We start from the raw sequence: 72089 nt of genomic DNA, 5'->3' as shown, positions 1-72089 counted from the left end.
TTTTGCTGATCTCGTTTTTACTAGCCTTAGAACTCCGCATACTGTGCTCATCTTAGGCATAGTCATAGAAAAGTATTCAGTCTTTTGTTTGGAATACATGACAACTATATTTGTATTTAAATTGTCATACTTGAGACTTTGGTGAGTCAACTGGAAATGTGATTTCTGGTACAGTTGTCCACAGCTCCACATTTATTATGTGTTGGGGTGCTGAGCCTGAAGGACTGGATATGCCGTGTTAAATCTAAAAAGGTAACATGCTTTAAGACCACGTTTCTACATGTGTAAAGTGAAACTAATATATATGTGCCATGTATTTTAACTTTAGCTAGGAAAATAAACCACTCTTCAAACGTGTAGCATTGCGATGTAAACGTTTGATAATATCAATAGAAATGATACATTTATTATTAACTGCATCTCTTGCATATGTTTATATGAGTTGTCCTATGACTCACTTGAAATGTATTTGGTATTCTCGGGCAGCACTCATTCCGGCTTTGAACACATTATCCCACTTCACACCTCATCTCTCCTGTAGCTACTGTGGCCAACTGCCTAACATGAAGGATTTTTAGTACAACATGCTGCAGAAAGGACATTCTCAATTTCAGTTCATATCTCTCTCCAAAGTCATTCCCACCATGCTATTGGGACGGCTGTCACCTGCAGGAGGGGCATTTTATTTGGTTCTTTGAATTCATGAGAGAGACACAGTGCTGCCTTCTTCCTTGACTGTACTGCAAAGATATATAAAATAGCCCTTGTAGTATAGCACATGAACATAAATAGAAGAATATAAATAGGATGAAAACAGCAACCGAGTCCTATTGTTCTTAATGTTGACAAGGCCCAGAACATGTGTTAGATTTTCTCTTTGATTACCGCCAATTTTGATGGAGCTTGCCTTTCAAAAACCACTGCTTAGCTTTTTACAGAAAGAAGGTGCTATGTAGGACTGACAAAGAGAAGAATATTTTCCTGCTGCCAGCTGAAACTGTAACAATTGCCAAAGTGCCTTACAGATGGTCATGCATTGGAATTTGTCTCCAAGTTAATATTCAATTTCTTGAATCGGAAAGTTGCCACTGGAGCATCACCCCTGAGATGTGGTAGGTGGAAGGGCCTGGAGAAAGAGGATTTTGTGCCCACCTACAAGAGAAGCAAAGACCAGTGCTAATGACACACTCAGGCAGCACATTTGAAACTTTTCTCATGTGTCAGTGAAGTAAAAAAAACATGTAGACTGACTGAGAGTGAGATTCTGTAGAGGAAACTCAAGACTCATTTGTAGTTGGACTTCTTGATGATGACTAGAACTAGAGTTCTGGAGAGATTTCTAACAACTGAAACCTGTGGTGTGGTGTCTTTACTGGAGGTTTTATGACTTTAGGAACATCAGGGAGAGTGAGGACTTAATGCTAATGCTACGACAAATATACAGGCTAATTGGCTACATTTTAGAAGTTAGACTTAAAACATATGAGGCTAAAACAGGGCAGTGAAAATGAAATTTCGAACCTCATGTAACCATTTTCTGCTACAAAATCCAGCCCTGGACTTCTGATGATTTTTCAACTCCAAACAATTCTAAATCTGAAGGCAACATATTAATTGTCACAACTGTTTTCCTTGCTTCACTCCATCCATCAGCCTTCAAAGTTACATCAGTCCAAGTCTCTCATAAGTTTTGATCAGAGAGCAACAACAACTCATACCTGACCAGCCACAGGCCATTGCCAATTATCCTCAGAGAGGTCCCATTTTGCCTTATATTGTTTTTCGAGTGTCGTTGGTTTTCACTAAACACTATATTTTTTTAAAAGAACGGGATGCATACATCTGTTTTTCCTCATTTTTATGTCATTCTCAATGTGACTTTTTATCTTTTTAATTGAATGGGTTTGGAAACATTAAGAGCCTAATTTAGATATTGGCAGCTGAGTTACTCCGTCACACCGGTGACAGATATCCCGTTCACTGAAATGTAAATCCCATAGGACGTAATGGGATTTAGATTTCGAGGGACGGGATATCAGTAACGTTTTCGCCAATATCTAAATCAGGCCCTAAATCATGTATTTCTCATTTGTGATGGTGGTGCAGTTTACTCACCAAACATTTTTATACTCGACAAGAAACTATAGAACAGCATGTTTTCAAACTGAATATTCATTCTTGAAATGGTATGCGAAGGATCACAACCCATTAAGGTCTGAGCAAAGTCCCCCTTCACTCATCTCTCACCACCTTTCATTCTTATGGCCCAACACTAGTTACTACTTATCTGTATCTTTCTGTCAGACAATTGGAGTGCTAACCTTGCTACTGCAGTAGATGGTCCTTTTGTGTATATATATATATATATGAAATGTGCTAAAAAGACAATATAAAACACCCAACACTCAAAAAAGTGCTGTTTTAGCTCTACAACCAGATCACCTGTTCCTGGGATGCTACCCGGTTAAGAACCTGTCCTCCGCACTTAGCTGCTTTCCTCTTTTTGTTTAAGCAGATCCCTCTAGACCACCCCTCACTAATGTTCTTCTAGATTGCTGCATTACCTTACACAATTATATATCAATGGGGTAACCCATAAATCCGTAGGATCAAGGTATCAAATAATACAAGCAGCAATTGGTACACACAGATAAGAAGGATAGATTAACTCAATTAACATATCCTAAGCCAACATAACTGTGTCTCCCACCCATACTCATGAGATTTAAGTGAATACAGAACCAGATGAGGGCAGAGTAAAAAGCAATAACATCACACACAAATATGAAAAAATAACTGTTTTTTAAAATCATTATTATACATACAATAAGTGCATGCAGTGGTTTATCCAATGAAGTACACCAGTGTGCTCAGAAAAAAGTGCTCATACATAAGTTAATAGACAGAGGAAACAACAACAAAATGTGCAAAAAATAATTTAAAGCCAAGCCTCTCTATACACCTTTCTACATCATTACAATTGCCTTCCACTACATAAAGACATCACCCAAATCCATATTGTCTCCTACTGGATAGTCTATTCCATCCAGGCTGTGATTAAAATGCCGACATTTCGACCCGAAAGCTAAAAGAAGGTCAGTTAAGTCCTTAAACATGGGTCTTCATCAGGACAGGGAAGTAAGAGAAACCTGATGGGGACAAAAAGAAGGAATATTCAGAACTGTTAAAAAACCACCATTAAGGTTGTGTGTAAAATTACACACTCTAAACCTCTCTTTAGCAAGACTCACCTGGGTTCTTGCAAGCACCATTACAGTTTTGACTGCAGAAATGAGACAACAGCAAAAGCCACTAGGCTCCTCATCTGTGGGGAAAGGCTCTCTAATGGAACATAACCAGGAACCACGATTAATCGTGGGACAAAAATGGGAATACACTGAACCAGATGTGAGTCCTCTGATCACTATGCCACCAGATTCAAGCTAGCCTGGCTGATGAGGGGTGATACCCCAAAACTGCTCTCCAAAGCTGGCCCCCGGATGCTTGTTTCTGATCTAGGGAGGACCTAGACTGGCAGTTCTGGTTGGACTGTCCCATGGGGGCAGGGTCAAGACTTATTTACATATGGCTGGGTCCAAACTGGAATGGCATGGCGAGCAAAAAAACTGCTGGATTAAACCCAGAACTGTGACTGGTGGTGATTAGTTGATTTGTTGTGCATTCCATCCATCATGTTCTTTTTGCATTTGCTGCCCTAAGTGGGAAGGGTATGCTCAGACATTGATCTTGTGCTCCCTATGTCCCCAGATTTAAGCTAGCTTGGCAGATGAGTGATGATACCCCAAACTTGCCCCCAGGATAATTGTTTCTGCTCCAGGGAAAACTTAGCCTGGCAATTTGGGTTGAACTGTTCCCCTGGGGTGCAGAGTCAAGACTGATTTGCATATGGCTGGGTCCAAACTGGAATGCCAGGGCAAGCAAAAAAACGATGGATTAGACCCAGATCTTTGACTGGGGGTGAATGTTGAATTTTTTCACTAATGGGCCTGCAGCACTGATTGTGCCACCCTCTTAAGTAGCCCTTTAAACATATCACTGCAGAGTCTGTGGGTGCAGTTTTTACCTGCCATGTAGACCTGGCACAATAAACCTTTTGCGAGGCCCAAAACCTCTTTTTTGAATACCTATAAATCCCCACTAGGATAGGCCCTAAACAGCCCAGAGGGTAAGGTTTCATGCATTTAAAAAGTCGGCCATGAACTTTTAAGTTATACATGCCCTTGTAGTAAAAAACCTTTAAATTTGTTTTTCACCGCTAGAAGAAATATCTCTCCCATAGGATAACATTGAAGTACCCTAATTACATTTCACAAGTGGAGTCCTACTTTAAAATACTAATTTAGGTGAAATTGAATTTTACATTTCAATCCTGGAAATGTCACTTAAAGAAAGTTGGCATTTTCTTGCCTCAGCCATTTGGTGCCTCCAGTCTCTCTCTGATCACATGACTGGGTAATTGGCAGTTGGGCCTTGTGTATTTATCTTAGACAACAACACAATATGAACTTAGGTGTGACTGGATGAGCCATCACTAGCAGGATGGAAAAGACAAACTGGCCCAAGCCTCCACTTCCACAGAAAAGGCTGTGGTACTGTCTCCACGCAAAAAGCTGTAAATTCTCTGTAGTTAGTTTAGAGCCAGGATCAGGAAAGCAGTGCATCTGTGCATTTCAAAAGCATCCTTCTAGAATCTTCTCCCCACTTCAAAGGAAAAACTGTATATAGAAGAGGGACAGCAGACACCACCACTTTAGTACACATCTGGACTTGCAGATACTCTGCCAGGCAGAAGGACTGTTGTGCTGCTACAAGGACTGACTCTCTGCTGGACCTCCGTACTAAAGGAACTGCTAGCCCGGTGTGCTGACCTGCAACCCTCTTGGTGAGAAAGACTGGACCTGTATTCCTCGAAAACAGTGAGACTACAAAAGCTAGTTGGCTGGTCTTCTGCCCTGAAGCGTCAGGGAGTATAGAGACTTCCAACAACCTTGCATCTGTGCAAGGACTCTGCCATCTGTGAGTCCACCCTGCCAAATTGTGTCACCCCAGTCCTGGACCCTTGGAGTACGCCTAAGGTGCTTTGCCACCCTTTGTGGATCCAGGAGAACCAATGCATAATCTCTGCAGTGTGGTGCTACCCCAAACAGAACTTATGCATCTCTGCTGCTGTGTGGATTTGACCATAGCAAAGGCTCACATCGCCGTAGCAGCCAGCATCGCCTTTGGAACCGCCACTGTGAGATGCATCCTTGGTGCAGACCCTTGAACCTCTCATCGACAGCAACCTCAACAATGATTGATTCTGCATCGCCGATCCTGATAACCGACGCATCGCCCAGACTGTGTGCCTCCCTGAGTGAGGACGTAAAGATGCTACTCATAAATGCCAGGAAGGGGGGATGGGAGCACACTGCCTCACATCCCAGCACGGTTCGCCCCTTTGCATCCTGGTAAATGCAATTCACAGTTAGTGCTTACTTAAAAATATTCTGTAGTTTTTCACCAAAGTTGGTGCAGACATTGCTGTGTATCTCTAGGCACGTGTTTCAGGGTTTAGCCCTTCATCAGTAGAGAGTAGAGAACAAAGAAAATTCATCTGGGGTTGCTTGAAATGCTGCCAAAATCCTCTCAGATCAAGTACCACTCACAGGCACAAAGGTGCATCTTCAAAGCTTGTCAGCTCACTGGCTCAAGGGAGCCTTTTAAACAGGAAGGGGGGTTGGGAGCACACTGCCTCACATCCTAGCACAGTTCACCCCTTTGCATCCTGGTAAATGCAGTTCACAGGCCTGAGAGGATTTTGGCAGCATTTCCAGCAACCCCAGATTAATTTTCTTTTTTCTCTACTCTCTACTGATGAAGGGCTAAACCCATAAACACGTGTCTAGAGATATACAGCAATGTCTGCACCACCTTTGGTGAAAATTTACAGATAATTTTCAAGCAAGCGCTAACCGTGAACTGCATTTAACAGGATGCAAAGGGGAAAACTGTGCTGGGATGTGAGGCAGAGTGCTCCCAACCCTCCTACTCATAAATGTCCTTTGTGAATTCCCAAAGTCATAAACTTAGATGTTTGCTCTAAGTTTAGACCAAACTCTAAGTTTACCTTTTGTGAATCAGACCCTGTAAAATGATGGAATAGCACGTTGTACACTCGTACTTTTGTCTTGATGTAATGTATGCAGTATGGCTATGTGTCACATTACAGTGGACATAGTCTACTCATGTGCATGTAGAGACTTGAGTATATGTGACATAATGTGTTACAGTGAAATGTGAGTGAATGCTAGTATATGTTGTAATTCTAAGTGGCAATACATGTATTACCTACCTTATGTGTGTATTTATCTGTTGTCATTTGGAGTACGCTGGCCTAGACCCATTCAGCCAGAAGTGACAATCCTGGACCTTTCCCTTACAGGGAATGAATGTCACTTAGCCTTGCTGCAGAGGATGATGATATCATAGGCGCCATAGTCCCAGGTTGGTCAAGGGGTTCTACAACATGAATTTCACATGTGTAGATGCACTACTAGTAGAATGGATGTTAAATACAGACATATTCCGGTGTGTAAATTGACTTAAAAGGGTCAGATTCTTGTTACGAAGCCACTGCGTCACTTCCTATGCCTGGGTTGAAGAGGTGATGCACATTTAAAAACTTGTTAATATCAGTATGTCAGTTCTAAGCGGGTTTCTGAAATGTGCACAAGATATGGAATTTATGAGTAGTGCTCATTTGAACATTTCTGAACTTGTGTGTACACGTAGAAGCACATGATTTAGAGGGTATATTTCAAAATGTCTTCTTTCTTATACACTGGTTTGCATTCGGAAGGAGCAAATGCAGCAAAATCCAATTAGAAATAATGAATAACCTACTATTATATGCTCCACATGTCTTCTGATAAAAATGGTACCTCACTTGTACAGGGGTTCTAGTGCCTGACCCAGGAAATTACCCAAAACATAACATGGATACATCATATTTTTCCCCTCAAAACAGACCCATTTTTTGCAAAGTAGGTTGCTGTGGACTTTGGACATTAGCTCAGCCAGCACCTACGAAAACTCAGCAAACCAGTACACTTTTGAAAACTAAACATCTAGGAAAATCCAGGATGGGGTGACTTGCATGGCTCTCACTAAGTTGTTTTTCCTAGAATTCCTTGCAACCCTCAAACTTTTGACTAAAAGAACACATTTTCCTCACATTTCTGTGATCAAAAGTTCAGGAATCTGTGAGAAGCCACAAGCATTTTCCATCCATCATTCCCCTAAGTCTTTTGATAAAAATGGTACATCACTTGTGTGAGTAGGCCTGGTGCCCACAACAGGAAAAAGTCCAACACGCAACATGGTTACTGTCAGTAACCTCACATCAATTTCCTGCAGGAGTGGGTGGAGGCCATAAAGTAAGGTCCCAACCTTTTAATCACTGGAGGAAACCCAACAATGTCAAAGTCAATCCATTACAACGGGGAAGAGGGGAAGGGTATGTAAAACTGTAGTCATGTACGATGTCTGCACAGCAGTAAATGCGGTTTTCAACTAGTCTACTTGACTCCTCCAGTAAGAAGGCATACAAATATTATACAAGAAAACCTTATGGAATTCCCACAAGGCAATAGGATACCCTGGTTGTCTACTTTTCAAAAATGTCTGTGGTTGGCAGGTTTCCATGGGTGGAGGCCAAGCCTGGCCCCAAATCCTGCAGCTACCTCTATTGCTGATCTCCCCAAGTAACACTTTAGGGCCTTTTGTGGCAGTCTCTTGACCCACCCGCACAAGTGAGGTACCATTTGAATCAGGAGACTTGGTGAAATGCTGTGTTGTAGGAAATTTGTGTCTTCCTGCATATTCCAGAAGTTGTCCTCACAGAAATGTAAGGAAATTGTGAGTTTTTATTTAATGTTTAAGCTTTGCAGAAAATTGGGGGTAGGAAAATGGTGAGGGATGCATTGGAAGCACATCAACCTGGACTCCCCAAGATGTCTAGTATCAGAAACATCCGGGTTTGACAGATTTTTCCAGGTGACAGCCTGCTGAAGCCAAAAAAGTGCAGCAGTTCACCATTCCAAATGGGATGATGCTGGGAGTGAGCCAAAGTCTCCTGCCCATATGTACAAATATTTCCCAAAAGGACCAAATGTCCTCTTGCTTGCCATTGGGATGGAATGCTTTAGTCTGCAGTGGAACAGAAAGACTGTTGAGGTTTTAGGGTTGAGGGCGAGGCCTGATGTTAGGATGGGAAATATACACCTCACTATTTTATTAAAAATATATATTGCTGCGATACAGTTGACTTCCTGCCTGCCTGTGTAATTGATTGAGGGTAATTATTCCATCTGACCCCTGAGGGGCAGAAAGACTGTTGCTCCATTTACTTGGGGAGGGCATGACCAGCCATGGAGGGCAGCCCGCACACCTTTATTAAAAAAAACAAAAACAAACCTGGCACCTAAAGATCTTTCTGCACTTAGGGGGCAGAAAGACTGTTGCCCCCTTTAGTTGGGGTGGGGGCATGGCTATGACATGTGAACTGCCCCTATGTTTTTTTAAACAAATTACCTGGTGTCTAGTGGGTTTTCTGCCCCATGGGGGGGTAGATTGGGGGTAATTGCCCCATCTGGCCCCAGGGAGGCAGAAAACCTGTTTCCCCTTTTATTAGAGGTGGGGGAATGGCCAGGCCCATGCTAGACAGCCTCCACCTCTATACTTGCTATTTAAAAAAGAAATCCCTGGTGCCTAGTGGGCTTTCTGCTCCCCGGGGGAAGATCGGCAATAATTGCCCCATCTGCCTTCAAGAGGGTCTGGAAAGACTGTGTCCCCTTTTATTAGGAGTGGGGACACGGCCATGCCCATTCTAGGTCGCCCCACCTCTCTATTTTTATTTAAAAGTTAAATGCCTGGTGCCTAATGTGATCCCACCCAGGGCACAGATCAAATGTGATTGCCCTTCTCTACCCCTTGGGGAAAGAAACACTGTTTCCCTTTTATTAGTTGTGGGGGCATTACCATGGCCATTCTGCGGCGCTCCCGCACCTCTATTTTTTATTTAAAAGATTAATTATTTGGTGCCTAGATGGCTTTCTGCCCCAGGGTGGGGAGATTGGGGCCAGAAAGTCTGAAATTGAAATAATGTTCCAGGAGAAGCACAAGCCCTTGCCCAAGACCTCACTCCTACATCCCTGGTGGCTAGTGGGTGGATCCCTGCTTGGAGATTACTCTCTTGTCACGATCCCCAAGCAAGGATCCACTAGTCAAAGGGACCTGAAGTCCTTCCCGTTTCCAACATTACCTCTCCCGCTGATTCAGCTCATTTTACTTTCACTTTTATTGTAATGACATAAGTGTGCCGTGGCCACCGATCGTCATTGCAGTAAAAAAAAAAAGGGTCAGACTGCTCAGGAAGCACTTCCTGAGCACCTGATTAAAAAATAATAATAAAGGACTCCACTAGAGGGGATTTTTAGTAGCTCCCTAGTGTCGGCCAATGGTTGACACATGCACTGGGGAGGTAGTGCATGTGTCAGCCATTGGTGGACGCCCACACTTAATGGTTAATTTACATATAAGATCCTTGTGGAGTGGTATACCATATACCCAGGGCTTGTGAATTAAATACTACGAATGGGCCTGCAGCCCCTTTTATACCACCCACCTAAGTAGCACTACAAAACCTATTACGGACCTAACATTTTGTCTTGAATGCAATTTTAACCTGTCATGTCGATTTGACATTTAAAAGCCGTTGCCGAGCCTTAAACTCTCCTTTTCTTACATAGAAGTTATCCCTAAGGTATCGCCTAGGTAGCCCATATGGCAGGGTGCTGTGTATTTAAAAGATTGGAGATATAGTGTTATATGTTCTGCGTCCTAATAGTGAAAAACTCATAAATTCCATTTTTTTCACTACTGGGAGGAGTACCCCTCCGATAGGATGACATTGGGGATTCCTAATTACATGTATTAAGCTACAAATTTCAATTGGAAGCTGGTGGCTATGTCATGTTTGGTTTCTAAAAAATTGTAAGGATGAACCATCTTTAATATTAAAGTCGGATTTTTCATTAGAGTTTTGAAAATGGCACTTTTAGAAAGTTGCCATTTTCCTGCTCTTTTCTGCCTGTAGCCTGTCTTGTGTCACATGACTGGGTGTAGCTGACAGTTAGACTTTGTGAACTCCTCCCAGACAGTCACACAATAGAGGGAATAGGTGTGCCTGAATGGGCCATCTACTACCAGGATAAAGGGAGAGCTGAGCACAACTACCATTGCACCTGAATAGACTGTGCTCTCCCTTCACACAATGGGCTTAAAGACCACACATTATTACTGGAGCCAACATGGAGCCAGGGCAGGGGGGGCAGGAAGTGTCATTTACTTTAAAGTCCATGTCTAGAAGCTTCTCCCACCTTCCAGGGCACCAGGGTATAAAAAGGAGTCCTCGGAAATCAACTATTCAACACACTTCTGGACCGCTGGATACTCTGTCAGGAAGGAGGACTGTTGTGCTGTTGTCTCCTTTGTTGGTTGTAGAGACAGGGTTGTGGTCAGCAATGAAATGGCATGCAGTGTAGATGGATATCCTGGCTGGAATGACCGCCCTGTTTTCCCTTGGCTTGCACAATGTTTTTATGAGAAACATATTTCTGTTCCATAATATAGGCCTGACGTGGGCATGTGCCTAAGTGTTGGACTTTACCCTTTTGGGGACCATTGCTAGCTGTAATATCAAATACTGTTCTTGTCAGCCTTGGACAGAAGTACATGGTGAAATGTCATGCGCAGAATAATAATAACAATGCTTTCGCAGAATCACAGAGTTCAAGCTGATGAGAAAATAAAACATTTCCACAGAAAAGCAGGCTAACTAAAATGTCTAAAACTGAATAAATGGAATCAGAGCACATTTGTAGGTGAAGTGGCACAGGCCGCAGTCCTAAGTTAAAATATGTGTACCCAAGCAACGTGTAAAATGAACCCATGACACCCTCCCCATTGTTGTGACAAGAGTGCAATTTTCAAAACTAAAAAGCTCTAAAACTAAAAACACTAAAAGCATATTCAAATAAACATAAAAGAGAATCAAATGTTGAGGATTATAAGGAAGGAAGGCCAACAGGTAGGCCAATTTAAAGGGCAATTTAGTAATTTAATCAAAAATCCCAATGAACTAGTTCAACAATCTTTATCGTCCTGCAGGAAATCACCGATGTCTTCAATGGTGATGGAAGCCATTTACCAGTGTGTTAACTGAAGGGTTCACAGATCACATGTGTGCAGGTGCGTCAACCATAGGACAGGATGAGGGGCCATATTCCTCACAGTGACAGATGTTGAAGGAGCCAGGAAATCCAGAAGGTGTGGCTCATAAGATGCCACAATTATGAACAGCAGTCACAACGGGCATTTCCATGAATGAGCCCTCATCGAGAACATTAACAGATCCATGACCACAGAAGGTACAAGGTGCATGGCAAGACATACCTTTGGTGCACACTTGAAGAAGCACCACAAGCAGTGAAAAATCAGCTTGACACAGGTCAGTATTGGTCGGAATGTCAATGACCAATTCAGCTCAAGCTCCTCCAGCAGTAAAACTCTGAAGTACTGCAGCATGCGATCATGACACAAGTGGGCTGGTGGGAGCTCCATTATGCAGCTTTTCTGAGATGGGACAGCAATTGCATATCAAAAATAGCAAAAGCAGAATGTCGCCAATCAATGCAAAACTTAGTGGGAATCCAACAAAAAACACTGAGAAGTTTTAATGGATGGCTGAAGGTATCACTCCAAATTTAGTCTGGAAGGTGCTAACAAATTCAGACCCAACAGTCTTTAAAAGGTATACAGTTCCCACAGTAGTATATGCGTTGAAAATCCCACTCACAAACTCTCCAAAATGTTTGGGGATGTTGGTATTCAATAGGGACTGTATCCCTGCCAATGACCTTGCCAGTTGGAAGTCATAGGTCTCTCTGGCTGATGTCACAGCCACATGTTTTTGAAGCAATAGCATCTTTAGTCTTCTCAACTTGTCAAAATGTACATTTGAAGTAGCAATGTGTGGTCACATTTCTGCTACTTTTATCTCTTGTGTGGGGAGAAATAACACATGGTCATAGCAAGCTACAATTTGATAAACCAAAATCAAAATCACATAGGTAATTCCAGGCTTCATTCTGCAACAGCCTTCACTATTCAGCATTACAAAACATCCATTTGAAAGTATCTGAAACAAGGGTGAATCAAAGAAATAGGGGTACCCTTCAGATAGCATGCCAAGTTTGCTATGGCTGCATTCTAAGTACCATTCAAGGACACCTGCGTACAAATCATAGAATGACTAACAGCAATCTCACATTTGCTTCTGCTAAGAAAGACTTCAAGTTTGCCGCTAAGACATTTTTTATCGAAAGGTAACTCCCGCACCCTGTGGATGTAATGTCTGAAAACTTCTCAAACCTGCCAATTGCAAAATGTTCTAAATACTTGCTGAACTGAAATGTTGAAATGGGCAGATTAATTACCCCGTGTATTAGCCACACTGCTGATTAAATTTATGTTACAGTACAGTTACTTTTCCAATTTCTCATTGTTAGCCATGATGTAACTTGTTTCTTTCTTAGCCATTATCTGATGTTTTCTTGTCAAATTGAAGGTGGCAAATAACTCTTTCGAGTTAACATGCTGCCAGGCCACTTCCATACTATACATGATGCTAAAATGACATATCATTCTGATTGATGTCTATTGCAGATGACACAATGTTATTTAGCATGTAAATGCAGTTGGGCAACGTGTTCATACCATTATCGATAAAGGCTAAAGTTGTAGTGAATCCTAATTCGTTTTAATGGGATAACAGGAGTTAGCATAGCCTCTGGCTTGCAGACTTGTGCCCTCGTCACCTACTGACTTTTAACCTACTTAGCTTGCTCTGTCTTAGCCCATTTAATTATTTAATTCTTCTAAGATGGCAGCCTTGTTTATAGTTAGGCCACTTGTTATGATTTACATTATCAGTGTCACCATGCTAAGGCGTCAAGATCAAAGCAACGAAGACAAACAAACAGTAGGTGTTCACACTCAGGGATTTTCCCTCTCTATACTTTTGAGGGATTGTTTATATTAATTGTCGTCCCAAGCATGTCTGTTATCTATTGTTTGGGAACACACATACGTCAGGGGTCCTTGTAGATCTGTATAAATATATTGCACTTTAGACAGATAATCAGAGGGATTCCGACCAGAGGGCATCGCCACCATCGCTGATACCGATGCTGCAGTCGTCTTGACGCTGACCCAGTCTTCGTGTCCCTGCGGAGTCTGAGATAATGACCTCATTCCAAGGTAACGAGGGTCGTGGGCTCCTCTCATGGACATGGCATTGGCAGATTAGGTTTAGAAAACCCAGCTTTGCTCTAGGTAGGAAGTTAGGCCTCTCACATTAGGGTATTAGGGCATAGTACATCTGGTATGTCTTCTTTATGCATTGCAAGATGGTGGGGGTCTTTGTAATAATGACTCTTGTCTTCACAGTTTTGTTTCTTGCATTGTTCATTATCCTAATCATTGCAGCCCATGCAACTTATCGCAAATTGCAGTTATGTTAAATAAAAACCATTGAAACGTTACTGCATCTTTGTCATTGCCTGTGTTTGTATGAGACATGATATTTCTGTGAGAAAGGGGTGATCTCCGTTTAACCAGGACATTCCCTGAGATGTCTTATTCTCGAGACCATGCGTTAAGGCTGCCACAAATCACCTTTTACTATTGTGTTTCTGGTGAGGTGCTGCTAGTGAGCTGGTAAGGTTGGAACAACAGTTGTGATTTGTTGTAGGATAGGCATAGTTGCCTACAGACAAAAGTACTGTCATCCTTTAACTAGCAGTCTTGCCCAGAGCAAGAGTCCAAACTACGACAAAGTATTTTCCATGTTTTCTTTATCAATCTGCCTTCAACGTGCAGCAGCTTCCATTAGCACAAACCTCCAAATTTCATTGAATATGACTTTAAAAAAAAAGATGTTGAGCGTGGATTTCTAGGACCTAACAAGAAATCTTTTAAGTTGACTTCTTCTGGAAGGAGACTAAGGTGTTCTTTGACAGCTGCTAATGTGGAAGAGCATAACCACTGTAGGCAAAGTTTACCCACGCTATGGTGGTCATTATGGCATTGGCGGTGAGTGATAAAGTGGTGGTAATACGGCCATAGGCTGGCAGTAAATACTGCCAAATTATGACCATGGCAGTGATACTTCCCATAGACAGCCAAAGCACCCCACCAACCGCCAGGGCATTAACACCACTGACCATGGTGGTAGCCATCAACAGCCAGGCGGAATCCAAGGTACTGCCTACCATAACAGCAAACCCCCACGATTTCTGGGGCAGTACCAATGCCATCAAAAGCCTGGTGGAAACAGAGTACAGAAAAATAAAGACTCACCAACAGGTGCACAGAGGACTCCGTCGCCGCCATGGAACCAGAACTTCAAGTCTTCCTGATGCTCTTCTACCCCAATGCCTTCCAGGAACACCAACACCGACGACGACGGTGAGTACAGCCACCTAGTACGCAATGGAGGGAGGAAAAGGAAGGTGACACACACACGCACAACACACACCATTCAAACACACACCGTAAACAGAACCAGCAACAGAGTTAAACCAATGTCATAGGGCACACGTTAAAATAAAACTATGAGAATCAGCAAACACATTAATTTGATGCCAACAGCCATCATATTGTCCATTCGATTCCAAATGCAGGCGACAATGTTCAGAATGGGCCAATGGCCAGTCCAAAGTAGAAAACGACACATAGCCACAGGGCACAGTCTAGGGCCCAACTTAACAACTTATGGAATCCACTGTTCAGGGGCATCATGTTGGAAATGGGCAGGCACCTAAGGGGAAGGGGGGAGGGGTGGGGAGGCACCTCAGCTGAAGTGGGGAACTTGCCCACTGGTTCTAGAGGGGGCTCCATGCCCATTTCTCCTTTCTTGGGAGTGCACAGCCACAGTCACTGAAGGGGGGAACTTGCCCACTGGTTCTGGATGGAATTATTGAACCTTGTATGAGAATGAGTAATTGCAGCAACAGAAGCTGTAACTACTGCAGATTTGACAGCTTCATCACCCAAAGGGTTTCCTACAACATATACTCCTAAATGTTGATGGCCAAATGTATGAACTACATGAGCTTTTGATCGTATGTCCTTAATATCTGCCACCCTCCTCCACAAATGTTTGTGTTTGATGGTGTTCCCTTTTCAATCTGTGAACCCATTCAAATGTCAAAGATGTAAGTAATCATTGTAGGACTGGAACCGTATTGATGTTTTGTACCTACAGCTAGGTGTGCTGAACCATTTCTGTAAATGATTGTTCTGTGTTGTTCAAGAAACCTGATGTTAGAAGGCATGGAGTACTCAAGTTCATATTGTAGAAATTCTTGGGTCAATGGTTTTGGGATCGAAAACAAAATCAACATCAGTAGCAGTCATGGAGGTTGCCATTGAATCTAATGTGGATGGATTGCTTCTACATTTAGAAGGCAAGCTTTGATAATCGCCTTGAGGGCTGGCACTGGGGTAATAACAATAATACGTTTCTGTTGGGCAAGTGGCCTTTCCTTAATTACAGCCATCTGTACAACAGTCAGCATTTTTTCTGTTGGTGCAAAACCTTGTTCTGCATTAGAGTACAAATGTCATTTGTATGCTATGTGTACTATGTCACCTTCATTAAAAGTGACATAGGGGAACCCGATGGCACCAGGAATTATTCTGATGACCCAATTTGTTTTGTTGTCACATATGTGTAAGTGCTGTGCTTCTAATATGTCTTGCTGTAAATCTCTAAGTATGTGTGTATTTTCTGGTGTACAGTGTTTTTTTTAATGGTATTTGGAGGTTGTGGGGCTAGGGGCTTACCCTCATCAGGTAGTTTGTGTCCTAAAAATTGGACACTAAGAAAAGCAAATTTTTTTTTTTTTTAATTCAATTTTTAGCCTTGGACAGAGAATCCTAAAATTATGCAATTTGCTTCGGCCAAATGTGCATTGAGGCTGTCATCCATGAGATAAATGTCATCAACATAAGACTATGCCTCAGAGTCAGTATCATGTAGTATTGGTATTGATGTTACATGGCACAATAGAGCCAAGTGCACTGAAGACACTTAAACCCCGGCTTTTAGGTGCTAGAGTTTGGCAGAAAAAAAGCATTGGAAATGTCAAATGTTGTTTTGTAATTTTACACACTGTATTGTTGATAAGTGATGTGCTTTATGCATTTTGGATCACAAATGTACATGTATGACTTTTTAAATGTTGGTAGTCTAAGACTATGACATATGAATGGTCAAGTTTTGCAACAGGGAATAACGGGTTATTCATTGCAGAGACACAGGGTTCCATAACTCCATAGTACTCAAGTTGTGTGAGAATCTCTCTCGCAGGTGCTTTAGCTTTTTGTTTAATTGGATATTGAGGCTGGATCTGTGGAGTTGATCTAATTGGTATTACATGGTAGGGGCAACCTCTATCCAACCCTATGTGGTTGAGAATGCAATACACCCCAGGAGCCTGTGCAAAAACCCAATTGGCAGTAGAGGCTTCCTTTACTACGTCAGAAACTCGCACTGAGAAAGAAGGCAAAATGCATCTTACCCTTTGTGGGACATCCGGACAAAGTCAGGTGGCCAATCTCTTTTTGCCAGTAAAATATCATAAGTCAGTGTTAATTTTCTCCAGAAGATAACTTTAATAGTATGCACTATGTCTCCCTCAATTTGAAAATTAAATCTGTATACCCTGTCAGGTGGGGAGATGCACCTGTTCTTTCTTTCGTCTTCAAGGAAGTCATTAGTTGGTGTCACATTCAGAAGATCTATAAGACTCTGGTGACATATCATGCCCTCTGCCACACTGCCTAGCAGAGTCATAGCCCAAGTCCTGTTTATCAACAACCTTCTCAGTACGAGTGACCTCTTTGACAAAAAATTGCTGCCATCTTTTTCTTTTTAAATTGGGGCTTTTGCTGTGGAAGTTTCTCTTTCTTTTTGTTTGGGAAAGCCTCTGTGGAATGCTATGAGTCCTTTTTTGGTTTCATATAGTTGCTTCATGTTCTGACTGCCCACCTCTATCTCTCTGTTTAGCCAGTGTTCAAAGTTTCCTTATGTCTAAGGTTGTATTGTTGAGCTCTCCAGTGCCGGAGAGTCTCCTCTTCGTGTTCTTCTAATTTTATTTTGTTTTTGTTTATTCCAGCCTCTTTAGAGTTCTCTTGTACTTTCTTAGTACTGTCCTCTGTAGTTGAGGTTCAGTTGGTCTGGCCATCAAACTATCCCGACTTATACTACTGTACGTTTATGAAATAATCTTTGCCAGCTTGCACTCCTGATCCCACTGAGGAACCTCCCAGAGCCACTGGTGAATCTCCAGTACAAAACTGAGCACCAGTTTCATCCCCAAGTCTAGGGCTGGAACTGCCTCATTTTCATTTTGAATTTGTTTTAACACTGCCAGTAAGTTCACAAATGTCGGTGTACCACATGAAGTGGTATGTGTTGAAGCAAAGCTTGTGCCCCAAGTGGCACAATCCTCTTTTGAGAGAACCATTCCAAATGTAAAACACATTGTGAGAATTCTCTGTTTAGCTTGGTATCCTGTATGTGGAAACCCTGCTTCCAGCTGGTTTGTTTTTAGCACAGCCCAGGATGGAATCTTCTCCCGCTCAGTGAGTGCTTTTCCTATTATTGAATGAACAGGTTGTGGATTTATCCCTGTAGCCGGCAACTGATTTACAGCTGGAGCAGCCCTCGTTGGGGTGGTGTTTAAAGTCTGCATTACAAATTGTAATTAAGCATCTATATATTGCTACTAGCTCATTACATAATGTGCATACTAAAGCTAATGACAAATTTTGCACATTGGTATGTGGTGTATATGTGGACAATGTAGGCATGGTAGACCATCATTGCTTAAAGGACCTAAGCTAGCAGGTTTCATTGCATGTGGAAGGGTGCCATTAAACCAATCGTGGTATTCTTGATAATTTAAAGGTATTTCTAAATATTGGTATGCTCTGTACTGTAGTGGTACATTCACTATTATGTATCTGTGGAATGTATGTGAGTCTGCATTTATTGCTGGGAAGTTGACCCATGAGTAAAATATTTCTGTTATGTAAGCATCTTGAGCTTCAATGACGAATGTGACATCCCCATCCTCATGTGTTAAACTATTAGCTAAAAGAAACTGTGCAATAGGTTGTCTACATTTCTCTCTGCTATTTACTGGCTGAACCTTATGGAAATATAGAGTTGGGAACATCAGTGGGGAATCCTCTTAAGCTTCAAGCTTGAATAACCTACAGCCTAAATAGGTGCTCCACTCACCCTGACAAGGCTTGTGGTTGCTGCATGACCAGGACTTACACCCTAGTCAAACAGCAACCAAATTACTAACAAAGAGCCATTTGTAATTACTGAAATTACTCTGATTACTCCGGCATAATTAAAATTTCTCCAAGGCCTAAACATTACCATCAAATACCAGGTTCATCATGTGGCAAATATTTTTACCATCATTGGCTCAGAGATAGCCAAAATAATGTCAATTATGGCCACACATTATGAATGGTCTTTTTTATTCCGGAAATGGCCAGAATGTTGTCAGAAATCTTTTCACTATGTAACAGAACGAATACAATTATGCCTGTGAGTCAAACTGACAGCAATAATCCAGACAATTTGTCAGGGATTGGCCACAGACACATCAGGGATAACAATATGTCAAGGTATACACATTATTACTGTAAACTAATTGCACTTAGAATGGGAACTCAACTGAGTGCAAAGCAGTGTAGAGAAACCCATACCATAACTCCAACCACCTGCCATGTTTTGCTGTAGGCAGTCAGTCTTCTTTGCCTGCGCCATTTTGAAGGAGATGTTTTGTTTTGTCTTTTTGCATGACAGGCAAAGTGAGTTAGGGAATAATAACTATGTTTTTAACTGTGGCATTTCTACAGTGAATTTCATGGTTTTTTATGACACTTAGGGCCTTATTTATACTTTTTGGTGCAAAACTGCACTAAGGCAGTTTTGCCCCAAAAAGTTTTGCACCGGCTTGCACCATTTTTTAGCACCAGCTGGACACCATATTTATGAAATGGTGCAAGCCGGTGCAAAGGGTAGGCTAGCTTTAAAAAAAAATGATGTTAGACAGTTTTGAGTCAAAATAAATGATTCTGACCAGATTAGCATCATTTTTTGACGCTAAGGGGCATATTTATACTCTGTTTGCACTGAATTAGCGTAATCTTTTTTTTACTCTAATTCAGTGCAAAACTAACTCCATATTTATACTTTGGTGCTAGACCCGTCTAGCACCAAATTTATGGAGTTAAAGTCATTTCTTGGAAGTGGAAACCTACCTTGCCTTAATGAGATGCAAGGTAGGCGTTCCCGTGCAAAAAAATTACTCTATGGCCTTAACACCATATTTATACTCCCATGTAAAAATGGTGCAAGGGAGGGAGGAGGGGTCAAAAAATGGGGCAAAGCTTGCTTTGCCCCATTTTTTAAGACCTGGGTCAGGGCAGGTGTTAGGGGACCTGTGGCCCTATTTCCATGGTGGAACACCATGGAATAAGCCCAGAGGTGCCCTCCCTAGGCCCTAGGGGCACCCCCACCCACACTAGAGGGACTGTGAGGATGGGGGACCCCATCCCAGGTAAGTACAGGTAAGTGCATTTTTTTTTTTTAAGTGCCATAGGTGGGCCTGAAATGGGCCCCCATACATGGCGCCAAGTGCAATGGCCATGCCCAGGGGACCCCTGTCCTCTGTGCTGGCCACTGGGGTGGTGGGCATGACTCCTGCCTTTTCTAAAGTAGGAGTCATGTGGCATGGTAGGTTTAGCACCATAAAATGACGCTAATCTGGTTAGAGTCATTTTTTTTCACTCTAACCTGCCTGAAGCCATTTTTTGGTGCTAAACCCTCTTCTTCTATACTGCCAGCCCCACCCGACTAAAGTCATTTTTTTAAACTCTAGCCTACCCTTTGCACCGGCTTGCACCATTCCATAAATATGGTGCCCGGCTAGTGCACAAAAATGGTGCAAGCCGGTCCTAAACTTTTTGGTGCAAAACTGAGTTAGTGCAGTTTTGCAGCAAAAAGTATAAATAAGGGCCAATATTTTGTAAGTTTGCACCACTTTTGTGTCATAAAATGACGTTAATGTGGTGCAAAAAAAGTTTAAATCAGGGCCTTGGTGCTAGATGGGTCTAGCACCAAAGTATAAATATGGAGTTAGTTTTGCACCGAATTAGAGTAAAAAAAAAATGACACTAATTCGGTGCAAACAGAGTATAAATATGTTGCAGAGTATAAATATGCCCCTAAATATGGCGTTAAGGTCATAGAGTCATTTTTTGCACGGGAACGCCTACCTTGCATCTCATTAAGGCAAAGTAGGTCTCCACTTTCAAAAAATGACTTTAACTCCATAAATTTGGTGCTAGAGGGGTCTAGCACCAAAGTGTAAATATGAAGTTAGTTTTGCACCGAATTAGAGTTAAAAAAAATGACACTAATTTGGTGCAAACAGAGTATAAATATGCCCCTTAGGCCCTCATTACAACATTGGCAGTAAATCCCGCTTACCACCGTACAGAAGACCGCCAACACACTGCTGCGGCGGCAGGATTCCGCTACAGCTATTACGACACACAGGCCGGAATTTGCCAAAATCCAGACATTCACACAAGTCCGCCACACCAAAGGTCAGTGATAAACTGGCGATAACAAAACCTCCACCATCACGCCAACAGGAATACACCCACACTATCACAACCCACTAATCCACGCGGCGGTCTTTCAACCACGGTATTCCATTGGCAGTACACACCTCCGCGCTCAAAATACCCACACATATACAAAACACAACCACATTGGACAATTCGAAATACACACACCTGATACACATACATACACCACTCCCACATACCCAATCCAGTATAAAACACACACCCACATCACCCACAAACCCTTACTACCAAAAATTCCGAAAGAAGCACACAGAGAGACACCACCAGAAACAACACTAGCATCCACAGGCACACAACACCATCACTCACGCACCATCCACGCACCTCAGACAACACACACAAACACATCCCCTCACACATCACAACACACACCACCCCCCACATCACCCACACCACACCATGGCCCTGCAAAGACACCTCAGGTTCTCTGAGGAGGAGCTCAGGGTCATGGTGGAGGAAATCATCCAGGTAGAGCCACAGCTATTCGGATCACAGGTGCAGCACACCTCCATAGCTAGGAAGATGGAGCTATGGCGCAGAATCGTAGACAGGGTCAACGCAGTGGGACAGCATCAAAGAACACGGGATGACATCAGGAAGAGGTGTAACTACCTACGGGGGAAGGTGCGTTCCGTGGTCTCAAGACACCAGATTGCAGTTCAGAGGACTGGCGGCGGACCCCCACCTCCTCCCCTACAACTAACAACATGGGAAGAGGAGGTCTTGGCTATACTGCATCCTGAGGGCCTCGCAGGAGTAGCAGGAGGAATGGACTCTGGTAAGTCAAATCTTAACTATTACATCCCCCACCCTACCTGCATGCTATCACATACCCCACCCTCATCCTCAGCCCCATCACTCCAACACCTCACATATGCCCCACTATCACAACCCACACATCCCAATACCAAGCCCTGCATGCAACAACAAAGCATGGACACCCATCACCAAAGCATGTCCACTACTTATACCCACACAGACCCCAAACCAATTATCACACAAGGTCCTACACAAGAATGCAAGCACTGGAGTACAGGGTCACCCACCCATTGCACACAATGGCACACGCAGATGCAATAATCATGCCTTTACACCCCTGCAGGACCCCTACCCAACGTCACCGGACAGGAGGTTCCAGACATGTCCACTACCCCCAACAGAAGAGGCCCACAGTGATGACAGCAGCTCTGTCCAACTAGATCAAGATGACTAGCCCGGCCCATCTGGGACCTCGGGACAGTTGGTTCCCCTGACACTGGCACATGCCACCACAGAGCCTCCCCCCTCAGGAAACACCAGCACAGCACCCACCCAGTGGGACCATCCCTCTGTCCCCAGGACACGTCAATCAGCAGTGTGTCCACCACTACAGGGAACCCAGGCAAACCCACCACCCCAAGAACATCAGGGACCTGGTGGCAGTGGCAGTGGGCACACGGTTCAGGAGACAGAGGAACAGGAAAACAGGGGAACTGGGAGGACTGCTGTGCGACAGGGGGAGGACAGGCCCAGGGAACCCACTCTCCATGAGGCCCTCTCCAACATCATGGGAGCGTACCATCATTCCCAGGAGACAATGACAACGGTACTGGCCAAATTTCAGGACACCCAGCGGCTGCAGGAGGAACAGTATTTGGGGATCAGGGAGGAACTCAAGTTCATCAACACCACCCTGGTCACCATTGTAGGGGTGCTGAAGGACCTTGTGAACACCAGGAGGGACACTGTGGCACAACAAGGAGCCCCTGACACTAGCCTGGATGATGAACAGCCCACCACCTCTGCCGGTGCTAGTGGACAGGAGGCACCGGCACAGAACCACAACACCAGCACCCCACCCCCTGCAGATAAAGAACCACCCCACAAATGGTCCCTGAGATCCAGGACAAAGACAGAGAACAATGCCAAGACCCCCACCAGGAAATGAGACCACCCTGAATGTCATCCTTCTGTCCCACTTGGTCACCTTGTCCATCCATCAACTGCCCTAGCTCCACTTCCTATGCCCCTTTGGACAATGCACCTGTGAAACAAATAGACTGGACTCTGCCATGGACAATCCTCCACCATCACTCCTGCCCATTGTACAACCCCCTCCTCTATTTTGCACTGAAATAAAGACCCTTGAATCACAAAACAATCTGGAGTCAGTCTGTGCTTTCAAAAATCTGTATTTGCAATAACTAAGGAAAATAGCAATGTCGATTGTATTGTCAACATACCTATATCACACAGCTCTAGTCCATGAGGTAATATAGCAGAGGTCACACAGTGGGACCCACATCTGTGAAATGGAAAGGCAAAGTGACAAATCAGGTTCCATACACTGGATGAAAGTGACAGACATATGATAGGTCTAACAACTGTATGAGATGTGTGAGCCAGTGACATCTTCTTACCTGTGTCTCACTGGAAGTATTGCTGGATAACATTGTTTCTGTTGTCGATATCCTCTTCTTCTGCCCCCTCTTCTTCACTGTCCACAGGCTCCACAGCTTCCACAAGACCTCCTTCTGGACCATCCTCCTGCAGAAAAGACACCTGTCATCGCAAAGCCAGGTTGTGCAGCATTCAGCAGGCCACGATTATCTGGCACACCTTCTTTGGTGAGTAGTAGAGAGAACCACCTGTCATATGGAGGCACTGGAACCTGGCCTTCAGTAGGCCGAAGGTCCTTTCGATCACTCTCCTAGGTTGCCCATGTGCCTCATAGTAGCGTTCCTCTGCCCTTGTCCTGGGATTTCTCACTGGGGTCAGTAGCCATGACAGGTTGGGGTACCCAGAGTCACCTGCAAATGTCGAGGGACAACTGTTAGACACACACTAACCCTTAGGAACAACCCCAGACCCAGACAACTATTCACCCGGTATAGGGTCCTTGTCCTCACTTATTAGCCACACACGGTGCCTCTGGAGTTGCCCCATCACATAAGGGATGTTGCTATTCCTCAAAATGTACGCGTCATGCACTGAGCCTGGAAACTTTGCATTCACATGGGAGAAGTACTGGACGGCCAAACATACCATCTGCACATTCATTGAATGGTAGCTCTTCCGGTTTCTGTACACCTGTTCACTCCTGTGGGGGGGTACAAAGGCCACATGTGTCCCATCAATGGCACCTATGATGTTGAGGATATGTCTCAGGGCATAGAAGTCACCTTTCACTGTGGGCAAATCCTACACCTGAGGGAAAACGATGTGGCTGCGCATGTGTTTCAGCAGGGCAGACAACACTCTGGACAATATGTTTGAGAACATAGGCTGGGACATCCCTGGTGCAATGGCCACTGTTGTTTGAAAAGAACCACTTGCCAGGAAATGGAGTGCTGACAGGACCTGCAATAGAGGGGGGATTCCTGTGGGATGGTGGACTGCTGACATCAGGTCTGGCTCCAACTGGGCACACAGTTCATGGATTGTTGCATGATCAAGTCTGTAGGTGACTATTACGTGTCTCTCTTCCATTGTCAACAGGTCCACCAGCGGTCTGTACACCGGAGCATGCCGCCATCTCCTCACCTGCCCCAGCGGATGTGTGCTATGGACGAGAACAGCGAGCAGAGAGTCAGCCAACATTGAGGTATTAAAAAAAATATTTATTGCACACATTTGTCAATCCGCAATGTGCCTGTCACTGTGTGTATGCAAGGCCTAGATAGGTGTGACGCATTTAAAATTTATGCCATGTGGTCCCCTGAATTGGCAGCTGCCTGACCTGTAAAGTGGGACAAGGGGATATGAGGTAACTGCGCTGGCGTTGTGCACCATCGCGGTAGGCGGTTGAAGACAGCGGCGCAATCCTGCATTGGTTAACATTGAACCCAATAGGTCCCAGGAGCCAAAGACGATGTATGCCGGTGGTGATGGTACGCACCGACGCAGACGTGACGGCCATTTTCTGTCTGTTCACTCTCTTGATACCTGACCTTCGACAGGAGAGGACCTACACTGCAAGTGCTGCTGTGACCTCAGTCTGGAAGCGATGATGGTTCATGTATCTGGGTAAAGGGCCCCTGCCTTCACTTCGGAGGAGTTGGAGAAGTTAGTGGATGGGGTCCTCCCCCAGTACACGCTACTCTATGGTCCTCCAGACAAACAGATGAGTACACTGTGAGCATGCTGTATGGGCAATGCCTGTTTGGAGTGGTAAAGATCGAAGATACAGTGAGGGGGACTGAGGCCTGCATGAGCGGACGGTGAGTGTATGTGCGTCAGGGCCAGGGTGGGAACGTGGGTCAATGACTGTGACGGTCCGGACGGTTAAAGATTATCCTTTTCCCCTGTACTATTCCTCTAGGTCAGCGCCCACCAGAAGAAGGATATTTGGCGTGCCATCGCAGAGGACGTCCGGACCCTGGGGGTCCACCACAGATGGAGCACCTACTGCCATAAAAGATGGGAGGACATTCACCGCTGGAGCAAGAAGACAGCGGAGGCCCAACTGGGGATGGCCTCCCAACATGGGAGGGGTGCCCATCGCACCATGACCCCCTGATATTCCGGATCCTGGCGGTGGCCTATCCGGAGTTGGATGGGTGCTTGAGGGCATCACAGCAGCCACAAGGGGGTGAGTACAGTCACATCAATCTGACTCTGCACGCATTATGAGGTGTCTGGGTGGGGGAGGTGGGCTGAGGGTTCCCCTAGGCCAGGGCGAGTTTTGTAGGCAAGGTCCGTTCGTGAGGCAGGCAATGTGGCACCCCAACCCCACCAGTGGTAAGAGCTAACTAAACCTAGTCAGGCTCATGTGAATTCCATGTGTGCAGCAATCGGGCATAGGTCTTGTACCCCATGTCCCTGTGATTAATTAGGGAACTCTAAGTGCATGGCGTAGTGCAGAGGGCTATTGTGTCTGTAGTGTCTGCCAACAGTAGCGGTATTGCATGAACAGAACATGTCTTTCTTCTATCTTCCCCCCACTTTTTATGGTCTCCCTGTTCTTTTGTGCATTGGCATCATCAGGCGGAGGAGCAGTGGCACCGGAGCGGGAGGGAGCTGCATCCCACATGGCACTGGAGGGCGAGACAACGAAGTCTGAAGCCACCAGTGGAACGGAGGGTGAGGGGAGCTTCACGGCGGGGACAGGAAGTGACATCAGAGGCTCTTCTTCTGATGGGAGCTCCCTTGGGGTGGCGGGCCCCTCTGTGCCCCCCGCAACAACAGGTACAGCCGCCACCCCCCTACCAGCACCGCCCTCCCAGCAGCCCCTCAGCGTGTGTCCCGTGGACGCTCACCCAGGAGGGTGGGCATCTCCTTCGCCCCAGGCACCTCAGGCCCTGCCCCAGTCAGCCCTGCTGCCCTCAGTGAGGATGCAATTGACCTCCTGAGATCCCTCACTGTTGGGCAGTCTACCATTCTAAATGCCATCCACAGTGTTGAGAGGCATTTGCAACAAACAAATGCATACCTGGAGGGCATTCATTCTGCCCAGGCAGCCCAAAAGAGAGCATTTCAGGCTCTGGCCTCAGCACTGATGGCAGCCATTGTCCCTGTGTCCAGCCTCTCCCCTCCAACTTCCTCCACCCAGACCCAATCCCCTGTACCCCAGCCTATCCCAAGCATACCATTAGACCAGCATGCACACACCTCAACACAAAAGGGTGGCTCTGGCAAACATAAGCACCACACATTCCACAGACACTCACACAAGCATCATACCCATGCACACATACCAACATCCACTGGCTCCACTGTATCCCCCTCCTCCACGTCGTCCTCTTCCCTCCTTGTCTCGTCTCCACTCACACCTGCATGCACTACATCTTCAGCCACTACCCCATCACCAGCACACCCACCACCAGACCGCTCTCACATGCACTCACCACCGCCACTACCATTCACACATCCCCTGTGTCCTCTACCAGTGTGTCTGTGAGCCCTCCTCCCAAAGTACACAAACGCAGCCACACACCCACCCAACAGCCATCCACCTCACAACAGCCTCCAGCCCATGCACCTTCACGCAATGTCAGCAAACATACACCTCCTTCAATCACTACCTCTTCCTCCACTCCCAAACCACCTCCATCTCCCCGTCCCAGTGTGTCTAAAAAGCTTTTCCTATCTAATGTTGACCTCTTCCCTACACCTCCCCTAGGGCCCACCATTCCAGGTCCCAATCCAGCACCTCAGCCACCACATCACCAGGCACAGTGGTGCCAGCAACTGCGGGCTTTTGGAGTGCGCAAAGCAACAGGGCTGCCAGGGTTCACAGAGCGAGGGCAAGAACATTCTGCCACCTCCAAAAGTAAAAAAGTTGCCCACATCCTTGAAGGAGAAGGCGAAAACACCTGCCACCAAGGGCTCAGGCAAAATAAAAGTGGATAGTGGCAAGACAGCTGCGCCACCATCCAAGGTGGGGAAGGGCCAGAAAATCAAGGGCATGTCCACGTCGACGCCAACCTGCACGGCGGACAAGACCGCCACCAGCACCGCCACCTGCACCGCAATCATGGAGCCCACCACCAGCACCGCAGTCACTGAGCCCGCCACCAGCACCACATTCACTGAGCCCGCCACCAGCACCGATGCCACAGAGCACGCCGCCAGCACCGCTGCCACAAAGACCGCTGCCAGCACTGATGCCACAGAGACCGCCGCCAGCACCGATGCTACAGAGCCTGCCGCCAGCACCGATGCCACAGAGTCCGCCGCAAGCACCGCCGCTACTGCCACCACCGCCAGCACCGATGCCACTGAGGCAGCCGCATGCACCGCTGCTACTGACACCGCAATCAGCACCCCCAGCGGCCCGTGACATCCTGAGCCAGTGGCACCACCACAGACATGGCTGCCATCCCCAGTGGTCAGTCGTCTGAGGCTGGAGTTCCAGGAGCCTGGGCAGCTTCCTTGAAGCATCACTGTCATCACAGTTGTCACCTGCATATGGAATGCGAAGCCGCAGCTGAGTGGGGTATGTCTCTGCCTCCATGTAGTATCATGCTACCTGTTCCAGGTACGTCGCATGGCTGAGACACCCAGGTGAGACGAAGTCAACTGCCACACCCCAGGTGCAGCATCACTGGGCACAAAGCCCCCTCCAGAACCAGTGGAGAAAGGCATCCACTACCTCAGTCCTTGGCATGATGAAGCACTCTGGGCACAAAGCTCCCTCCAGAACTAGTGGAGTATCACATCCACTACCCCAGTCCTTGGCAGGATGAAGCACTCTGGGCACAAAGCCCCCTCCAGAACCAGTGGAGACTGTTATTCACTTGAGAGACTGTGGCTTTGCACTCCCCAGAATAATTCAGTGGGCAAACCACCCACTGAATAGACTTGAGAGACTGTGGCTTTGCACTCCCCAGGATAATGCAGTGGGCAAACCACCCACTGAAAAGACTTGAGAGACTGTGGCTTTGCACTCCCCAGGATAAAGCAGTGGGCAAACAACCCACTGAAAAGACTTGTGAAACTGTACTTTGCACTCCCCAGGATAAAGCAGTGGGCAAACCACCCACTGAAAAGACTTGAGAGACTGTGCTTTGCACTCCCCAGGATAAATCAGTGGGCAAACCACCCACTGAAAAGACTTGAGAGACTGTGGCTTTGCACTCCCCAGGATAATGCAGTGGGCAAACCACCCACTGAAAAGACTTGAAAGACTGTGGCTTTGCACTCCCCAGGACCAATCATTGGGCAACCCACCCATTGGAGAGACTTGAGAGACTGTGGCTTTGCACTCCCTAGGATAAGGCAGTGGGCAAACAACCCACTGAAAAGACTTGTGAGACTATGCTTTGCACTCCCCAGTATAAAGCAGTGGGCAAACCACCCACTGAAAAGACTTGAGAGACTGTGGCTTTGCACTCCCCAGGATAATGCAGTGGGCAGATCACCCACTGAAAAGACTTGAGAGACTGTGGCTTTGCACTCCCCAGGACCAATCAGTGGGCAAACCACCCATTGGAGAGACTTGAGAGACGGTGCTTTGCACTCCCCAGGATAAAGCAGTGGGCAAACCACCCACTGAAAAGACTTGAGAGACTGTGGCTTTGCACTCCCCAGGATAATGCAGTGGGCATACCACCCACTGAAAAGACTTGAGAGACTGTGGCTTTGCACTCCCCAGGACCAATCAGTGGGCAACCCACCCATTGGAGAGACTTGAGAGACTGTGGCTTTGCACTCCCCAGGATACATCAATGGGCATGGAGCCCCCTCGTGGAGCAGTGTTGTCATGCGTTCATCAGGCTGAGGTGCCCCCCCTCCTTGTCCCGCTGAGGTGCCTGTATATTTTCAATGTGATGCCCCGGCAGTGTTCTCTCTGTTTCCAGTCAGGTATCTAGTGTGGGCCAGCTTGCATGTTGCACCACCGTCAGCAGAGTATCACATCCACCACCTCAGTCCTTGGCAGGATGAAGCACTCTGGGCACAAAGCCCCCTCCAGAATCAGTGAAGAAAGGCATCCACTACCTCAGTCCTTGACAGGATGAAGCACTCTGGGCACCAGGCCCCCTCCAGAACCAGTGGAGAATCACATCCACTACCTCAGTCCTTGGCAGGATGAAGCCCTCTGGGCATCAAGCCACCTCCAGAACCAGTGGAGAAAGGCATCCAGTACCTCAGTCCTTGCATCATGAAGCACTCTGGGCACCAAGTCCCCTCCAGAATCAGTGGAGAAAGACATCCACTACCTCAGTCCTTGGCAGGATGAAGCACTCTGGGCACAAAGCCCCCTCCAGAACCAGTGGAGAGATACATCCACTACCTCAGTCCTTGGCAGGATGAAGCACTCTGGGCACCAAGCCCCCTCCAGAACCAGTGGAGACTGTGGCTTTGCACTCCCCAGGATAGAGCAGTGGGCAAACCACCCACTGGAGAGACTTGAGAGACTGTGGCTTTGCACTCCCCAGGATAGAGCAGTGGGCAAACCACCCACTGGATAGACTTGAGAGACTGTGGCTTTGCACTTCTCAGGATAGAGCAATGGGCAAACCACCAACTGTAGAGACTTGAGAGACTGTGGCTTTGCACTCCCCAGGATAGAGCAGTGGGCAACCCACCCACTTGAGAGACTTGAGAGACTGTGGCTTTGCACTCCCCAGGTTACATCAATGGGCATGGAGCCCCCTCATGGAGCTGGCGTCGTGCACTCATCCGGCTGAGGTGCCCCCTTCACTTCCCCCTGAGGTGCCTGTTTCATTTCGATCTGATGCCCCTGCAGTGTTCTCTCTGTTTGGAGTCTGGTGTCGAGTGTGGGTTTCTCCCATGCATTTTGAGCCCAGTGGTCAACGGACTATGAATGGTGCACTATCCAGACTTGTGTAGTTGGTGTACATAATTGTTTATACTGTATTTCAAGTTTTGACTAATGGATTTTTAGTTATTACAATCGTTCAAATCATTTCTTTTTGTTCTTGCATTCTTCCGGGGGGGGGGGGGGGCGTGTAAATGTAATGTTGCAGCACGTATTTGTGTGTATGTTGTTGTGGGTGAGGGTGGGGGTTTTGCGTGTTGCGTGTGTGTGTCACTCTCTTTTCCCTCCCCCCTCCCCTGTGTTGTAGGTGCAGTACTCACCGTGGTCGCCGCCACCGTCTTTAGTGCTCCTGGTGGAGGAGCAGGAATACTATCGAAGGGAGTATTTGGAATTCTGGCTCCATGACGTCCTGGTTCCTCGTGGAATGTGTAGAGGTGAGTGTTTTCCCTTCCAAATCTTGTTTCCCCAGTGTTTTTATTCGCGTTGGTTCCGCCCCGGAAAAGGTGCGGATTGGCCTCTCATAATAGTGTGGGCGGTACATTGTTTTCCGCCTGTCTTTTGGCGGTGACCGCCAAGCTGTTTGTTTGAACCGCCGTGGCGGTCGGAGTGTTAAAGTGGCTGTCAATGTTGGCGGTTTCCGCCATGGTCATGATTCCATTTTTTTTACTGCCGGCCTGTTGGCGGTCTTACCGCCGCTTTAACACCGACCGCCAGGGTTGTAATGAGGGCCTTAATTTACTGTGGACAAGACCTGCACACAAACTGCCAAAGGCATTCATCCTTATCTGCTCATGGCCTTCTGCAGTGTGCACTAGGGTGATGGCTGTTTTTGTTTGGCAACACTCTAAGAACATTTCAACATTTTGTTAATGACATTTTTCATTACCTGTCGGACAGCTAATTGTTTGTGTATTTGGCTCATGTTCTCATTTATTCAGCAAAAGTACATCAACACAGACATCATGTAAGAGAGGTACTGTTTAGACTAAGGTAGCATTTTGTATACACAAAGGCTTAAGAATACAGTTTTGAAGTTCCACAGATAACATTTGGGGTGTCTAGCTTTCTGTTAAGAGAATTGGCATGAACATGTCAAAGTACAAGCAGTAAAAGTATGACCCCAATCAAAAATCAAGGAGATTCAAGGATTCTTAGGTTTTAACAGATCAAAAGAATTTCCTTTATCTTAAGTCAATCAGATGTGTCTATGATCGTCATGCTAGATGGCGTTTTTTCTTTTCACAGTTTCAATTTGAACATACCCACAGACAGGGAAACCGTCATACTAAGGCGGATACCTTGCCAAGACAGTATGAAGAAGCCGTTCTACCTTTATCACCATCTAAATTGTTTCCAGCCATTGATGAAGGCAAAAAGATCAGGAGATTGATCTAGACCTATGAATACAGCAAAAGCTTGAAGAGTGAAGCAAAAACAGAAGTCTCTTGTTTTGGAAAGAGTCTTTGGGGCATATTTATACCCCATTTGCGTCGAATGTGCATCAAAAATTTTGACGCACATTCGGCGCAAACCATGCACCATATTTAAACTTTGACGTCAAAGCCCCGGACGTCAAAATTCCGCTGTGTGCGTCATTTTTTTGGATGCAGGAAACCTCCTTGAATTACTGACATGCAAGGTAGGTGTTCCTCTCCAAAAAATGACTCAAACACCTGTGCGCCTTATTTATGCTACCGCGCAAAAATCCTGCACGGCCGGGAGGCGGAGTCGCAAAATGATGCACAGCTCGATTTGCGTTAAAAAATATCGCCTGGGTCAGGGCAGGCGTTAAAATGGGGCAAACACACCTGCATATAATGAAAACACACAGAGGCAACAGCAGAGCTCCAAAAGGAAGACATGGAGGTGCTTCTCATCCAGCGTGCACGCAGACGCAGAGCACAGGACCAGCAACAGCAGGTTCCACAAAACCAGCAGGAACCCCAAAGGCAACGCAGAAGGCAAGAGAGGATATTCCACACCAGGACAACCCTTCATGGCCTCAGGGAACATGACATCATCCGGAGGTACAGGTTGAACTGGCAAGCCATTCAGCAGCTGCTGTACAACCTTGAGCCACAGTTGGCACCCAGCTTGCAGACAACCCACACCATCCCACCAGAAACCAAGCTGCTAGCTGTACTACACATGTTGGCAAGTGGCTCCTTTCAAACCACTGGCGCCCTGGTTGCTGGGATCTCACAGCCATCATTCTCCGCCTTCCTGCCCAAGGTACTGGATGCCATCATCTCACTCACACCCGCCACATCTTCTTCCCCAACACACAGCAGAAGCAGCAGGAGACAAAACAGGGGTTTTACCTCATTGATGGATTCCCCCATGTCCTTGGTGCCATTGACTGCACACATATACGCATTGTGCCACCTGCTGCAACGGAATATCTATACTGCAACAGGAAGCACACACACTCCATCTATGTGCAGGCCATTGTGGATCACCAGGGATTGATCACCAACATCTTGGCAAAGTATCCTGGGATTGTACATGACTCATTCATCTTCCATCACTGCACCCTCAATCAACAGTTCCAGGATGGACGATAAGGAAATGGACTACTTGTTGGTAAGTACAGAAACCTACTTATGTACACACTGCACAGCAACCCTCTAGGGCACACAACACATACACCACGACATCGACATGTGGACAGGAAAACACGGAGGTAGTGACACCGCTAGGCATATTTCATATCCTCACCCAAAGGGAGACACACCTAGGGACAAATTACTGTTCCAAATAACAACTGGTGCCACTCCACAGACACAAGGGGAAAATGTAAAACAACACAATGACAAACACATGGCCCCAACTGGCATTACATCTGCAAAGATTAAACTTCAATAACACATCAATAACACTCAATCAAACACCCTTCAAATCAATACGTACTTTGTAAGGGGTGTGGAATGTTTGTTGCTGCAGGTCAAACACCATGACACACATAGCATTATGATGACTGCAATAAAGGTCACGTGCACTCAATGAGGCCATTCCAATATCTCACATCACTTCTGCTCTCACATTGCCCACTACCAAGAGGCAAGTGGACTGTGCGAAGAACACATCTTGATGGGACAATATGGAAAGTGCCCATTCCTACACATACGCATTGTGACAAATTAACACACACACAACAGATGTACTGCCATACGGACCTTCTGAAACTCAAAATTACAACCTCACAACCAAGTTAGCCAGCTGAACTATACCATGTGCAGTAGTCTAGGTAGACGTTACAACCTGTCAACTTGGCAAGGGCAGAGAAATAGGTCTGCATTGAACTTGTCACACATGTGAAATTAGTGTACAGTCAAATGTTAACACGTCAGATATCAGAACGTACCGAGAAGTTTGGCTAATTGTCACATTGTAAAATCTAAGGATATCACTGAAGGTTAAATGAATCTATTGCATATGTCAAAATGTATGGGATGTCCAGGGTACATAGACACAAACGTGTTACCACCACTGTTGATTCGATTCTGTGTATGGAACTATCATCTCACTCCCAGTGAAGACACAGAGACACCTGTATCACAGGTCACAATGCAAAGGAGTACACACTGTACTGCAACTCTCAAAATATACTGCTGACATCCGGTTAGCAGCCAAACACTTGTTCAGCTAAGGAAACAACCCAATGCTGATGGTACATCCTAGAAGCCTAGGAATCGACACAATAACACAAACACAAATGAGTCACAGACAACACAAGAGAACTACTGCCATGCAAGGTGATATTAATGGGACAAGCTACATCAACATGATCTCAATCATTTTCTCTTTCAGCTGATCAGGGGTATGGGATCCAGCCATCGATTATGAACCCATTTGCCAACCCAAGCACTGCAGCAGAGCGTGCCTATAATGAGGCACATAGGAGGACACGCACCATAGTCGAGAGGACCTTTGGCATCCTGAAGTCAAGACTCAGGTGCCTCAACATCACTAGAGGCAGCCTCCTATACTCACCAGAAATGGTCTGTAAGATCATTTTGACCTGTGCCATTCTGCACAACATATTTGTACGAAGGAACATTCCCCTATTAGAACCAGAGCCACAAATGCCTAAAGAGGAGGAAGAGGAGAATGCTGGCCATCAACATGAGGGGGACCAACCAAACACAGCTGCAGGATTGCGTAGGTGTCAACATATTGTCAACAATTTCTTTCGACTCAACTCACCATCACCACTGTTTTAACGTAAATAAACACATGTGTAATAATCACCATATCATGGTCTGGGTACTCATTTTTGCATAACATTATCTCTAACTATTAGAATAAGAGTGTAGTCTCATGGAGCATTGCTGATATACCGATCAGGACACAGCAATGTCCAAAGCAATTGTGATGCGTATGAATCAACAGTCACATTCACACACACTGTAAATGACATATATCCTGTACATTTCACATTTGAAGGGCAATAGCAGAGGACCACACCTATTTCACACATACATGTTGGCAACATGGTTCATTGCAGCATATGGCACACAACTAAGACACCATCAGTCAATAATGGAACAAAAAGCATCATACATGAGGCAGTGGATGTGCTATTGCATTAGTAACAGGAATGTATGACCAGACCCTTGACAGCAGTAACTGTTACATCACCTATCTTTGCAAGGACTATGTGTGACTAGAATTCCATATAAGCAGCAAATAGATAGCACAAGTGCCACAGCTATGACAAGCATTGCGCACATGACAGCCCATGTACATGTCAGCCCATTTCCTAAGTCCGGACACACCCATGTTCTCGGTCTCACCCCCCTCCCGTCTTAAGAGTTCCCTGGAATGGTAATATGTGTGTCCAGATAATCCCTCCTCTACACACTCCCAGACGCACAATGTTGATCCAGTGTGCTTCCCCATTTAGTATGGTATGCCATAGTCATTGTACTTCTGTCTGCATGGACGTCAGGTTAAATAATGCACTGGCTTGTAGTCTCTAAGCCCTGTTATCACCTGTAGATTGCTTCCCATGTGAAAGGTACTGTTGGTCATTTGAACTTGAATCTCACCGACAGGAATTGTGAGAGACTGATGCTACACACACCTGTGAGCACCTCCATGCAGACCAGCTATTTGAACATGCACTACCCTTGCAGATGCTTGGAACAGCAGAGAAGCTGCCATTTTATCGATAACTTTGTTATGCATTGCTGTGCAACTCAGCTGTGTAACACAGCTTTGGGTTAACACAGTTTTCCATTTCAACTGTCTTGTTCCTCCTCTGACCAGTCTCAGTCAGACCCCTGAGTATTTACCTTGTGAAATGTCAGGATCCTGATTGACCCTGCGCCCTGTTAGCCTGACTGGCTCCTGTCTGTGCATTACCCAAAAGGTTCCTTGTGGCTACATTTGTATCATAGTTGCTTTCTCAACCCTCACATTCCTCCTTGGGTATTTTGTCAGGTGGGTCTACAATGCATACTCAAATACATTGTATAGCATAATCTGTTTATTTATCATACCATTGTTGGGATCTTGTCTCCAAATACCCAAATCATCGCCTATCCCTTGTCTGAGTCTCATGTATGCATGAGTGACAAATTGTGACAGTGTACCATGGTCGTATGCAGGGATTGGGTATGGTGCCTCCAGCAGAATCAGCAACTTCAGATTATGTGCATGAAATGTCCACACATGTTAGGACCCTGATAGTCCACACGCTGTTTCACATTGCTCATAACATATTGATGGGCCGTGCGTGGTGAATAGCTGCGAGAATAATCAGCACAGATTCTATGATGTTCCCAGATGCAGTGGGAATTTTAGAGGCCAACCTGTGTACAAATGTTGTGATGACACCTGCCGGTACAAGAATCCTGAGATATTATCTTACTCAGCACACCAAGGTTGACCTGTTGACAGTCTCATAACACGTCTGCAGTGACAGGGTAGGACCATGCCCATGTGGGTTCTCAAATCCTCATTGGCTTTACTTCCATTGATCTCCAAAGGATACTTAATAGATACATGAATAGCCGCCACAGACTCATGACTAGACCTGGACATACCTGTGACAACATAGACCCCTTAAAATATACTGGCTAAACATTGGCCCACACACATGAACCAGACACCTCTATGCATTTGATCACTGGAAATATGTGGCCACATGCTGCTTGGTCTGCTGGTCCTCCACTGCCACAGGAGAGTTGTGGCTCAGTTATATGATCTCAACTGTGGCATAACATTGCAAATGTGGTTTATCTTTGGCTCTCTGTGTCACAAACACGGTACCCACTTAGTATGTACACGTGCCTGACTCATGGTGGGTTCACCAGCAAGTGCCTAGGAAGTAGTATCCAACATTCCAGGACATGTGATGGCCAAGTTTTGCACCATTGACATGAACTACCGCCTGCTATCTATCCACTGCATGCTTTGTCATTTGTGGTGTTTATGTTACCCGAAAACTAGAAAGTGCACACAGCAGTTGTTGCTACATGTATGACTAACACATGTCCTCTCTCATTTCCACACTGACTTGTATCTGAGGGGTGGACACATGGACTCCACATGCATACAAGCATATTTGCTATAACGCATCTTGTGATGGTCACACAGTGGGTCAACAACAATATTAGTAGCCAAAGCACACACATTGACCCATAGGCATTGAGTAATTGTACTTATGTGTGTCACCTTGCTATCCTCTCCTGACACCAAACATTCCCAATTTGTGTGATACATATATGTAGCCCACACGTTTGGCCCTCTACTGCATCAGTCAAGAGTGAAAATCTTGTACAACAAGTAGCGGATCATGGCCCGCAGTAGTATGATGTATCACATGTGTCCATACACCGTCAAGCCCAAAGTGGGTGCAATCAGCCTATCTCAATATTGTCACAACTGTAATGTACCATTAAAATGGTAAAATGACCCAAACCCAGTTAATGCCAGAAATGTTGCCGCACACGCATAAATAAAATGATGCACATGCATCTAAAAATGACGCTTATGCCCGAAATATAACGCATAATGCCCTGAAACAACCATTGGCCCTGAGCGGTATTTTCCACACTGTACCCCCGGAAATTGGTTAAGTTTGAAACAATTTTGAAACATATGAATGCAGGGTTAAATCTACTCCTGTGCGTCAATATAAAAAGACACGCAGACTGTAAGCGTCATAATATTTTGACGCATGACAACAAAAACGCACCGCATTTTAGGCAGGAAGTGATGTAATAGGATGTCCTCTTTACAGAATAGGTACAGTGAGTGTACTTTCACTTTCACTTTGCAGTCTGTGATATTTCCTGATTGTGTGGCTGTGTCTCAATTTGCCTCTGTGCATTTAGTGATTTTGTCTCCAGTGTGGTCTTTTAATTGTCTTTTTGTGTATAATAGCTGTCTGTGGTATCCTGTCTGAGTGTTTTTGTGGACATTTGTGTTGTCAAGACTTGTCTTTGTTGTGTTGGGAGTCTGATGTGGGTAGTGGTAGTTTGGGTATAGTTGGGCTGTGTTGGACTTTTTTGCTTATGCAGGGTCATCCCCAATCTTTTTGCCTCCTGCCTCCTATTTTTTCTGATCTGTTGCTGTTGTTTTTGAACTCTGAGCACTTTACCACTGCTAACCAGTGCTAAAGTGCATATGCTCTCTGTAAATTGTATGGTTGATTGGTTTATCCATGATTGGCATATTTGATTTACTAGTAAGTCCCTAGTAAGGTACACTAGAGGTGCCAGGGCCTGTAAATCAAATGCTACTAGTGGGCCTGCAGCACTGGTTGTGCCACCCACATAAGTAGCTCTGTAATCATGTCTCAGATCTGCCACTGCAGTGTCTGTGTGTGTATTTTTATACTGTAAATTCGACTTGGCAAGTGTACCCACTTGCCAGGCCTAAACCTTCCCTTTTCTTACATGTAAGGCACCCCTAAGGTAGGCCCTAGGTAGCCCCAAGGGCAGGGTGCAGTGTATGGATAAGGTAGGACATATAGGGGGTGATTCTAATCCTGGCGGGCGGCGGAGGCCGCCCGCCAGAATTCCGCCCCCATAATACCGCTCCGCGGTCAGAAGACCGCGGAGGGTATTATGAGTTTTTCCCTGGGCTGGCGGGCGGTCTCCAAAAGACTGCCCGCCAGCCCAGGGAAAACTCCCTTCCCACGAGGATGCCGGCTCGTAATCGAGCCGGCGGAGTGGGAAGGTGCGACGGGTGCAGTAGCACCCGTCGCGTATTTCAGTGTCTGCAAGGCAGACACTGAAATACCTTGCGGGGCCCTCTTACGGGGGCCCCGCGACCCCCCCCTACCGCCATCCTGTTCATGGCGGCTTTCCCGCCATGAACAGGATGGCAGTAGGGGGGGTCAGAATCCCCCATGGCGGCGCAGCTTGCTGCGCCGCCATGGGGATTCTGAGGGCAGCGGTAAACCGGCGGGAGACCGCCGGTTTACCCTTTCTGACCGCGGCCAAAGCGCCGCGGTCAGAATGCCCTGCGGGGCACCGCCGGCCTGTCGGCGGTGCTCCCGCCGACCCTCGCCCCGGCGGTCAAAGACCGCCGGGGTTAGAATCAGGGCCATAGTAATGTGTTTTTTAAGTCCTGACAGTGAAATACTGCCAACTTCGTTTTTCACTGTTGCAAGGCCTGTCTCTCTCATAGGATAACAATGGGGCTACCTTTAAATATGATTAAAGTGTAGATTCCCCTAGAGAGTAGATGGACATGTGGAGTTTGGGGGCCATGAACTCACAATTTAAAAATACATCTTTTAGTAAAGTTGATTTTAAGATTGTGCGTTTGAAAATGTCACTTTTAGAAAGTGAGCATTTTCTTGCTTAGACCATTCTGTGACTCTACCTTGTTTGTGGATTCCCTGTCTGGGTCAGTTTGACAGTTGGGTTGTTTTTCACCTCGCACTAGACAGTGACACAAAGGGAGCTGGGGTGTAACCTGCATTTCCTGATTAGCCATCTCTGCTAGGAGGGAGGGGTGGAGTGGTCACTCTCATCTGAAAGGACTGTGCTTGCCTCTGACAATGCAGACTCCAACCCCCTGGTGTGTGTCTGAGGCCTTGCCTGGGCAAGGCAGGATTTCACAAGTAGGTGTGAGTCCCCTTTGAAGAAAGGTGACTTCAAAGACTAAAATGGGTATAAAAAGGGCACCCAAATCTACAAATTTGAGAAACACTTCTGGAACCAAGAGGAACCTCTGCCTGGAGAGGAGCTGATAGCTGAGGAAGAAGTGCTGCCCTGCCTGTGACTGTGCTTTGTGGAGCTTTCCTGCAGTGCTGCTTCTGCCAGAGTAAGAGGCCAAAGACTGGACTTTGTGTGCTTCCATCTTGTGAAGAAATCTCTGAGGGCTTGAGTTAGAGCTTGCCTCCTGTTGTTTGAAGTCTCAGGGACAGCAAAGACTTCTCTCTGCCAGCACCTGGAGTCTCTGGAGAGGCTCCTGCTCCGACAAGTGGTGCCCTATCAAGTCCCTGGGCCCTTGAAAGGAAAGATGGTGGAAATCCAAGGAAACCGACTTCGGACGACTCCGGACCGACGCCGCTGCTGAATCCGGTAATGCCGCCTGCACCCAACGCCGTGGCCCTTGCTGGAACGCGACGCTCTTCGCAGGCCCGACGCCGCTGCAGCACCGCTGAAGTCCGCGACTCCGTAGAAGTCACCGCACCACGTCGTGACGGACGCCGCTCGAAGTGCGTGGATTCAACGTTTCGCACAGACGCCGCGATTCCCGACTTCGCTCATCGGCTTGTTTTCACTCTTCACCAAAGGTACTGTACTTGGGGGTCTACAAGACTCCGTGTCCGGCGCCGCTGGTGTTGGCTTGTTGGGAACGACTACGTCACGACACCGTGTTAACATCTCATCGAAGCATTTTTGTTTCTAAGTGCTATTTTTGAGGTTAATCTTTAAAAATTCATAACTTGACTTGTGTATGTTGGATTTTTGTCGTTTTGGTCTTGTTTTGTTTAGATAAATATTTCCTATTTTTCTAAACTGGTGTTGTGTCATTTTATAGTGTTTTCATGGAATTACTGTGTGTGTGGGTACAAATACTTTACACCTAGCACTCTGAGGTTAAGCCTACTGCTCTGCCAAGCTACCAAGGGGGTAAGCAGGGGTTAGCTGAGGGTGATTCTCTTTTACCCTGACTAGAGTGAGGGTCCTTGCTTGAACAGGGGGTAACCTGACTGTCAACCAAAGACCCAATTTCTAACAGGCTGTGTTTGTAGTTTTTTTTTTTTTTTTTTTTTTCCTGTCCTACTTTACCCCTATTCTCCTTTGTTCCCCTTTATCCCCTATTTCTTTTTTGTACCATTATGTTGGGTAGGCCTCGTCTTGGAAGAATGGGAGAGGATCATCTGGGTGGGTTCATTTGGCTGGTGTGCCATTTCCTGCCCCTGATGATTGAGGCAGGTGGTCGTGTGATCCAAGGGTATCACACAGAGGCACAGAGGCTCCGGTGGGCAAAGGTGTTACATGATCTGCAGAGGATATACAACACACCACGAAACGACCACCAGCTGAAGCACTGCTGGGCTGACCTTGTATCCAGGGAGCAAGATCTGCTGGACCACCTGGGGATTGTGATTGGTAGCCCCTTCTGGTGAGTACAAATCATGTTAATGTGCACGTTTAAATGCTCTGTAGTGACATTAGCTGATTTTTACAATATCTGCCGGCAATGTTGTTGAGCATGTGGAATGCTAGTGACACATACAGGGCCATATTTCTACTTTGTTAGCACCGCAATTGCAAGCTGTTTGGAAGCAAGAGCTCCACAAACTTACTAAATACATTTGTATTTAGTAAGTTTGCGCCACCTTTGGGTCAAACAGCAACACAAATCTGGTGCAAAATATGTATAGATATGGGCCACAGCTGCCTGTGAGGTATAGACATTTCTGACACATTACCGTCATTTGTTGATGCAACAGCTAGACTAACTTTATAAACACAACAGGAGCCTGAAAATGAGTGCAGGCTTCACGTCAATTGATGATAGCAATGTGGCGCAAACATATGTTTCATGTGTGTTCGGTGAGTGTGTCAGGAAACCGATCATGGAAATCCCGAAAATATTTGGAATTATTGTACCCCTCCATTCTTTTCAGATACATGTCTGATCTGGATTTGGACACATACTTAACAAGTTCTAGCTGCGCTCAGCTAACATCTTAGACTGTTATTTGGAGTTTGTAGTGCCACATTTAAATTAGGGATGGCAGGCAAAAGGTATGCACATGGGTTCATATCTCTATGGTTGATGCAACTCATCATAGTTGTGCCACATCAAACGAATAAACTGATACAAATTGAGGGCTAACAACTGTCCCTGGTCCTCTGTCCATTGTACCTGTGTGTCATAAATTGGTCATAGTCACAATGGCTGGTTGACTGGTAATGCAGTCCTCACAGTAAGTGGCTTTGGATGTCTCTCATGGATACACATGATGAGACGAATACACTCCATGATTTTGTCTGCTCACTAATGAAGGAGCATGTTTGCCACCACATGATAGTTAGGGCCACTGCATGTGTGCAGATATGTGTGTATCACTCACTGGAGTCCCTGGGTCTGTACATGTTTGCCGTGGTATGTAGGATGCAGTATCATCATGTTTTAGAGGCTTTACTTTCGGATTTCATCTTACACATAGTGTTTGTCTTTTGAATTGTTGTACAGTGCACAGACATTGAGCACAATTCTCCCTTCCATGTCTTACAGGTGGACCAGCACCCTACACTATTGGCAGGTGGCTCGATTTGAGGACCCAGACATCTCCAGTAAGTGTTCATATTTCTGTTATGTGTTGTGTTTGCTGGTGATGTGTGATGGACTCCTGTGTGTTGGACACATAGCAAGGTGTGATGCGCTGGCCAATCATTTGTTTTGTTCCATGAGTGGAATATCATTTTATCACCATCTTTGAGTTGGCCAATCCTTATTGTATTGTCATATTTTGTTATTCTAGGTCAGTCCTGTAGGCACGGCAATGTGAATAGGGATGAGTCATGTGGATAAAACTTGATTCAGAAAAAGTAGCAGTGGACCATATTAGTGAATTAGTCAGCCAGTCAGACCCAAATTCTCCCAGAATAGGGATGCCAAAGTCTTATCCACAGACTTCTGCTTTCCTACTCACTAATGAACATGTTGAACTGTTTGTTAAACTTCCTAGCAGCATGTAGCTCCACATGTAGTGCAACGAGTATGTGGCACTTGAGTACAATGGCCTAGGTGTGCATGCAACTCATGGCCAGAGGTGTTCTTGCATCACTCTGTTTGTTGTAAGTCATGGCTTACTGATAGTAAATGATGTGGACAAGGGTCTGCATTTCCAAACATAAGTGTTGATGGGATTGTCCAAGGGTTGGCTGTCTCCTATTTGGAGATCCTCCTTACCTGTGGTGTGTGTGCTGGGCCAAACCAATGTCCAGCTTTCCTAAGCTTCCTGGGTGTCCTTGTTGTTAGAAATTATTAGTTGATTGTCCACCCCCACCCCCTCAGACACAGGCGTAGGGTTGTGAATAGTGTACCTAGGACTGATACAAGTTTGGTACACAGACATGTAAGTCAGTAAATCACTTGTCTGAACCTAGTATACCCACTCATGATTAGCACATGCTTTCTATACTGGCAAGTCCATTGACAACTCGCAGATCTTGTGGCACTAGATTGCCACAGAGTACAAAGACATTTGTTGCCCTGGCAGTGGTGGAGGATATGCAGCATGATTTTAAGCTGACAACTGGCAGAACTATGATGCCAAATTCATGCCTGTTGTTACCCATCTTGTAGGGTTTGGATGTTCTATGTATGATAGGACCTTTGTAGGCTGGCTTGCCATGTACTTCCGCAGGGACAATCAATGATCTGTATGATGATATGTGCTGTTACAAGTACATTAGATGTATTGTCTGATTTACTTCTTGTGCCATTTCACACAATGCAGTACCTAATGTTTGATTTTCTATTTGTTTTAACAGCTGCAAATATGAATCCCATCAAAGTTAGGGAGTTTCAACGGCGGGCAATGCTATACCGCCACATACTTGATGTAGAGTCTGGGTACGCAACATAGCCCGAAGATATCGCCATGAACGAGCCTCCAGAGCTTGGAGGGCATTTGCACAAGGGGGCTCTTCTGTGTCTACTACAGCCACCACCACCAGAACCACCACTACCACCCAGGTGGCACCAAAAGCAGCTGGGACCTTTGCGGGACCATCAACTGCAACTGCTCCAGGACAAGTCACAGCACCACCTGCACGGCAGCCTACAGCCATTGCAACAACACGGGCCCATACTTCTTCGGCAGGCACCCAGACCACCCCTGCTGCAGCCATTGACCCTGCTGCTTTTGCTCAGATGCAAAGGAACTTGGACCGTGTCCTACATAAGATGACCCGACTGCAGCAGGAGGTGGCACAGGTCAACCGGCGGGTGTGTTCCATAAAGAATACCCTGAGGAGGGCCAACCTGTAGGCATCTAGATGGACATGATTCCCTCCCCTCCCTCCTCTTTTCTGGTTCTTACACTTTGTGGGTTTAGGGGGCCTAGTGTTAGGTTAGTATAGGCTGTTAGATTAGTTAGCGATAGTGGGTGGGGGTTTCTGAATATTTCTTCTGTTTATTATTATGTATGTGGGTGGGTGGGGGACAATGTTGTGGTTGTTGTTTTAAAAAATATATATATATATCCTCCATGTGTCCCGTCTTATAAGGGGTGTGGGGGGTTGATATTTAGATCGTTTTGTTAAATGTGATAAGTACGTTTAGCTTAGGTTAGTTAGGGACAGTTGTGGTTAATGAGTAGTTAGAGTAGATTAGGTTAGGTAAGGTGTTTCCCCTAGTTTTCACTTCTGTTTTTACTGTTTAATAAATATCTAGGTAACACTTTACAGTATGTGTCAAATGCTTGTAGATCAGGGCCTTAGCATGAGTGAACAGTGTCTCTTTTTTATTAGAATTTGTGTCCTATGCTGCAACCATATCCCAACTGAGCTGTTACATTGGCAGCTATTCCAAAGCTACTTAGCTAAGGTTTGGCCATTCATTGCAACCACCAATCACGGTTACTATGGATCCCAAAGTGTGGTTATTTCATGATGTATGTTTTCAATGTCACATACTGTGCTTCCAGATTTAGTATTGGGGACACTGTGTTACGTCTGACTGCAGTCTGATGTCCAAGGAAATCCTTCTAAGGTGAGTGGTAGTATGCTCTCTTGTAGTATATAGTGTACATAACTCACATAGATCATTTGTTACCCTGTTCAGCATGGTTACTTATTTGGATGTAAACTCATACACCTCCATTCATGCAGTTTGGTTTGTGTTAGCTTAAATTTGTGGCAAATGTCACATACTTTGGTTTTGCATTGAAGCAACAATTTGAAGGCACTATTTTCTGGCTTAGACATCCCTTGAGGAAGCGTTATTCTGTCCAACACAGCATTATGGTGTATAGTTTCTATTTTCCGCAGAAATAACCCTCAGGAGGGGCAGATGATGGTACAATCCAGGCCACTATGCATAGTTATCAGCCCACATTATTTCAGGACAGTCGTATTGACAATGTATAATAATTGACAGGAGGCAAACTTCACTGATCTACTGCACGGTTGATGTGTCACATTACACTGAGACAAAGTGGTTTTGTAAGTGCTATTTAATGAAAAGTGCTGTAGTGCTATATGTACATTGTCCATGATTGTGAGTCCATTATTGTGACATCTTTCATTGTGATCCTATACAAGTGCAAAAGGACATGCCATTGGACATGCTGGGGTGAAGTGTCAGACAGTGCAGAGGGACAGGATTTGCCAATGAGTTAGTGAGTGAAAATCACAGGACAGTGTGACAAGGTAAACAGTGGGTTGCAGAACAGTGCTTGAGTATAGTTGTTGCAAGACTGGCATGTTACAAAGCACAGGACCTTGGTAATAGGTGGCCATGTGGCAGGGACTAGTGCTACCGAGTACTCTCATGTGTGAAGGTGATCTGTTCCTGGTCTTCATCTTCTGATGTGTGTGTTGCCTCCTCTGCCCTTGGTGGTGGTGGTTGTGAAGGGGCAACACACACCTCAGTGTGTGTAGACGTGGAGTCAGACATCCCGGTAGCTGCTAACTGTGGGGGTCTTAAGGGCAGTACTACAGCAAGGAGGATCTGCTGGCTCTTAAGATTAGCAGCCACATCACGGTGGTAGGCAGCCAGGTCGTCCCTGAGGGGTTCAATATTGCATTTGTGCACGCATTGACAGGATTGCTGTTGTAGGTGTTGGGTCAACTGTATTACGGCAGTGCTGATTTCCTTCAGCCTTTTTTCTACTTCCTGCAAGATAGTTGTTTGCCCTTGCATAGCTGCTGCCTGTTCTTCAGTTGACATCATGCACAAACGCACCCCATCTAGGCTGGTTGCCGTAGTTTTCACCCCCACCCGCACCTTCTTGGCCAGCTCCCACTGTACTCCAACTACAGTTCTCTCAAAGCTGGTACCAGTGTCGTCAGAGTCCTCAGCTGTGTTGGAGCGGGCAGGTCGTACAATAGGGGTTGTGGGTGGGTCCGCTGTGATGGCTGCTAGTTCTGTGCTCCTCCTTGTGACTGAAGGTGGGGTCTGGAGGGTTTCAAGGACCTCTTGGAGGGTCTGCTGGCTGATGTTTGTCAGCTCGTCATTCATGTCATCAGGGTAGCCCTGGACAGGCATATCCTCAGGAGATCCATCGTCCTCTGCAATGAAGTACGGTACAATTAGTGTGTCTGTGTTGTGGCATTTGTAATGTGGCATGCCTGCCTTGCGATTATTTTCACATTGTAATCTTGGTTCCTGTTCATTGTTCCTGTCTTCAGATTGGCATTCTCCCAGGCCTATGCCCCACCTGCATGTCACATGTATTGTGGTCAGTTTGTGGACTTGTCAGCATCATATCCTCTAGGTGTTGGTTCTGGCCAAATAGTGAATTGCCACCTTCTTGTCCTACATAACCCTCTGTCTACTTCACTTTTCACTGGCTGTGGGTGCTCTGATGGCACTAGCACCACACTTAACAATCAGGACCTGCCCCAGTCTCTGATCTTTCACATCCTCTTATATGTACTTGAAATGTAGCATTTACTATGTATAGCATTGTTATGGCACAATATGGATGTCAGCATTGGTAATGTGTACTGCTGATGTTGGGGAATTTGTGGTACATTGGATTGCCCTGATAGTCGTAGCAGTGTCCTATTTCCTCCTCTGACTGTGCAGGTGTATTTCTGTGACCAGTTAAATGTGTCCTCCACCTCAATGCTGTTGTTTGAGCAGTATGACATTTGGGATGTTGCATTGTGACCCAGGCACAGGGTGGACCCTGACATATGCAGCATGGGTATGACATTAGTGCTGTGTACCTCCTAATAATGATGACATAGGCTGATGTTCGCGGCAACTATGGACATTCACATTTGACAGGACTGGAACATTTGTCTTGTTTCAGGGGATTGTTAACGTTGTCATCCTAAACCCTCTAATTTGGTTGTTTTAGATCCACAGGGACGTTACTGCCATTAGCTACTTGACCTGCACACACAGCGGAGATGATAGTGGCAACTGTTGTCTTTGTTACATTCCACTTGTAGGTATGGCCAGAGGTTGTTAATTGGGCCCTAGTTAATGGAGGGAGTATAGTGGCTGACGTGTGACGGGATGCCAGTGTGACGTTGTGCCCTTCCCTCCTGGCCTGGCTTTACCTTTGCAACATTCTTGGCATTGCAGCATACCCCCATGCAAAGGTTGTTGGTGTTGTGTAGTGGTGTGCCCAAGGTTTCCTCTGAACGGGCTATGCCCGTGCCGTGCCCCTTTACCCATGCCACTCCCTGAATATCATGACTTACATGCATTGTGTAGTGGGTTTGTCCACCCTCCCTGTTGCACATGACATTTGTACATTTTTATTCCCCATGCGGCTTACCCTGCATGTGTGTTGTCTCCTGGTAGTCTGCGCTGTCCTGTTCTTGAATTCCTGTGACGATCTCCTCAGGGATGACGGCTGCCACCATCTCCTCCATGTGGTCCAGGGCCTCCTGGTGTGCTGGACTCCCACATCCAGTCTGCAGTGCTGCCTTCCTGTTCCTGGCCATGTTTTCCTTGGTCCTGCGCTTGCTGTCATGCCAGCGTTTCTTGCACTCGATGACTGTTCTGCGTACTTCTGCCACACTGTTAATCTTGTCAACAATTTGTTGCCATATTGCCTCTTTCCTACTGATTGGCAACTTTGAGGTGACAAACAGTTGGTGCTGGTGTTCCGTCACCTCTTTCACCAGAATTTCCTGCTCCTCTGCACTGAAGCAACACTTTCTTTTCTACTTCTCCCTGTCCTGGGTCTTGTATGGGTTCTTCTGGCTGGTTCCTGGTCTGCTGTCATCTTCCTGGGGTCTGTGCAAGCACCTGGGATCCATTTTGGCTCTCCTCTGCAAAATTTGCTGTGTTTGCGGTGAGTTTTGATGCAATTGAGTCAAAAGACACGCGCATCCAGTTTGCGGTGTCGTAAAATGGCTCACAGTCATTTCCACCGCGTTAACGTTGTTTTCCTTTATGACGTGACGCTGTGGTGTGTGTCAGAGAAAATGACTCCCAACTGTGGTTCGCGCCGCCATTCGTCAAAGTATAAATTTGACGCCCGCACAGCGCAAAGAAATGGCGTTAGCCGGCGGTAATATTTTTGGCGCAAAACTGCGTCGGCGCAGTTGTGCGTCAAAAAGTATAAATATGGGCCTTTGTATCTTTCTTCTGAAAGTCTGCACACCCAGGAACTTCAGTGGTGACATGATTTCCCTGCTGCTGGACATTTCTGAAGACAAAAAAGATTAGAACTGACTCCCACACGTTTTTGGTGGCTTCTGTATGTCCTTTTCATTCAAGATTTACGCTCTTTTTCATGCTATTTGTGCACAGACAAAAATAGATCATAAGAGGCCCACAGGTAAATTATAATCTCTGCCAGTCCTCTAGCCTTGAACAATGATTTCAATGGATTTCATGTTATGTCCACCCAGATCACAAGGGAAGAATACTATACTGGTTATAGTTGAAAATATTAGGAATTTTTTATTCCTAAAGTGTATTAACTCCTCTAAATAACTAGCTTATATATACTTTGACAATCTTTTCAGATTGCATGTTTACCTGAAACCATTATTAGAAATAGGGGACATGAGAAAGTCGATTATTAGTTAGGGTGGTTGGGAGAATTTAGTAATTACAAGACTTCCCTGTCTCAGGTTCAGTTAGGTTTCTTTAAATCAAGCCTTAGCTCAGTTCTGGGTAGCTGTGGCACAGACCAGTAGGCTCAGCTCAAAGGAAAACAAGCGTAAAACATGTATTAGTAGCAGAACAGTTAACAAATAAGACGCTTGATGTAATAGGAATCCCACTCCAGTTTATACATTTAGTATATATTTATATCCTTATATAGACAACAAAACAACAATAAATCTGATGAAGGGAACCAGAGTTATGATTTTTGCAAATGTTTTATAAATCACTACTTTTCCCTCAAAAAGTTGCTTAAAACACTGCTTTGCACTCGGAGCAGAGCTTTGTGAGTCTCAAACCTGAAGATTTGGGACAAAATCAAAGTTTCTGGCTGACTGTGAAGGAAATCGAGGTCAGATGCAGGCGTCAGGTTGGCCATGGTCGAGATTTAACCTTTGCACTTAGAAACGTTTCTGGTTCTTAATCTTAATGATGATCAGGTTGGCGGGGCCCTTTGCATATTGAGGGCAGCATTGAGTTTGACTTCAACAAACAGGTGAAGTTCAGCGGTTCAGTGAATTTGTCAAGTTGGAGCTCTAGTCTATGAACCTCAGGCTCTGTGCCCAAAAGCTGTTATCTTTTGCTTTAGGCTCACAAGTTGGAGTTCTGTGTAGAGAAAGAGCACACTCTAGCACCAGTCAGGTGCCTAGGACCCGGAAGACACCTCTTGGGGGCTAGGCAAGGACTCAGTCTCACAGACTGCATAAGCCACTTCTCTTTCTGAAATTTGGGATTGGTTCACTAGGTGCACAGGTGCAGTCTTGATTGGTGCAACCTTTCTTTCTGAGGTCCACAGGTTAAACATTTACAGTCCTTCTACTGCCCTTTCTGAGTCCAGCATTGTCTGGAAGTCAGACATACTGTGTTTTTACCAACTTTGACTTTGTGAGACTATGCTTCATAAGCACTCCCTAACCAATTGGGCTACTATTTCCATGTGCAACCCTACCCTCTTTTATATGACTTCCTGTGGTGTTGGCACTAAGCAATGCCCCAGTGCATCTCCCTGCCCAATCCCCAAATGTTGGGACTCTTGTTTCCTGGGACTGAGCTATTGGCTCACCCCTGAAGTTTGTTCAGTATAATTAGACTCCCCTCCGGGAAAACAAGTTCTGCAATCTATTTTCCCATCTGGAGGAGATACAAGCCTGTCTACCTACACAAAGCATTGAGCAAGCTAAGGTATGACTGAGGTGATAGTCCCTTTAACCCTTTAAAACTGGGCCATCTCTGGCCATGGCCCTCTGGATATCCTGTCAGGACAAGGTCAATCCTCCTCCACATTGCAGACCTTTTATTCCCCTTTCTTGAGAGTCATCCACACCTCCTAGCAGGAGGGTAGCATTCTGTCTGAGGTTCCTCTGTAGTTAATCAATAGCAATTACTAGAACTTTGGGGCAAGAACCTGATGGCTTTTTAAAGTCACCATTGATTTAAATGTTATTTTAAATCTGAAGTCAGCGATAAGTTGAGTTTAATGTAACAAATAAATACCTTGAAGTACTATATTTGAAAGCCTCATATGGAAGTCACCACTTAGTGAGTGCAATAGTCTAACCCCATGTTAGCCAATGGGACTATCAGCCTTGCTATAGTGAACATGACAAGTGCATTCTCAATGTTGGATATGTGAAACATAAAAGAAAAATGTCCTTATTTTTAATATTTGGCTCCCTGCCTCATGCAAGACTAAGACCTTCTCAACTGGTGATCTATAAATATTAATTAGGAAGGTCTTGATTTGGCTAAAGAGTTTATTTTGCCATATCGCATTGGCAGCTTAAAAGCTGTGTAACTAGACTAAAGTGGCAGACCTAGAGCCATGTTTTCACTTTGTCACTGCAAGAGTGGCACATAAAGTGCTGCAGCCCACTACTGACATTTTAATTACTAGCCCTAGATGCACCTGATACCATATACAAGGAACTTATAGGTAAGTTAAATATGCCAATCAGGGTTCAGTCATGTGCACATACACTTTAAGAGATCAAATCACATGCATTAGTTCCTGTTCAGCACGTCCCAGGTGCACTTCAGAGTAGAAAATACAGCAACATCAGTACAGAAATTTGGGGTTGGTAATAGAAAAAGAGGCACTTTCTTGATGGGGAGCATAATTCACATCCCATTTTCAGAAAGAATTGAGTAGGACAATAGACATTATTCACTCATTGTCCATCAGTATTCAGCCTCAAACAGAAGGTCAAAATAAGAGAATGAACTAAACCCTTGAACAATACCTTTGATGTTTTCTCTTGAAAGGGAAGATTAGAGCTCATGGATAACATTGACAGAATATTCATATAACAGTTTCAGACAGTTCTTTAGGGGTTTAACCATTTCTTGCACCTAAGGGAAACATTCACAATTATTTCCTTCCAAAGTATTCCCTTTCTCTGTTTCTTCGGTCACACATAATCTTTAAAACATATTTTGATACAAAGAGACACTCACTGCAAATCACTTACACAAAGCCAAGGATGATCAGAAAAAGTTTGCTGGCAGGCATAGAAGACAATTTCCACTTTACGAACAAGGTGAGAAAGTTTGGATGCTCACTAAGAGACATTTACAAAAGTAAACTTGCACTTTGAGTAAGTTTACATTTTACACAAAAAACACAAACTGTGCAGAATTTACCTTTGTGAATCAAGCCTTTTTTAATGTATCTGCTCCCAATTCTCACTCAAGTCCACATATTAATGTGTGGGTCTTTTTAAGGTACAACAAATGAGAGCAAAGACTTCTTTGCATTTACTTTGGCTAAACCTTGGTGTATCCATCCTCTTGTGCATATCTCTTGAATCAGGTCTGCAGAAGCAGCAGAGATAACATCCCCATCTCTACCTCTTGTACTTGATGATGTTCTTGAATTTGAGCTGAAGGATATCTTTGACTAGAAAATACAAAGATGGCAAACACAGTGTCTAATCAGGATCCAATGCCCAGGACCCACATTTGTTTGCCCAGTTTATAAGAGATTCCCCAACAAACCCTAGTGGAGGTTTCTGGGGGTGGAGGGGAGTAGCTGCTAGAAACTGGGACAAAAGAGTAATAAGTCAAACTGTACACACCCATCTGATTCCACATAAAATTGTGATGAGGAAGCACCTTTTGCCAGAGGTTAAAGATTGAAGGCCTTGGAGGATAGAGAAATGGAAAGTTTCCTGGACACACAAGGAGTAGATTACTTACCCACTATTGCACATCACACTGCCGGGTTGGAAACAGCACTTCAGGGTCAATAGTTGTAGACAGCATAAAAGGTCACTTTCTCAAGCAGTGTGTGGCTGGAACCACTTTCAGCATTTACATGTGTATTCTACTGTTGTCTCTGTTTGCAACTCATCCTTGCTTTTCATTGTTTGTCCTGCTTCCCCTTTACCAGTTACCTTGGTTCCGTCTCACCTCTCATATGACCTACCTTTTTGTTGTGTTGCATGTTAAGGGCACTCCACTGCAATTTAATGTGTGTTGCCACCTATTTCAGAGATGCTGTTCTCCACCACTTCTGTGGAAGCTCCTTGTATTTTCAGCATTCATCAGAGGCTTGTGTATTGTTAGAGACTGGTCAACGTCAATGGTATGCTTTATATCTGTTGAGATCACTAGAAAGTCCAGTTATCAAATTTCCAGTTCTGTGGCATGAGACTTTGCCAATGATTTTTGGATGCTAATTCCCTAATGTGTGCCATGGTAAGAGGTATAATAAATACAGGGCACACATAATGGTGTTAGGGGGGTGCAATGGGATGCAAGGAAAGTGGCGCATCTTGACATGATGCGCCACTTTTCATAAATATGTCCCATTGTTCTCTCACTCACTTCTCCCTAACCACCATTTTTCTTGGGCTTCTGTCACTGATAGCAAGTTTCTTTTTGAACTAGTTCAGAGAATTACAGAGAGTGGTTGATAATCTTTGGATTCAGAGTCAACATTTTGGAATCTTGAGAGATTGTGATACATTACACACAAATGATGCAGCAAATGGTCCGCAAGGGAACTTACTATTTTAATAAATTGTATTTAATGTAAAAAGTCAGTATTTAAATACATAGTAAAAATATAAATTAATCTAAAAGGTATTAATAAGTGATGTTTTATTGATGCTGTGGTGCCCCTTGGTAATGTGGTGTTCATAAGTGAACAAGAGTAAGGAAAATATTTGTTCATTGCTTTTCACTATAAATTAATAATTGACATTAAATCAAAGTTTATTTTCAAAAAATTCCTTTCCACACTAGTACTTATTACTTACTACTGGGAAATCTCTACCATGTTGGCAGCGTCTGACAATTAGGTGGAAAGTTACTAATAGTAAACTTTTGGTCATACGTTCAGTCGTAGCAGTCTCCATCCACTTATTTTAGGCAGGGAAGAAAAGAGAATGGCGAAGGGAAAGAGGAAAGACTGACAAAAGAAAAATCAAAAATGAAAGTAAACCTGCAAAAGATAAACGAGAGACTGATTTAAGAAAAGTGGCTCTATATCCAATGCAGCGCCACTTTGCCTGCGCCCCTTAGCACCCCCCTATCGCCACCATGTGTGTGCCGTATTTTAATATACGTTGCACCATGGCACAAGGTAGGGGGGAATAGTGTCAACATTTTTGATGCTGTTGATGTACTGTGTAGGAGTAGCACCAAAATGTTGGTGCTAGTCCTCCACAGTACATAGGGGCCCATTGAAAGCAATGGTGTGCCGCCTTTTAATGCCTGCTCTGGCGCAGGCATGATGTGGAGTAAGGGGTTACAAAGTGGCACAATGCTTGCATTGCGCCACTTTGTAAATTTTGGTGAGGTCATTTGGGCCACGTTGGGCCATATTAGCATCAAAAAGTGAAGCCAATGTGGCGCAAGGAGGGGCTAGGCCCTCTTAAATCTGGGCCAGCGAGTCTGAGGTGGTGGAAGGAAAAAGACATTAGTTCGATTAAAAACTAGGCAGTCTTGATATTCTGCACCGGCAGCACGCTTCTAAGAAAAACTCAAGTCCTCTCCATATGGCTTTTACAAATTAGCCGGTATTCTTTGATTTAAGCGTGTGTTTCGCCATTCCTGAACTAGTACGTTTTATAGAATACCAAGCCATTATCGAAATCTTTATTCTTGTTTCCGCATGATCTTGTATACTTAGAGTTTTTTTAAATTAAAAAACACACTACAATAACGGTTGCTTATTTCAAAGTTCACCTTGCAGATACACGCTGGGCAGGTGAACAAAAATTGTAGCTTTTGCATTCTGCGTGGCAAATGCCACAAAAAGGTATCAGGCTGCTTATTCAGCTCACTCAGGAAGGTCTTTCTGGATCATGTGTTCAACTCATAAATCTCCCATGCAATTTACAGCACAGCAAGTGTCCTGAAATACACAAACTAGAAATATGGATGGCAGATTACTTTCCTCTTAAATTTCAGTTTGATGTCGTTTCTATCCAAGGTTTTCTGAAGAGCATAGCTGTACTGGTGTTATAGCCGCAAATTAGGAGGTTACAACAGTGACAGTGTGGGTCATCTCTTTCAGTAAAAACGATTTAAAAACAGAAAACGTGCAGGATTTACAAACCGCTTGCAAGCACGCACATTTTCGTTTTTCAAAAACATTGCGGGGCATATTTATACTCTGTTTGCGCCGAATGTGCGTCGTTTTTTTCGACACAAATTCGGCGCAAAACTAACGCCATATTTATACTTTGCCGTTAGACGCGTCTAGCGCCAAAGTATGGGCAAATAGCGTCATTTTTTTGCGTGAACGCCTTCCTTGCGTTAATGAGATGCAAGGAAGGCGTTCCCGTCTAAAATAATGACGGTGACGCAAATGCGTCGTATTTATACTCCCGGGCAAAACTCACGCCCGGGAGTGGTCGGGTCAAAAAAACCCTCATTTGCGCCACTTTTTAACGCCTGGGTCAGGGTAGGCGTTAAGGGGCCTGTGGGCTCAAAATGAGCCCACAGGTGCCCTCCCCTGCCCCCAGGGACCCCCCCTGCCACCCTTGCCCACCCCAGGAGGACACCCAAGGATGGAGGGACCCATCCCAGGGACATTCAGGTAAGTTCAGGTAAGTATACATTTTTTTTTTTTTTTTTTGGGTGGCATAGGGGGGCCTTATTTGTGCCCCCCTACATGCCACTATGCCCAATGACCATGCCCAGGGGACATAAGTCCCCTGGGCATGGCCATTGGGCAAGGGGGCATGACTCCTGTCTTTACTAAGACAGGAGTCATGTAAATGGCGTCTGGGCGTCGTTAAAAATGGCGCAAATCGGGTGGAGGTGTTTTTTTGCGTCAACCTGACTTGCACCATTTTTAAGACGCCCTAGCGCCACTTTTCCCAACGCCGGCGCTGCCTGGTGTACGTGGTTTTTTTCCACGCACACCAGGCAGCGCCGGTCTGCTTGCGCCGGCTAACGCCATTCAATAAATACGGCGCCCGCATGGCGCTTCAGAATGACGTTAGCCGGCGCAAAATGTTTTGACGCTAAACTGCGTTAGCGCAGTTTAGCGTCAAAAAGTATAAATACGGGCCTGCATACCTAATCAAAAAGCGTGAATTCACTAAAGTAATTTGAACATTACAAATAGCGCATCTATGAACGTGGATGTATGAGGTGAGGAAGACAGTTAAAATAATGTGCATTGAGATGTCCTCCCCCCACATCGTTGTATACATTACTTTTATAGTGATCCACCTTTTTTAAACTGGATACATTTCTCTCAGTAGCCGAAGGAGCGTTCCAGGAAGATAATAATTACTGTTAGTGTGCAGTTAAGAGCTGTTTTTTATAGTGTTGACTGGTCGACTTGCAAATTCATGGATGTATAATTAAAATATCTTTATTTTAATATTCGTGCATTTTAATGGTTTTGAATTTTTTATTCTGTTTTACTTTATTCATGTGTTTTAGGAATGTCTTACTTAACAGTGCAATACATTTTTTTAATTCTGATACAACGTATGCAGTCAAGGTGGGACTTAAGGTACAGCTACATTGCCACCTTACTAAATAATGGCTTCCTGTGCGAGTAAGGCACTGATTGTGTATCTATTTTTATTACATGAATATTTAATGTTATCATTTTCAGGAATAAAAAGAATTATATTAGGGAGGTAGACTCATAGCTACTCTGCTTACCAATACAAGTAGAATTTCTGACTTTCTACCAATTTCCATCAAATAATTTATTAGTGTACTGAGAACAGTTAAAAAATGGCTCGCGCATATACTTCTCCCTAGGTTTGGTGCAAAATATTGTCTAATATCTGTGATTCCCAACCAGTGGTTAGTTAGCGTTGGTGGTTTTCGATGCTTGGCACTGGCACTTAGCTGCACTGGCCCCTTATTATTATGCAAAATAGCGATGAATGAAATGCTTGAATTAATATGTGACCAATCATTTGGGCCGCATTAAAATCCATTGTTATTTTGCACACAAAGGTATCTCAGTTTGGACCCAGCCATGTGCAAATCAGTCTTGACCCTGCACCAACAGGAACAGTCCACCAGAACTGCCACGCTAGCTTCTCCTGAACCAGAACACAACCAACCCGACGGTGGCACATATGACAGTCCACTACATGGTGGCACAGTTTGTCTAATGTTTTAATTAAAAAATGAACATTAATAATTTCATATACACTAAAATGATTTTACCTGCCACCCAAGCCATTCTTAAAGCTTTGGTTGGCCTGGAATAGCCTAAATTATCACATTTGCAGGCATGTAGTGGTTAGTAGTTGTGTTTGAACTGTGATTGGCAGCACTGGCAGAGTCAAAGGATGATGTAAGCTGCAATGGCCTTGTTAAGGCCCCAGCCATTTTTTTTCTAATTAAGTGATGTTCCTATCCAGATTAAAATAATGGAAGATTACATAGGAGCTACAATCTCAAATGCCATTTCATTGTTTATTAAATAGTAACCAATGTGGGCAAAGGACAACACATGGTCTTGATAGACATAGTTTACAAGCTAGGGACCTACTAGCAACCAATCTTTGTCATCCTGTTTGTAAAGTGAGGCCTGGCTTCTATCTGCCAGCAAACTATTTCTGTAAGTGACTTACAGTGTCTATTCAAATCAATTAATTTTCTGCAGACATTTTGTGATAGAAGGAAATGAGAGAAGGAATACTTTAGAGGGAAATAATCGTGAATGGATCCCATAGGCCCAAAAACTGCTGAAACCTCCAATGAACAGTGTGGAATTATTACGTTAAATTTCTGCCAATTATATCTGTGAACTCTAATCTTCCTGCCTATTCAAGAGAAAGCATCTAAGGTATTGAGCAAGTGTTTGGGTCAGCCTCTCAATTTACCCTTCTGTTTAGAAGTGATAGCTGGAGATTTGGTCTTTTTAATAATTGTAGTCATCTCAGTAGAAGGGTATTGCGGAAGGTGGGATTTGATGGAAATTGCAAGGGCAGACATGGATGCTTTTGCATGCTCCATTTCCTACCTCTAACAGAGAGGTCAGACATTTCAGTTGCAATGTTTTCACTCGTCTCCCAAGCAATATGTATAAGCTCAATGTCCATTTATCTTCTATCTGAAACCCCTTTTAAACTTTCAAACTAGAAAAGGCACAATTAATTCTCAATCATACACAGACAATATACAAATTCGGGTATGGCTAAAAAAGTGGGCCACAACTACAGATGCTCTATCATTGTCTACTGAACATCAGCTCGTGCAAAAAACTAAACTCCCTGCAATTGAACCTTACTAGATGGGGCTGTGTTTCCATATGCCCACTTCCTTCAACTATGTGGGTAATAATTTCAACCATAGACAAATGTGTTAATGCTGGTCTGTTGTAGATATAAACCTGCACATGGATTCCTAGTTCTAAATCATAGTAAATATATAATTGTTCATGTATGGTGTCTGTTTTATTCAATCTAAGGTTTGAGGGACTCTGATAATTATTCAAAGCCAGACAGAACCGTAGAAATGCAATATTATCAGGGCTTTTCAAAGAAATGTTGCTACTTCTCCACAAAGCGCATAATATGTGAGTCTGCCAGACAGAAAGTCTAAAAAGAAGGGATCATTACTGCAAAGGGGCATCCGCTGGCTTCTTGTAAATATGTCTGAAGTTCAAATGCCTTTATATTTGCCCAAAAGCTCAAATATTTAAGCAGCACAATATTTGTAGGAATCTGTCCTTTCTGCAGGGTCAGTCCTGGCTTTTGTTGCCTATTCGTGAACGTTATCTTTACTGGTATTTTGAATTTGCACCCTGTGATATTGGTATCCACTGACACAGTGCATGTATTTTGGCCTCAAACATGAATATTAAGGCCCGTATTTATACTCCGTTTGCGCCGAATTTGCGTCGTTTTTTTCGACGCAAATTCGGCGCAAAACTAACGCCATATTTATACTTTGGCGTTAGACGCGTCTAGCGCCAAAGTATTGGCAAATAGCGTCATTTTTTTGCGTGAACGCCTTCCTTGCGTTAATGAGATGCAAGGAAGGCGTTCCCGTCTAAAAAAATGACGGCGACGCAAATGCGTCGTATTTATACTCCCGGGCAAAAATCACGCCCGGGAGTTGGCGGGTCAAAAAACCCCGCATTTGCGCCACTATTTAACGCCTGGGTCAGGGTAGGCGTTAAGGGGCCTGTGGGCTCAAAATGAGCCCACAGGTGCCTTCCCCTGCCCCCAGGGACCCCCCCTGCCACCCCTGCCCACCCCAGGAGGACACCCAAGGATGGAGGGACCCACCCCAGGGACATTCAGGTAAGTTCAGGTAAGTATCATTTTTTATATTTTTTAATTTTTTTTGGGTGGCATAGGGGGGCCTTATTTGTGCCCCCCTACATGCCACTATGCCCAATGACCATGCCCAGGGGACACAAGTCCCCTGGGCATGGCCATTGGGCAAGGGGGCATGACTCCTGTCTTTACTAAGACAGGAGTCATGAAATGGCGTATGGGCGTCGTAAAAAAATGGCGCAAATCGGGTTGAGGCGATTTTTTTGCCTCAACCTGACTTGCCCCATTTTAAGACGCCCTAACGTCATTTTTTCCCAACGCCGGCGCTGCCTGGTCTACGTGGTTTTTTTCCACGCACACCAGGCAGCGCCGGTCTGCTTGCGCCGGCTAACGCCATTCCATAAATACGGCGCCCGCATGGCGCTTCAGAATGGCGTTAGACGGCGCTAAATTTTTTGACGCTAAACTGCGTTAGCGCAGTTTAGCGTCGAAAAAGTATAAATATGGGCCTAAATGTGTTTTTATCCAGTATGCCTGTTTAACTTTCAATAAAGTGGAAATGGTATAGAAATCAAGCAGAAAATGTACCAGTATGGGAGTTGAATGTCATACGTGGGTTGCAGTGTGTTTAAACCACCCACATATATGACAAAAATATGTAGCTGGCAAAAGCACCTCAGGATGCGCTGTAGCTTAATATCACTTTGATGGCACATGGAAAGTGCCATTGCCATGTAGGAAAAAAATATGTTTATATTTTGGTATGTCTCTCCTAATGTGTGCAATGTAATGCTACAGGGCAGGGTGCTCAATATTTAAAACAAAAAAAGAAAAGTGTTATACCACATCTTTGAAACAGGTGAAGGCCTAAATGCTGTTATTTATGTGTAGATTTAAGCTACCTTCTTCAGGATCGGGCCTATTTAAAATTAAAAATGCTTAAATTGTATCTTCACTGGAGAAAATGTAAGCAAAATGATTCAAAGCTATTTCTACTTAGTTTTAAACATCCAAATTAATGGTGAAAGCAGGTGGAAAACTGTACAAATATGTATTTTATGGCCAAAACTGGCGTAGAGTCAATTTTGCCACTGATCTTACCCATAAAAGGTCAATACACATGCCTGGCAGGCATTAACAATGCCGCTCCACAGAGGAGAAGAGCTTGACCTATGAAACAGGAAGGCAGAGGTGTTGTTAATACCTTGCCATTTGGTCACTTAGGAGCAGCTAGCCATCTAGAAGGGGAGGGAAACTGTCAGAAAAATGAACTTTCTTGACACTGCTTCTTTTAAGTTTGTAGAGGCCAACTAGAAAGCTCATTGACTTTATTTCATTTCCATGGCCTTCCTTTTACTCCCAGGAGAAAGCAAAACGGATTTCGAACATGATAAATGGACTGTCACCTCACCTAAATTGGGTGTGGTTTCAGAAGAACCAGAAACCCTTCATATAGAGCTTATGGGAATTTTTGTAGTAAAGAGGAAGTGCTGCATAATGCGGTGCCCATCAAACATTAGAAAATAGACAGGATTGGGAAGGAAAATTCTCCAATCCCTTGCTAGTGCACTGGATGATATTTGTACCTCACCACAACCTCCTCAGAACATTCCTCTTAGAAGAAAGAAAACTAACAACAGCTCACTTCGGTTGGCACACAGGAAATTTAACTGCTCACAAAGGGCAACCTCCTTTGTGCCTGCTGCAGGTACACAAAACAGCAGATGATCTCTTTACTCATCAATTCCTATCTGACTACGAAGGACTGCACTCTGCTGGAGCTCTGCCTGGAGAGAGACCTAGGTGGTAATTATGAACATGGAGGTCTGGACCGCCACGGCGGTGGTGGCGGTCATTACCGCCAACGGCATGGTAGTCCTGACCGCCATATTCTGAACATAATGTTCACTACAACCCACCGCCAGGCCAGAATCGACCGCTGGGCTGACTGTAGGCACTTTCGACCCTGCGGTGGGGGCCGGACCAGCGGTGTTATTATGATCCCATTTCCACCTGGGATATCCTGGCAGGATACCCTCCCCGGTAATCCCTGGCGGAAAGCATACGGTGACAGGACTACTCATTCCTGTCACCCGTATGTGACACACCAGCCCCTCCCTTGCCACTACCCCTCCCTCCCCCCAGCCCCTAGATCTGCCCCAACCCCCACCTCCCAAACCCCGTAAACCGACCCCCCCAACCCTCCACCTCCAAAACCCAATGTAGGCCCCCCAGCTTGACCCTCGCAACCCCCATCCCCACACCTACATGCAGGTCCCCCCAAACCCCCACATCCTCATGCACCCATTCACCTACATGCACACACACATACATACACTCAGACACACATCCCCCACACAAACACTCACGCACACCCCCATGCACTTGAACACTCACAGAAACACAGCCCTCCCCCTTCCCTCTCGGACAGCACTTACCTCCTCCTTTGTGCTGGTCCAGGTGGCAACGGGCTCCCTGGATGCTTCTCCGCTGCCATCGCTGCCTCTCCACACACCACCACACCTATGAATGCTGCATTAAAGGCGTGGTGGTGTCTGGACTGAGGTGGTGGTGAGGGTGGAGCAGCAGCCACCCCCACCACTGACTGCCAGTATGGCGCATGGGGGGCCTCATCGCCATCAGGCTCCATATGTCATTATATGGCGGGATGCCGACCGCCGCCAGTGGCGGTCTTCCTTTGACTGCCAGCATGGTTGGCGGCAGGGCATCCCGCCCAAATCAAAATGACCCCCCTAGTGCCTATATCAGTACCCTATAGGCTTGAGGGCTCCAGAATTCACAAGGAGGGATATTCCAAACAATTGAGAACAGTGCCACTTTTTTCACCTCCAGAGAAGAGATACAAGAAGTTGAGGTTTGCCTGGGAAGGTTACACCCAGGGCAGACAAGAACACCAGGCTTGTATCACGTGGATCATTTTGCTCCAATGAAAAGAAGTTCAGATAGACCTCACAGCTAATTTCTACTGATGTGTGGATCGCTGTCTTGCTACCGCTCCAGCATTTGTTTGGAGGGTTTTGTCAAAATAATGACTAAGGGAGTGGTTTTAAGTTTAGCAGCCAGGTTACTTTGTCACAAAAGTGAAGGAGTACCCTGTCTGCCATACTCCTGGTCTGCCCAACCTATTATAAGACGGATAGACAGTCGACTTTCTATTGGTGATGTCTCAGTTGCCAAGGGTAATAGAAAGTTTATTATGACAACCTGACAGAGAGGTGACCATCAGAGCAAAGCTAATGGCAGGCAGTCTGATGTCCGTTTTTCTGCCTGCCACCACCAAGGAAACCCTGACAGTAACAAACAGAAAAATCAGCATAATGACAGGTGGTTTCCCGCCACATTGGTCCCTGTCTGGCATAGCAGACAGTGAAAAGCGCGACGGGTGCAACTGCACCCGCCGCACCGCCGCAACACATCCGTCGCACCGCCGCAACACCACCGGCTCCATTTGGAGCCGGCTCCCGTGTTGCGCCCGAGTAGTGGGGGTTTCAACTTGGCGGGCGGCAAGCTGAAATGAGGGCCTAAATGTCATTTTGGCAACATATGTTCACATGAGGACACATTTTGCCCAAAAGAAATGGCTGGAAAGGGCATGAACATTTCTAAGAAATCGGGTTATTAGATGAGCAGAATGTGAGGCTTGTGTAAGTAATAGGTCCACAATTGATCCTTAATGGAAACCAAGCACCGTAATATAGCAACTCACTCTTTCAAGGTAGCAATGCAAAGGTAGCAAAGCAGAGCAGTCCAAAGAGTACTCAGGAGATGTGGTGTAGGCTAACAATACCAATTCACTAGCAGAGAATAATCGCTCAATAAATGTTTTTCTACTCATTACTTTTCCTTTGAAAAAGAAGAGTGGATTTATTACAGATATTACTAAATACTATGCATTAATTTACAAATGTATAAATCAGACAGATGGAAATACCTTTGGTGATATCCTGAAATCATATTTGACCCCTAATGGGTCATGATCCCCCAAATCACAGCTAGTTAATTCCCCACCTATTCCAGCTAGAACATCACAATACACAGGGATATGATGTTAAATAAATCCAGCCTATTGACTTTGTCAAGGGGTCGCCATATTATGATAAAAGGCAAGCCTATTAACTTTTTCAAGGAGTACTCACAATCATAGTATAAGGTGAGCCTACTGGCTATATCAAAGAGGTCACCACATTAAAGATTTCCAGTCACCACATGTTAAAAATCATCATCGTTACATCATTGAAATCAGTAACCATGTTTAAAAACAATCATTATTATCAATAAGGTACACTCATGTTCATACAATAACACTCTCAGCAATATGCCACATAGAATGCAGTCATAGAGCCAATCACTAGAGATTACTGTAATCCAAGCTGTGGAGCAAAAGCTCCAGGTTTGGAGTGATTTAATTCTGGGACCCATGAGACATGTTATATTATGGTATGTTATGTTATGTTATGTTATATTCATTTGTAAAGTGCACTAATTACCCGTGATGGTATGCAGGCACTTGGGCAGGTGTGTAGGTTTTTGGTCCCCAAGGTGCTTATGTGAAGAGCCAGGTCTTTAGCTTCTTGCTGTACACAAGAAATGAGGAGGAGGAGGAGGCTCTGCTGTGTTGAGGATTATCAATCCAAGTCTTGAGTGCAATGTAGGAGAATGAGCAACCTCCAGTTTTGTATCTGCAGATGCCAGATGAGTGTGGGAGTTAGAGTCAGGCAGATTGTAGATGTTTGGTAGGTTGGCGAACATGTATTCAGCTGTTCAGGTACTCTGACCCTCTGCTGTGTAGGGCTTTGTATGTGTGTGTGAGAAGTGTAAATTGACTGCACTTGTGAATGGAAAACCAGTGAAGCTTCCTGAGGTGCAGTGTAATGTGTGTACTGCATGAAGGTCAAGTATAAATCTTGCAGAGGTGATCTGGATGGTCTGGAGTCTGTGTAGGAATTGTTTGGAGATTCAGGTCTAGAGAGAGTTGTCATAGTCCTGTCTGCTGATGATGAGTGCTTGTGTGATGATCTGTCTGGTATTCTGAGGCAACCATTCAAAGATTTTTCACAGCCCGCATGGGATGTGGAAGCAGAGGTGCACACTTCATTGATGTGAACTGTCATGTTGAGCTTGTCAGCTAGGATAATTCCTTGATTTCTTGTGTGGTCTGTGGCTATTAGTCCTAGCTCCGGCAGCCACCAGGTGGAGTTCAATAGTGAGGTCTTGTTGCTGAAGCCCAGTACTTCTGTCTTGTCCGAGATAAAATGCTGGTAGTTGGATCTCATCCAATTTGCTTCCTAGGTCATGTAGTTGGTGAAGTTGGGTCTGGCAGTAGTTGTAGTGTCCATCAGAGACTAGATGAGTTGGGTGTCATAGTTGTAGGCGAAGACGGTTATGTCTTGTGATCAGATGACGTTGGAAAGCAGTGTCATGTATATGTTGAAAAAGGTAGTGCTGTCGGATGATCTCAGTTTCTCCTCAGTCCAGGATGATTTGTCCGTCATTAGTGGCTGTGATGAGTGCTGTTTCAATGCTGTCGTTCTTTCTGAATATTGATTGAGTGTTGTCTAGAAGATGGTGAAGACTTATGGGTAGTTTTTTAGAATTCACCTTGGAGGGTGCTACCAATCCTGCAGGCCCCCTCAGTACTCCTCTATGTTGTTGGTTGTGCCCCTGCCCAAATTGGAGCACCACAAGCAGAAACAAAACTTGCAAAAACACCTTCGTAGGGCATTGGGGGAGCTCTTTCACCCGGAGCAGTAAATGTTTTATTAGTGTCTCTTCTGTTCGAGAGAGTTGAGTGTCTTATTTCTCAAGTTGAAAGTAATGGGGTGGGGAGAGTACAGTGAGCTCACTGCCAGCTTCCCCATCGACTTCCCGGTCACACCTCTGCAGCACATGGTGCTTATCTCTCACTCAAAGCGGGAGAAACCATGGGTGGCTGGGCCTCCTTGGCCTTTGTTCTGAGTCCTGGGAATGGAGTCCCAGGACTCTTTTTTATTCTTGGCCTATGAATGGCGGACCCCTGCCAGGACAATTTAACAAAAAGTGCTGCTGTGTTGTAAACTGGGGCATTGGCCCTACCCATGGGATTTTGATCTCCATCTGGACAAAAGGATTTCAAAGGTCAAATCCTTTAGAGAGCAATATCTTGGCCCCCCCCATGCTGATTTTGATAATCTTTTTGCTTGTTCCAGGTGGTGAACTCCAGCCTCTTGGGGCAGTTTTCCTGGATTCCTGGCCTCAAAAGGGGCATACTTCAAAGGAAGCTGGTTTCAATGACTCCTTGCCCCAGCTTCCTTCTGTGCCTGGCTCCAGATGCTCCCCTACTCCTGCTGGGGCACAAAAGTTCAAGTCTTCCCCCAAATGGTCCTTAGGGGACGTTAAGAGGCCAGTACCACTGACCCTTAAGAGAGCCATTTGTCCTGGGGTCATCTGCAGACAGAGTCCTCAGGTAATCATTGGGCTTGTCCTTGCAGCTGTCCATGGTGTTGTTGCCATTGCAGTCTAGTTCCAGAGTCTCACATTCCCTCTTGTTCCCTGTGAATGCCATATTTAAGTCCAGTGCAAGCCTATCAGTGTGGGACACCCCTTTTTTAACCCTGAAAAAAGGTTCTGGTCAGTTTCCTCTGGGTTCGGCTCCAGGCTGGCTAATGAAACAAAATCAAGGCCAGGCCTGGAGTCAGGTTCCTTTGCATGTGCAGGAAGTAGCTTTCTTTGAAGTGTAATCAGGGCAGGACACAACTGCTCCCAGGCCATCCTGTCAAGAAGATCCACTCCCTCTAGATCCAGGCCCCTTTTGTCCATTGTCTGGCTCCATTACACATTTCCCCAGTGGGAGAGGAATCATCACCCACTCAGATGGAAATTTGTAGAATGGGCCCAGAAACTGTAGGCAGGAAAATCCCAACCTTCTAAAAGTATCATTTCGAAAAATAATAATTTAAAATCCAACCTTAGCATTAAATAGGACTTAAAATTATATATACAGTGAGTGGAGGAAGGATTTTTCCAGTTGCTACCAATACAAATTTAGAATTTAATGAACGTAACAATGTAGTCTAGGGATTACATATAGCAGCATCAACCCTTGCTACAATGAGAATCGTTTTTGGGGACATTTCACTGTAAAAACATGTTCAATAAAGACGTGTTCAACATAATGGTCCTCATTACAATCCTGGTGGTCGGTGTTAAAGTGGCGGTAATACCCCCAACAGGCCATCGGTTAAAAAAATGGGATCATGACCACGGCGGAAACCGGCAACATATACAGCCACTTTAACACTCCGACCGCCACGGATGTAGCAACAAACACTGGGGCGGTCACCGCCAACAGCCAGGTGGAAGACAATGTACCGCCCAGCCCATTACAACCTGCCCATCCACCAGCTTTTCCGGGGTGGTACCAACGCCATCAAAAGCACGGCGGACACAGTACTTGGAAGGGAAACCACTCACCTCTAGACACTCAACGAAGAACCAGGATGCCATAGAGCCCGAGCTGCACCTTCTGCCCATGCTGGTGTATCTTCTCATATATGAGGAGCACCAACGGCAGCGACGACGACCATGGTGAGTACAGCACCTAGTAGACAGGGGAGGGAGGAGGAAAAAGAGAGTGACACACACACGCAACACGCAAAATCCCCACCCCAGCCCTCACCCCCAACACCATGCACACAAACACATGCAACAAAATTACATGTACACCCCGTATGTCAAAGCCCAGCTCACCTGAGTGCTTGTTCAGTTCTGATGGAGGTTGAAGACAATCCGACCCCACCCTGAAACTGCTTGTTCCAGCACACTAGTTTTTAAAACAGTGCACTAAGAACAGAAACTCAAGGGAAGGGGGGAAGTGGATAAAATAAAAAAGAGAGACAACACCGTTCTTGCGTTTTCACTGTTGAAGTGCTACACAAATCTGCGGCCCTTTCTGACTTCTGTAGAAACTGGTGCCTAATGAAACATAAACAAAGAACAAATAAGTGCAACCTATTCCTAAATGCGTTCCTGACTATCCCTTTATTTATTAGAAATTCTCTTCTAAAAGTACCTCTTGGATCCTGGTCTCTAGTTTCCAGGTTTGGAATGTGTTACTGCTCTGGGATGTGTTTTCTATTACTGTAAAGCTTCTAAAACATTAAACAAATACCGTTATCAGAATTACCAATATCAAACATTCATCATAATATAACTAAAGCCTAAATTCCCAATAGCAGACTCACTTTTCCCATATTTCCAGAATCTTTTATAAAACAAATACTGTACTTTTACATCAAAATACAGCATGTAATTTGTGCAAGTCCTTGATTTACTGTTTGCCTTGCTGTTAATAGTTTCCACTGTTCGATTCTTAAAAGTTCCATGAGAAAAAACAATGTTTGCTTCACAAAGTTCTGCAAGATATTCTTGTAACAAAGAGTTTGAATCACAATGTTCGTGGAAGGTATTTCGTTTCAAATTGTCTATACAGGAATCCAGAAATTGTTGTCAAAGTTCTTTCAGGTAATAAAAGGTTTTGCACTTACTTGTTGCTGGCAAGAGATACTGATCAGTCTAACCTTGTCTTCTTTCTCTTTTGCAGGTTACTCATAGGAGAGAGGCTGAAGCAAGGAGGAACCGGAAACCGGAAGAAGGAAGAGCCAGAAGCTGCGCCCATTGAAGTCAATGAAAGTCTGTAAAGAGCAGGAGTGCCAGCGCCGAGGGATCTGTTCTCAGGTAAGCGGGAGGTAGACGAGCACAAGCACTGGGTGAGGCTCGGGGATGCCTTTTATAGACAGGGCTGGGTGTGGTTTGAAGGGCTGGGTGTGGTCCTCACATGCTGCACATGTTCTTGGAAGGTGTGCAGAGCTGGGTGTGGTTTGAAGAGCTGGGTGTGGTCCTCACATGCTGCACATGTTCTTGAAAGGTGTGCAGAGTTTCAGTTATTATGCAAATGAGTTGGATTAACACATGGCCTAGGGAGGAGTATTTTAAAGAAGCCTTGGTAAAAGCAAGGCCCAATGTGTAAACAAAACAGCACATTAAACAACATACACAGAAGCCTGGGGGGGGGAAGGTGAGATAACAAGAAAGGCTTTCAATAGTAAGTTTAAAAGGGAGCTATTACAGAACCCACTAGTGCAGTGAGAGGGGACATGCTCTTTGCTGTGTACAAACCCTAACACCGTAACCCTCTGGAAGAACGCAAGAACAAAAGGAATTGAGTAAAATTAGTGTTATATTAGAATTCAAGAGAAAAACTTTCATAAATAAATAAACAGTATGTACAATATATACAATATATACAAAATGATGGACAATGTCCACACAAATATAGTCCGTGGTCCACTGGGCCATAACACATAGGCCAAGCCCACACTTGACTCCTGCCTGAAAACTGAGAGAACACTGCAGGGGCATCAGGTCGAAAACACACAGGCACCTCAGGGGGAAGGGGACGTGGGGGGCACCTCAGTCGGAAGATGGTACAATGCCACTGCTCCTGGAGGGGGCTCCATGCCCACTGCGATGTCCTGGGGGTGCAAGGCCACAGTCTCTCAAGTGGGTGGTTTGCCCACTGCTTGGTCCTGGGGAGTGCAAAGTCACAGTCTCTCAAGTCTCTCTAGAGGGTGGTTTGTCCACTGCTTGGTCCTGGGGAGTGCATAGCCACAGTCTCTCAAGTCCCTCTAGTGGGTGATTTGCCCACTGCTTGGTCCTGGGGAGTGCACAGCCACAGTCTCTAAAGTCTCTCTTGTGGGTGGTTTGCCCACTGCTTGGTCCTGGGTAGTGCAAAGCAACAGTCTCTCAAGTGGGTGGTTTGCCCACTGCTTGGTCCTGGGGAGTGCAAAGCCACAGTCTCTCAAGTCTCTCAAGTCTCTCAAGTGGGTGGTTTGTCCTCTGCTTGGTCCTGGGGAGTGCAAAGCCACAGTCCCTTAAGTCTCTCTAGTGGTGGTATGCCCACTGCTTGGTCCTTAGTAGTGCAAAGCCACAGTATCTCAAGTGGGTGGTTTGCCCACTGCTTGGTCCTGGGGAATGCAAAGCCACAGTCTCTCAAGTGGTTGGTTTGCCCACTGCTTAGTCCTGGGGGGTGCAAAGCCAGTCTCTCAAGTCTCTCAAGTGGGTGGTTTGTCCACTGCTTGGTCCTGGGGAGTGCAAAGCCACAGTCAACCAAGTCTCTACAGTGGTGGTTTGCCCACTGCTTGGTCCTGGGTAGTGCAAAGCCACAGTCTCTCAAGTGGGTGGTTTGCCCACTGCTTGGACCTGGGGAGTGCAAAGCCACAGTCTCACAAGTCTCTCAAGTGGGTGGTTTGTCCACTGCCTGGTCCTGGGGAGTGCAAAGCCACAGTCTCTCAAGTCTCTCTAGTGGTGGTTTGCCCACTGTTTGGTCCTGGGGAGTGCAAGGCCACAGTCTCTCAAGTCTCTCTAGTCAGTGGTTTGCCCACTGATTGGTCCTGCAGTCTCTCAAGTCTTTCTAGTAGGTGGTTTGTCCACTGCCTGGTCCTGGGGATTGCAAGGCCACAGTCTCATAAGTGGGTGGTATGCCCACTGCTCCATCCTGGGGAGTGCAAGGCCACAGTCTCTCAAGTGGATGCCTTTCTCCACTGGTTCTGGAGGGGGCATTGTGCCCAGTGTGCTTCATGCTGTGAAGGATGTGGTGAGTGGATGCCTTTTTCCACTGGTTCTGGAGGGGGCATTTTGCCCAGTGTGCTTTATCCTGGAAAGGATGCAGTGAGTGGATGCCTTTCTCCACTGGTTCTGGAGGGGGCATTGTGCCCAGCGTGCTTCATTCTGGGAAGGATGCGGTGAGTGGATGCCTTTCTCCACTGGTTCTGGAGGGGGCTTCGTGCCCAGTGATGCAGCACGTGGGGGGTGCTAGGTCACAGTCCCTCACCTGGGTGTCAGACCCACGAGATTTGCAGTGGTCAGGATGCATTATAGTCCATGGAGGCAGGGCTACAGTCCACCTGCTGGCAGCTATGGCTGCATAGTGGTGGTAGTGGTGGTGCTGGTGGGGGTGCTGCCAGTGGTGGTGGGAGGCTCCAGCCCTTCCCCTGCAGCCTTGGACAGCTGCCCACTGGGGCTGCTGCTGCTGGTAGTGGTGCCACTTTCAGTGGTGCAGGTGGCGGTGCAGGTGGCGGTGCTTGCGGCGGTGCAGGTGATGGTGCGGGCCACGATGGAGGTGCCGGTGCTGCCAGTGGTGAGGAGAGGCTGCAGCCCTTCTCCTGCAGCCTCGAATGGCTGCCCACTGGGGCTGCTGCTGCTGCCAGTGGTGCCACTTTCAGCGGTGCTTGCGGCGGTGCAGGTGGCAGTGCTGGCCGCGATGGAGGTGGCGGTGCTGTTCGGTTGTGCTGGTAGCCGCCAGGCCTTCACCTGCAGGCTTGGATGGCTGAAGTGCCTTGCCTGGTGTTTTGTGCCCCTTCCTGCCCTTGGCAGATGGTGGTGTTACCTTGGGTCTGCCAGCTGGAGTCTTTGAGGTGGCCTTGCTGGGTGGTTGTGGCTCCTTCCCTTTACTGGATGCTATCCCCTTCTTCACCTTGCCAGGTGATGGAATGTTTTTTGCCGTGGCAAGGGTTGGTGGCACACTTGCTGGCCTGACGGGTGACCCCTTTGAGTCACAGCTGCAGGAACCACAGCAGACGTGGGCTTGGTGGCTGAGGTGCTGGGCTGGGTCTTGGCCACCATGGGCCGAGGGGAAGGATGGGGGTGGGGGAGGGGTAGGGAACAGGTCTATATTAGGTAGGAAAATCTTCTTTGGGACACTGGGGCGAGTAGAGGGTGAAGGTTTGGGAGTGGAGGAAGAGGGAGTGGTTGTAGGAGGTGTCAATCTGCTGTGTTTGGGTGCAAGTGCATGATCTGTTGGGAGGTGGATGGCTGTTGGGTGGGTGTGTGCTTGCGTTTTGTGAACTTTGGGAAGATGGGTCACAGACACAGTGGGGAGGACACAGGGGACATGTGCATGGATGTGGGTGTGTTGACTGCCAGTGAGGGGTGTGTAGTGATGGGTGTGCTGGTGATGGAGGTAGTGGATGAGGATGTAGTGGATGGAGGTGTGAGTGGAGATGCTACTGGGAGGGAGGTGGACGAGGAGGAGGAGGGGCAGACAGTGGAGGCAGTGGATGTTGGTGTGTCTGCATGGGGATGGTGCTTGTGTGAGTGCCTATGAGATGAAGTGTGGTGCTTGTGTTTGCCTGAGCCACTTTTGGGTGTTGATTTGGGTGACTGCTGGTCTGAAGGTGTGCTTGGGATAGGCTGGGGTTGAGGGGATTGGGACTGGGTAGAGGAAGTTGGAGGGGGGGAAGGCTCGAGACAGGGACAATGGCTGCCATCAGTGCAGAGGCCAGAGCCTGAAATGCTATCTATTGGGCCGCCACGCCAGAGTGAATGCCCTCCAGGTATGCATTTGTTTGTTGCAAATGCCTCTCAGCACCCTGGATGGCATTCAGAATGGTTAACTTCCCAACAGTGAGGGATCTCAGGAGGTAAATAGCCTCCTCACTGAGGGCAGCAGGCCTGGGGCAAAGGAGATGCCCACCCTCCTGGGTGGGTGAAGACAGGAAACACCCTGAGGGGCTGCTGGGAGGGTGGTGCTAGTAGGGGGGTGGCGGCTGTACCTGTTGTTGGGGTGAGCACAGAGGTGTCCGCCACCGCCAGGGAGCTTCCATCGGAGGATGAGTCGCTGTCTGTAGTGTCCGCTCCTGTCTCCTTTGTGGTGCTCCCCCCGCCTTACGTCCCACTAGTGCCCTCACCCTCGGTGGATTCAGCCTCCAGGCCCATGTGGGATGCAGCTCCCTCCGTCGCCGGTGCCTCTGCTCCTCTGCCAGATGATGCTAATGCATACAAGAACAGGGTGACAAAATAAAAAGGGGGTGGGGAAACAAAGGATACACTTGGTCAATTCCAGCAACAACACTACCGTTGGCGTACACAACACACAGGGAGCAGCCCTATGCACTAGGCCGTGCACTACCAGTTACAATGCTAGTCACCAGCCCATGGGGGACATGGCATTACGCCATCAGCTGCACACCTGAAACCCACAGGACCCTGCCCAGTAGTAGATGCCCACTAACACCAGTGGGTTTGGAGTGCTTCAGAGCCTGCCCAACAAGGGACCTACCTTGCCATATTCGCCCTGGCCTAGGGTCACCCACATCCACATCCCCCACCCAGGTAAAACCTTAACGTGCGCCAACTCATGAATCTGAATTTGTACTCACCTCCTTGTGGCTGCTGTGATGCCCTCAAGCACCCATCCAACTCCAGATAGGCCACCGCCAGGATGCGGAACATCAGGGGGGTCAGGGTACGATGGGCACCCCTTCCTTTTTGGGTTGCCAGCCCCAGCTGGGCCTCCGCCGTCTTTCTTGCCCAGCGGTGCAGGTCCTCCCACCGTTTGCGGCAGTGGGTGCTCTTCCGGTCAAAGACCCCCAGGGTCTGCACCTCCTTGGCGATGGCACACCAAATACCCTTTTTCTGATGGGTGCTGACCTGCAGGAAAAATACAGCAGAAAAGAGATTAGTAATAACATCCGGACCGTCACACTCATGGCCCACCATATCCCTCCCATCCACTAAGGCACATACATTGACCACCATACATGCAGCACTCTGCCCAGGACCCCTCAGCCACCCCCCCTTACACGAGGCTTACACACACAGCACTCCATGCATTCATGCCCCATGCATCATGCTCACAGTGTACTCACCTGTTGGTCTGGAGGACCATAAAGTAAACGGTACTGGGGTAGGACCCCATCCACCAGTTTCTCCAACTCCTCTACAGTGAGGGCAGGGGACCTTTCCCCAGACACATGAGCCATTGTCGCTTCCAGAGACAGGTCACAGCAGCACTTGCAGTGTAGGTCCTCTCCTGTTGAAGGTCAGGTAGCAAGTGAGTGAACAGAAAGAAAATGGCGGTCACGTCCGTGGCGGTGCGTACAATCACCACCGGCGTGCATCGTCATTGGTTCCTGGTACCCATAGTGTCCAATGATAACCAATGCGAAGTTGCGCGGCGG

Source organism: Pleurodeles waltl, chromosome 12 (genome assembly GCF_031143425.1).
Source record: "Pleurodeles waltl isolate 20211129_DDA chromosome 12, aPleWal1.hap1.20221129, whole genome shotgun sequence".
Lineage (NCBI taxonomy): Eukaryota > Metazoa > Chordata > Amphibia > Caudata > Salamandridae > Pleurodeles > Pleurodeles waltl.
This window is presented reverse-complemented; position numbering follows the sequence as displayed.